This window comes from Candoia aspera, chromosome 5, assembly GCF_035149785.1.
Source record: "Candoia aspera isolate rCanAsp1 chromosome 5, rCanAsp1.hap2, whole genome shotgun sequence".
Taxonomy (NCBI): Eukaryota; Metazoa; Chordata; class Lepidosauria; order Squamata; family Boidae; genus Candoia; species Candoia aspera.
In genome coordinates this window covers 58,931,243-59,003,331 of record NC_086157.1, presented here as the reverse complement: position 1 = coordinate 59,003,331, position 72,089 = coordinate 58,931,243, and the positions used below count along the sequence as shown (strand labels likewise).

Sequence of the window (72,089 nt, the reverse complement as noted above, 5' to 3'; positions counted from 1 at the left end):
ACAGAGGCATTATGGACAACAGTACAATGAATATTACTGGGTTCCTTGGATTTGTTTTACAGTGTGTCCCAAGCTTATGATTGAGGCACACCTTTCCCAGATTTAAGCCCAGTTATTACTCAAGAGGAATCATACTTCATGACCTCGTATGTTAACCAAGCATTGATAGCAGTGTTTACTAATTTTCATCAAGATTAGCAGTGGGAAGGATTGTTGCAGTATGTTTCCATGGAAGTGCTCAAGTGCGCTATAGAAATTACTGAGTTGTTTAGTAGACAATAGGTATTCTTCCACTGAACTACTCATACAATGCTATGTTTTAAATCATTGCCGCTATGAGCAGTACCTGTGACAATCTTTTCACATATTTTTCATCTCCTGAACAGCTTCATTTTTCCTTGGATCCACTTTTTCATGAGCCAAATATTCACAATGCCTGCAATTTCAGGGCCTGGAGAAAGAGGTGCCATGACTGTGGAACTGTTCAAAACTCCAATTATTTGGTTCTCACATTATATTTGTACATAAAAGCAGGTGTAGGAAAAGCAGAATTGCTCCAAGGGGAAAATGTCCTCTTCTGGCCCTCTTCCAGGCCAACAAGATCTTGCAGGATTAGCTGGCCAGTGTGACAGTGTTTCAGAGAGAGCTAAATAATTTGGCCCAACATTGATTTAATTCCCTTAGTGCCCAGAATGATATTGTATGCATTTAAGACAGTGCCTGCTACTGTTTGAATGCCCAGCTGTCAGCAGTGAATCTTCCCCTGCCCCTTTCCTTCCTTAAGTTAAGGCAAACTCTCTGTCAAGTTGAACTTAGCTGCTACTGACTTCATGGACATGTCCATATTGTTTCTTTTTTAAAAGAACTTTATTAATTTTCAAAGTAATGTTAAAATACAAAATATAGAATACAGATAAGACAGAGTACAGAACTAAAGAAGAAAGAAAAACTACAAAAGTGCAGAATTAGAAATCAGAAAAACAAAGTGACTTCCGACCTTCTCCAATACAGATATAAAGGCATTTACAAATATAATCTCTTATCATTAGTTAAGCCTGATTAACATTATTTCTATAAAATCAGACCATTTAATCATCAAAACCCAAAATTAAAACTTCATTTTTTTTTCAGACACAAGCAAATAGTCTAAAGGTAGTTGCCAAGTAGAAATAAATCCAGACACAGTATTTTCTCTTATCAACGCTGTTAACTTGGCCATTTGGACCAATGCTCCATCAGTTTGACCATCCATTCCTCCACTGTAGGTATTTGTGGATCTTTCCATCTTTGTGCATTTAAAAATCTTGCTGCTGTAATCATGTATAAAAGCAAAGTTCCATGCTGTTGTCAAGCTGTTTCTTCATCAATCCCAAGATTCTGGGTTCTCTAAGTCCACTTTAAGGATCTTTTGAATATTAACACATATTTGATCCCAGAATTTTTTAGCCTTCTCACAAGTCCACCAAAAATGATAGAAAGTTCCTTCACCAAGAGAGCATTTCCAATAAACATTTGTTACTCCATTATACATTTTTGACAACTTATCAGGAGTTAAGTACCAACAATACATCATTTTATAAAAATTCTAAGTTTTAATTTAAAGTAAATTTCAGACCTTTGTTCCACATGTTCTCCCATTGCTCCAACATAATGTTATATCCAAAATTCTTAGCCCATTTAATCATACATTCTTTAGCTTGTTCATCTTCTAGGCTCATCTGTTACAACATCTTATAAATCTTTGTAATAACATGTTCATCATTTATGCAGAGTTCCATTTCAAATTGACATGTTTCATTGACAAATCTGAAATTCTTTTTATCCACTTCAACACGTTCTAACAATTGCACATATGTAAACCAACGACATGTAAAACCTTCCAACTCTAACTGTTCCCTTGTTTTAAGCTTCGGTTCACCCTCTTCAAAGTTTAACAAATCTTTGTAATTTAGCCAGCTTGTTCTCCCAACGTTTTCTCTTCTAACAGATGCTTCTTGAGGTGACAACCACAATTGTACATTAGGAGACAATTTTGCTTTATATTTATTCCAAACCCTCAATATGGCACTCCGAACAAAATGGTTTTTAAAATTTTTATTAACTTTGGCATACCATAAATAGGTGTGCCACCCAAATCTCAGTTCATGTCCTTCAAGTTGCAATACCTCCCTGTTCTTCAGAGTTATTCATTCCTTCATCCAAAGCAAACAACAAGCATCAAAATACAATTTTAAATCAGGAACCCAAACCTCCTTGTTCTTTGGCATCTTGTAATAATTTATATTTAATTCTTAGTTTCTTGCCTTACCAAATGAACTTAGAAATATCCTTCTGCCATTGTTTGAATGGTGAATCTGTCATTAAAATCAGTATAGTCTGAAAGAGAAACAATGTCCTTGGCAAAACATTTATCTTAATTACAGATATTCTCCCCATAAGACACAGTTGTAGTTTTTCCCATCTTAACAAATCTTTTTTAACATCATTCCAAATTTTAACATAATTATTCTGAAACAACATACTATTTCTGGTTGATAAAATCACCCCCAAGTATCTAAGCTTTTTTTTCAATCTTAAAACCAGTCTTACCCATTAACAGTTCTTGAACACACATAGTCATATTTTTAGTCAGCATCTTTTCTTGTTTATTTACTTTAAGGCCCGCCAATGACCCAAATTCCTTCAATTTCTTCATCAAGTATTCCGCACTATCCAAAGGATCTTGTAATATCAAAACTAGATCATCAGTAAAACCCCTCAATTTTAAAACCTCTTTTAAAATCTTTAGACCCTTTATTTGTCTTGTCTAATATCTCTATTAAAAACTTCCAACACCAAAATAAAAAGCAAAGGTGACAAAGGACATCCTTATCTTGTTCTTTTTTGTATGTGACATGGGTCAGTTAACTTGTCATTCATAATGATGCTTGCCTTTTGAGGTGTATAAATTGACTTAATTCCCTGAATAAAATTCTCTCCAAAATCCGTATTTTCCAAAACTTTAAACATAAAACTCCAGTTCAAATTATCAAAAGATTTCTCTGCATCTAGGAAAATAAGAGCCACTTGATACTCATTATGATATTGTAAATATTCTATAATATCCAAAACAATTTTTACATTGCCTTTTAGTTGTCTTTTGGTTAAGAACCCACAATGGTTGGACATGTCCATATTGTTTGTTTGGCAAGAATATGGAAGCATCTTTTCATTGCCCTCTTCTGGCATGATTTTTTGACTTCCCATTTAGCCTACAGTCTTGGGATTTCCAGTGGTTGTCCTTCCATGTGCTAAGAATCTGAACAAAAATTCTAATAGTGATAATATGGTAATGATAAATAAGCTGATGAACAAGATACATTTATCAAATCTACCTGTTGATGTGATATTAGAATTAACAAACCATATGAGCTGAATTAACATGAGCATCCTATAAACATAACGTTTAAAACAAACAAATCTGGAAGTTCGTATCATAGACAAAATGATATATGAAAAGTTGATCAGATTGTTTGAAAGCCCTTCTCCATGCACCTTTTGTTGAAAAAAAGACTAATTCAGATATTGACAGACATGACGTGGCAGTAATTCACTGCTGTAAATTGGATATATGTTCATCTTTCTAACAAGATTACAGTGCCAACAATACAACAACACAGAGGAACATAGTTTTATCTGAGTCAGATCTTTCATCCATCCAGCTCTCTGGATTTTTTGTGGGGACAAAATTCAAACCCTCCCAAGAGATGCTGGATTTAACTTGATGTTTCCATACAGTTCACTGTGCCACTATCTCAAGGGGGAAAAAAATTCTATTCCTTTGGGTCTTGTATTATGGCATAAATGTCGGACCAAATAAAGATCAACTGATTCCTTGTAATGCTTTTCTCTCATACATTTATTTAAGGGAGAGGTGGGCAGATCTCAGGCTTTTGGGATCTGGGATCTATTTTGTCTACCATTAGACCTGTGCAATCCACCAGCTGGAGTTTGATGGAAAAGGAAGATTTAGACATTTGTTTTGACTGTCAGAATTCAATGACACTTATAATAATTCTGCACCAAAAAGTCTACTCCAGGTTGTCCCTAAACTTAATTCCAGCAGTATGTTTTACAAGATATTTTGTTGCTGCTATTGTGATACAACTGGTACTCAGAAATCTTTGTGGTTTACTCAAAGAATTAGCAGCAATCTGGATCATATTTCAGCTATCTTCACTAGAGGACTGCTGTTCAAGGTACATTTTCACATTCTTATTTTCTAATCTTTATTAATAACATTCATGGGACACTTGTACAGCCTGAGTATTTCCACACATACTCCTTCATATTCCTCACAAAGCAGCTTGAATCTGGGCCATGATCATCTTCACTTCTGCTGACCAACAGGCTTCAGAGAACCTGCTGTGAGCCAAGCAGTGCTCATTCACCAGCTAACCAAGAGGAAAGTGTCAGGGAAGTCATCCAGTCAGGGTACCACCTCCCAGCTACCAGTGGTCATGGAATAACAAAAATCCCTCCTCTATTCCACACACAAAGGCACACATTCACAGATTAAGTAAATTATTGACATTCACCATCCATGTTTTTCATTATGTGTATCTCCATTTGTTCCACTGTTTTTAAGAAACAGTTGTTATGGGAACTTGTGGGAGGGCAGGTTGGTTAAGTATGTATGTATGTATGTATGTATGTATGTATGTATGTATGTATATAAACCTGCCTTGCTGCTGTTCCTCTGTGTATTTAAAAGCATAAGGGCAATTTTGCAGCTAGGCACTTAGTCCAATAGCTGGGACAATTGACCATATTTATGCGGTCAACTGTGGCCAATTGAACCGTAGCTGAATTGAGGGATGGGGAAAATAAGTTCTTCAAAATGCAGATAGGAAGAAGAAACCTCAGAATCAAGATACTAAATCTCTGTATGGACAGTGCAGGGCAGGGGTGGGATTTAGTAAGCATTGTCGGGAGCCCAGGAGCTGGGAAACATAATTCATAGCAGGGGTAAAATGGATTGCCCACAATGTTTTCAGAACTACAGTGATTCAAAGGAAATATCAGGTTTGCTCCAGTTTCAAATAACATGGAGTAGGATTATGCTTTTTCTTTTCTTTTTTCTTTTTTCTTTTTTGGCTCTTAACCTATTTTCTCACTAAAATAACCACAAAGGGTAGTTATGCCTGCAGGAAATTTTTGAGCATGTTGAGATCTGTGTGCACAGCATGGGAAAATAGCAGAAGAGGGAGGAGAAGGAGAAAAGATTAGATATATTTGCCTCCAGGAACAAGTTTCCCATTCTTTCTTCTGGTTCTGCAAGTAGTTTTAACTTGCTTTAGTACGCATGGATGCAAGCTTATCATTGCTCATTGGGCTTGATTCCATCTACTTCATGCAGACAAGACTTTCTTTTAAGTTTGCTGGGCTAGGGCTAAAATAAGCAGATCTTGACTTCATATGCCATGAATGATTCACATTTTCTTGTACACTGCTCTTTTCCTCATTAGCGGCTGGCTTTTAGAGCACCAAAAGACTGGTATTACCTAGTTTCCAACCTTTGTCTAGATTTAGTCTGCATATGTATGTTGAAATGACAACACTTGTGCTGACACTTTTGTGCTGACAAATTGGCTAGAGTCTGACAAATATATCCTACTTAGTTACAATATGTTCAGAAATGTGTAGGCAATGTCTGGAAAGTCAGCTGGGGTGCTTGCCCTCTCCGTAACTAAGTTTAATCCTCTGCAGTTCTATTTTGAGATTAGACTCCTTAAATTCAGTGAGATTTATTCCCAAGTGAGTCTAATCTCAGTATAGAATCATAATTTAAATTATGCAGATTAAGGCCTCACATTGGAATAGAGGAAAAGTAGTATGTAACATGGGGTCCTCTGGACATGACTTCCACAATCCCTTACAATTGAACAAGCTATGTGGGGCTTATGGGAGTTGAAGGTCCTAGGTATTTGTTAGCCTATTCCCACTTTGGGCTATATTGTTTCAGAATGCAGGAGTTGATTTATGACAGAAGGTTCTTATAAATATATACAGTACCATATTTTCTTGACAGAAGGAATGTTTTTTCCTGAAATAATAGAAAGTGTTATTTTACATTTGCTGGTAAGACTAGAAGAAGTGATTGAAAACAAAGGAATGGACAATAGGCTGCAAAGCCTAAAGGTTGCAAAGGTATTCCAACTTTTGAAGTTTAGCTATTTTTGAGAGACACTGTTTCCTTGGTGTTTTTAACTTTCTTGTGACATTTAGACTGTCTTTCTCTCTCTCTTCCCTTTTCCAGGTACTTTTTTTCCCTGCCTTATCTCTAGTTTTCTTCTCCCTTTCACTCTTTCCCTTCCTAATGCTGCCAACCTTCCCATTATCTTCCTTCTGTTTTCTTTTTTCCTTTTGCTGTTTCTGCTGGAAAAACGTGTGTATGAAATGAATATTTTTTCCAAGGGATCTCTGTTAAAAAAAAAATCACAGAATTACAGAATCATAGAGTTGTAAGGGGCCATTTATGCCATCAAGTTCAATGTCTTGCTCAGTGCAGAAATCCAAGGGAAAGCACCCCAAACAGATGGCTATCTAGCCTCTGCTTGAGCAGACTTAATGAAGAGAAGCTCTCTCAGTATTTGGTTGTATTGCCACTGCTCTTAATGTTAGGAAGTAGTTTCGATAACTACGTTATAACTTTTTATTGAACTTTTCTTTCAGTAAAATAGTCTCCACCTTCATCTTTACAGACGCCCTGGTTTGTATGGCAGTGATTGACCAAAGTTATTTCATTATTGAGTATAGATGTAGATCAGCCACCCCAGTCCTAGCAAGCTATCCATAAAGGTACCCTGATATCTTTTGGATCTTCCTATCCAAAACTTAGAAATAGAGAACAACAAAGCTTGTATTAATTCTGAAACACAAGGGCTAGCCATGTAATTGTATAATCTTTCCTGAATTAAATCAATAAAATCAAATTCTAGATATAAAAAGAAGTTGATTGGGAAAGGGGGAATACAAGGAAGGATAAGGGGAGACAAAAGTTGCACATAAAGAATTCCAAGTTATCCTAGATGAACTAGTTACTTATTTTCTTCTTGAATAAGCTCTTGGGTTTCAGAACATATTCAGAGTTCATTGCACAGAATACACCTGAAGAGAGATCATCTGGACCTCTTGTTTGGATGTTGTTAGGCAGGTCCTCCTTGCTGGGTTGCCCCCCCCCTTTTTTCCCTCCTTTCTGTCCTTTTTCAAACACTATTCTCAGTTTCATAAAATACAGAGGATACTGTAAGTGAAGAGAATCCCTGTGCTTTACCCAATCAAACAACATGCTGCGTTTCTGATGTTCTGGTCTAACCAGCAAACAGATCTTCTTAACAACCTCTGTGGAATGATGAATATGTTGCCTAGTTTTCACCTAGTTATAATCCTGGGTAAAAAGGGATATATGGAAGGCCTTTTCTGAAATATAAAATATGAATTCCATCTATTCAGGCTGTTGTCATTGGATCAATTTACCAGACGCTTTAGGAGATAGTAGTGAGCTTATCAAAACCTAAGGGTTTGTCACACAATTACTCACAAGAGTAACAAATGCATATATTTACTGCAGATGGAACAATCTGCAGAAGTGGTTTCAGCAGGAGCTGGCAACCCTGTACATTTTTTTCTGTCTATCCTTCTTTTGTGAAAGAGAAACATTATAAACAGAGTCAGAAATCTTGTGCAATGTCCAACTTCCCTGCCTTGTCAATCTTGGGTTACTAAGCCAACTTTAGCTGGAACCATTCCTGAAGACTGATCCCTTCTCTAGCTAGATGGTAGACCTAGCTGACGCTGGCTTCGCAGATCTCAAAAGCTAAGTGGAGTCAGACGTAGTTAGCATTTGGATGGGAGGCTTCCAAGTGATCTATAGGAATGAATCAGTGTACCTTTATGATTAGCCTGATAGGGCTGAGGAGGTTGGTTTACATCTATACTCAGTAATAAAGTAACTTGGACAATCACTGTCTTAAAAATAAAGACTATTTAAAATGTGTGCTAAAAATGCCAAATTACAAAAATTATTATACCAATGATCCTTAACTATGCAAAAAAATTAAAACCAAAAACAATGAACTATTTCCTCAAGATTAGTTTTGTGCAAGGTCCCTGTGGAAAAAAATGCAGTCAAGATGGCTTCTGAGTCCTCTGTGTGGAAGTTGGTCACAAGAAAAAAGGAGAAAAAGTGTATCTGTGTTTACCCCATGCTTTAAGAGGAAAGAGCCCTGGGCAAAACACTTTCAGGAATATAGCTTTGTTCCATTGCTGAGGTAATCTGTGACTAGGAGTGCTGCCTCTTAATTTAGTTCTGACATATTTTGGCAGAGGGTTAAGGAAGCTCTGACAAACCATTTTTGGCCTGGGCTTCACAAGAACTACACAACACAGCTTGTATCAAGAAAAAACCCAGTATGTTGGCTTTATGAATGTATTACATTTATAAAGGTATTACTACAGGGCAGCTAAGGTCAGTGAGGCTGTCTGGTTATTGTACTAGACATCCACATGGAAGTAATTACTGGCAGTTTCCACTCCAAATAATGTAGAAGACATAGCTTTGCATCTAAAAAAAGGATGGGTGAGCATAAGTCTATGAAAGCCATTTTCCAAAATGGCCAGTGACCATTTACTGCAGGTCTTCTGTTTCTGAACTATAGAACCTACATCCATTATATGTATCCTACTATAAGATTTTGGGATAAAACCATTTTATGTCTGCCAAATTGTATCAGTGAAACTTTTGAAGTTACTGTGAGAATTATCTTTATAATTCCAAGTTGAAAAACTACAGAGTATGTATGAACAACTAAGAATTCACACACAGAACATATTTTGATAACTGAACAAGATTGCAAATTTGAATATATCAATGTAAAGAGAAGTCAAATACCAGAATATGCATTGCTTTTCACATTTGCTAATTATGGTGTAGGAATGGGGCCCCAGAAGTTCTTGAAATCATACCAGATATATAAAAATTTAATCCAAATTTATTCTTGTTGAACAACTAAAACACATTATCTTGCTGACATTTAGTAGGAAACTAATAAGGAGACATGTAAGCTATCAGACATGCTAAATACACCTACACCACCTTACTAAAAAAAAATTACATAAAAGCCTTGATTGAGCAAAGCTACAGTGAGTAGTGAAGCTAATAGGTCCATATCTTACTCATTTCTTTCATACTGCATAACACTGCTTACCATAAAACGGAATAGCATGGTGGATGGATATATCTGCATGCTCCTTAGGGATTCCCGCTCTGTCCTGTATAGTGAAAAGTCATGCAGCATTCACATGAATATGTTGGTTTCTGCTCCCAGCCATCTCCTGGTGTATTATAATTTTATTATTGCATACATGTGTACATGTGCTATTCTGTTTTATGGTAAGCAATGTTATGCAGTATGAAAGAAATGAGTAAGATGTAGACCTATAGATATTAGCTTTACTACTCATTGTAGCTTTGATCAATCAAGGCTTTTATATAATTATTTTGTAAGATAGAAAAGGTGCAGCCTAGGTTACTATCTTTACCTGTACCATATGCAGTATTTCCTGTTAACACTAAGGACTGTACTTGTCAGTTCTGCCACATTTTGACCACTATGTCAAAAAGGCAACCAAAGCCCAGCTTTACTCCAAGCTTATGCTAATTTATGCAAGCTAAGACCTCTAATGGAGAGACTACTTTGCAAACCAGCATACTGTTCTCCACATCCCCATAGCTAGTACAGGGTACTGACACTCATGCAGGATGCTTCACTGCATCTTTTTTCAGCATTTTTAGAAAGGTGTTACAGGTAGTTAAAACATTGTGATAGCCCAGTTTCTGCTAAGAAATTAATGTAATGCATGGTTAATCATATAATGGAATCATTAACTGAGAAGGAGCCTTTTAGGGATCAAGTCCAACTTCAGCTCAGTACTGGAAACAAAATTAATAAAGCAGACCTGATCGACTGAAGTCCAGGCCTGCTTGAACACATTCAGCAAGTTGGAGCTTCCTATCTCCTTTGGTAATTGAATTGTTTTTATTGATAGGACATTCTTCTTATATGCCTTCCTGTAACATACTTTACAAGTATTATTGCTATGTTCTGCAATATGTGTCCTTCTACCATATGATAGATTTGGGAACTGGATTTCTGTTAGTCTAAAATTACATTTGCTTTTTTAGCACCCATGACAGTTCTGATTCATATTTGCCATTCCTATAATTTCAAGATGCTTTTGACACATGCTAAATCCTGTGGTCCCCATCCTTTGCTTCTGCATTTGGCTTCTTTTTTATTGTAAGTAAAATAAAATGCATTTGTCTCTGTTAAATTTCATTTGTTATTTGACGTATTTCTCTTAACATATTGCAATCATTTTGAATTCCGTCTTTTATATAACCAATCCAGATGGTAATGTCTGCAAATTTGATATGGATTCCCTCTACTTCTTCATTCAAGTCATTAATGGAAATGTTACAGAACACTGATCCCAGAAATCTATTTGTGCTTCACTTGATAATTCACACCAGTCTGATAAGGATCTATTGAACATTACTTGATTATAGTTTCCAAGCCAGCTATAGATCCACATAATACACATACTTAAATAACTTGCTAATAAGGCTGTCATGAGGTGCTCTCAGCTTTGCCTTCAATATTCCCAATTCCCTCCCTCCCTTTATTTATTTATAAATAAATAAATAAATGTATTCACCGCCCATCTCCCCCTCACGGGGAGACTCTTCCTTCCCTTCCATTTTTTCCAACACCACTGATGCTCCAATGCAGGATACCCTATTGGCCCACCTGCCTCAATCTTCCCAGCACTTTCACTCCCTCCTATCACTCACCCCCAATGCCCCCACGAGCCATCACCAAGGAAACCTCTCAGCTGTTTTTCTTGGCTTTACTGCCCAGTTGCTTGGAAAATGATCAGCATTTGTTGCATTGAAATTGTGTGGGGGGTTTTTTTGCATATCTGTTTCACATAGGTATGTAATCCTATTAGGGAATGAGATGGAAGATCTTTAGATCATATTCATTTTGATACTTTTCTGTATACCTTCAATAGGCTCTTTGATGACAGCTTTGGAGAACAGTATTGGCTGCATACATGCATGAAATGGTCTGTAAGGTATATGCTGCCATTTTTGAAAATGGTTTCCAGACATATGCCAACATTATGTTTACTCATCCTCCCTTCCGTATTCCAAAACAGCTTTTATATGTCAACCAAGTGAAAATTGCCAGTCACAGTTACTTTCCTATTATTAAAGGAATAATTATTACAAAGTATAATTATTTGAGACGATTATTGCCAGGTGATTGCTGTTATGTAACTATTTGACAAGCCAGTCATCTGTATAGCACACCATTTGTGTGCTAGGTAATTAAAGTTATAGCTGATTGGATTACCAACTGGTTATAAGCAAAGTTCTTTGTATGCAAGGTATTGCAATGGATTTGATTGATGTCAGTTATGTTCCAAATAAAGTTAACAATTAAGAATACATGGTGTACACTGTTATCTATAAAAATCTTGATTGCATATGCATTTCCCAGATGACTTTAGACACACTGGCATAGTACAGTTCTAAGAATTAGAGTTGGAAGGGTCATTCCAGCTATTGAGTCCAAGACATATGCATTATGAAAATTATAAAAATAATTTAATTTAGAAATTATTTTTTAAACTCTAGAAATATTTTAAAAGAAAACATGGTTTGTGTATTAAATAAATGAATATAATTGTGAGCTTGATTTTAATATTTTTTAATGTGAAATGTGAGCAGTCAGCTATCAAGAATCTGAGACTAGTGAGCTAATTGATTCTGCGATTCCCTGGCCTTAAGTCAGACAGTGGCTTGGGGGCAGGGTAGACAAAGAGAATTTGGAATCCAGAGGTTGAACACTGCTCCTGCTTCTGAGGTAGATCAGTAGAAAGAGTAAGGAAAATGAACTTGACAGAGATAGGCAAGATCCATTACCAAAGCAATGAGGGAAAAAAACATATCTAAGTCCAAAACAAGCAGAAACAGCTCAGACACTTCTATAATTCACATGGGTATAAGGAGGGGAGGAGGTACATCACAGTCAGACTTGCAAGGTTCTGTTATTATAGCCAACCTCAATAAAAGTAGTCTTAGCCTTCCTGTGGAGTTGGTTCCTGGTCTGCTCTACCTGGTGGGGCTGACAACAAGTGCTAAATATCAAGATTGTTGTCTACCCTGCAATGTGCATATTAGGAAGAGTGAGCAAAGAAAATCTGGATGGAAAGTTGGAAAAGGTTGGAGCACCCAACTTGAATTCTTTGACAATAACAAAACATTTTATGTACTAGTACCAAATTTATTTTCCATGTATTGATTCTTTTGTAGCCAAAATGGCAGAAGAGGAAGATATCAGTAGGCTTGGAGAAACTTCACATTTTTAGAATTTAAAAAAAGATGGGGCAGGTAAACTTACTGGGCATAAACTAATAGAAGTAGAGTGGGGCAAGACAGAATGGAATAAAAACAGGCACTGCTGCTTAGTGTTCTGAATAGGACACTCCACATTATAATAATTAGCTGCCAGTTTCACTTGCATTTCCTTAGCATTAATTGATTAATTTTTATAATCCAGACATATAACTAAAGTACTAGGTTAGAAAAGATTTTTTGCCAATAGCAAAATCCATTTGTTATCAGAAATAGCTTTAAGAAAACCATTGGTCAACATATGGAGAATAGTTTGAACATATGTCCCTCACCAGCTGCCTAGGAAGAAGTGCTGTTCACAAATGCAAAGCCAAGATATATTCATTTTTTCCCATCAACCATTGGGCTACTCTCCTTTATTTTATGAGCATACACAGATGATATATACTGAACTGGGATTTAACAACAGTATGTCAGGCAGATACAACATGTAAGGGCTCAGAAATGTTTCCTTTAGTTTGAGTAGATAACACAAGTTTTCTACAAGTTTTCTACCAAGTTTGTTGCTCTAGACAAATGTTTTTCTTTAGCATTAGTTCAATCTGCCTCTTTGTAGTCAACATCCGTTGCAATGGATATAATACTCTTACTTGCACCTGGGTAGTAAGCTCCTATGCATTTTTTTTCCCAGAAGCAGAACCCATTTATCAGTTATTACAAATGATACAAGTGGATATGTGATGTCAATTTAGAAAAGGTCCCTCAATTTGCAAGTATCTGCCAGGAACACCAAATGAAGTACAAAGGGTATTATGGAAAAATGACCTTTCACCCACCCAGACCCAAATATTTATGACATGATAGAACAGACAAATTGGTGAATTAATGACCAACTGGCAAATCAATTTCAATGGGAAGAACTGCTTTCCATCTATTAGATAAGCACTATATTAATCAGCAAGCAGTTTTGTAAATATATTATCTCATTACGGATTTAGATCACAACAAGATGGATTCAGGTTTTAATTCTACTAGGTAAGAGACCATAAATGTTGCTTTAACATCAGACTATCTAATTTCAGGTAACATCCCATGTTGTCGTATGCATAGAATGGTTTCTCCATCACTACAATGGAAATGATTCATGAAACGAGGCACATTTCACATCACAGACTATCCTCACCCTACTTCCACCCACTTTGTTCCATTAGATTCAATGGATTGGTCTATGGAAGCAAAAGCAAAACTTAAAAAAAAATTTTTTGCTCAATTAGGCTCTTGCACCCCACTAGCAGGCATATGCTATCTTTACATTGAAGCATTCTTACTCTGCATTTTTAAAAAAACAGTGTAATTGCATTTACTATTTATTACTCCACCTGTTTGTTAATTGATCTCAACTCTCTTGAAACCTGCCTCACACCTGTTTCCTGATTAACAGCTGATAGTGCCCATACTTTGCTGAAGTAACAATCATTTCTCTAAGAGTATGAAATTCTCAAGGCCTCAGTATTTCCAGTTGCTGGGTTAATATCAGCATACATTTCATAGCGTAAGCCTTTTATTCCCCATATGTTTGGTTTCCAGCAATTGATTTAGGTTTAGCGTCCAATGGGCATCTGCAAACCCATTCAGAGGTTGGTTGTCTTCTTTCAAGTATAAGTTAGTAGCTGTACATTTGCTGCTGCTGTTCAGGTTGAACCTGCTGCTGCCCTGCCTGTGGTTGGGATGGCTGGGCCTGTGTCTGCAGGACATCAGTTTGAGGCACTGCTCTCCATGTTAAGGGATGCTGTTCTGCTATTTGGCTTCCTAATGGAGCAATGGAGTTCACCAGAGTTGTTAGGTTTATAAAATGGGCTACTGACTGGGGGTTGGTTGCTTCGGGCTGTGATTGTATCTGGATATCATTTTGGCGGTTACCATGCACCATGGCAGAACCAGTGACTGTATCAAATGTCACTGTGAGAATAGAATTGTCTAGCTGCAGTTGGCGTTCAGGAGTGGCAAGGTGACCTACAGCCACAGGTTGTAGATTTGTAAATTGGGTTCCAGCAGCAGTAGTGATCGGAGTAACACTAATATTGGTCAGACCAACGGAGCTAGAAGGAGCTGACACATTTGGATCTCCAAGGGTCACCACCACCTGAAAAAAGAGGGATGAAAATTAGCACTGATAGGGTTGCAATTATCAATGTGATCATTAGAACCAGAAATATAGGCCATATATATGTTAGGATGGAATAATTTAATCCAGTGCTGAACAAAAAGATTTGATAAATATGATCACACAAGATCTTCTCTTTGACCTTTATCACTACACTAAGGGCTGAAGGCATTATTGATTACTCAAGCTTCGTGCTAATAAAATGTAGATTTCAAATGAATTTCCTTGGGGAGTATTCATCCTGTTAGCAGTTCACAAATGGACTCAGTCAAGTTTCCATAAAAACTAAAGGCAAAATTCACGCTGAATAAAATAGATGAAATAGGATCCTCTTCCCATTTCCCAAATTCTCCTCTGACTGTAGCTGAAATTTAAACATTTTCCTACACAAAATGATCTGATTATTTCTGGGTCAAGGTAACTTTGTAAGTATTACATAAAATTACAATTACATTCTAAGGTAGTATGGTAGTAGCTTTAATTAACTATAAGTGTTAAAGAATGAATTATCACATCACATAAAACCACAATGTGGCTTGTTTGATTTTGGATTAATGTATTCTATAAGCCCAGCCACTATGCCTCCAGACAATGACAAAGTGCTTAGAAAGTAGTGTGAACTCACCTAATTGTGGTTTACTCAGCAAGTCATGGTTCAACAAACTATGGCTAAGTGCAACGAGTAAACCCAGCTATGAAAAAAAAAAAATTGCCTCCCTAATAACTAGCCTAATACTGGTATCCAAACTGAAGTGAATCCAATCAACTTTGTTTGCAAAGAACGATGAAAATTGCTCACCAAAAGACTGACTATTCTGGCTCTCCTCCCCCAACATCATGATGGAAGTGATGCCTCACACTATGGATAAGCATCACTAGCCTGTTCTGTGCAGACACAATGGGAACAAAGAAATAAGCCTCTTCTCTGCACCCTCTGCCACGGAGTAGGATTTCAAACAGACCTTAAAAAGAGCCTCTCTCTGTTTTTGATTCAATTTGTTACATGAGTTCTTCCATTTGCACTCCAACCCTCTCCTTATCCACTTCACCACTCAATAAACAAAAGTGCTGACTGAGTTCTGCAAGAGGGAAGAGGCCATTTTGGAGCAATAGTGCCAACCACCTGGTCTATTTCTGTATTCCAAATATTACCCAGGGCTTCAACACCATCACTGATAGATGAGGTGGAAAACTCCCCAAGTGCATTCAGGTAAATAATTAGCACCATTTTCAACAGTCCTCCATCCCGTAGAGATTTATAGCAGCTGCCAGTCTAAAACTGACTAGTGAGAGTACGGTCCGTGGCAACAGAATTACAGAAATCTTCCGTTTCAATACGCAAACACTAGCCGGACAGACTACCAAATCTAGCATGTGCCCTACTGCATGTGGGGTGACTATTTCAGCAGAGGACAAGCTTTCTTTTCTCCCCAAAATAAGTATTATTTGCTCTGATTGGAGTGAATTCCTCCACTGAGGGAGCATATACACAGTGACATAATACAATCATAACATTTAATGATTTCCCCTTTCTCTCTTTCACTTACAATATGCACATTTTGCAAATCCATTCATAAATTCTTAAACATCATTGTGCAAATGCCATGCATTAAAATATTTGCTACTAGCCTCTATATTTTTTTAGCTAGTTCCTATCCCATTTTTTGGTTTGTAAATGGCACTCACCTGTTGAATGCTTTGCACAGCTGAATTAGTTTCATCACCTACATTTCCTGTAAATTCCACTTCTTTTTCTGTATATTCAGTGAAGGCAGAATCCTCAGGCACTTGTGTTTCCTCCTCTTCACCAGGCTTGTGCTTCTGTTTATGACCTCGTTTATGAGCTTTTGCATGCTTCCCTTCTGGTAATTCACTCTGTTCCAGAGCTAGATCTGGCTATAGGAAAACATTTTAATGAAATTCAATTATCATCTTTCTCATTTACTTCAGTACAATTATTTCAATAAATGAATTTCATGATAAACTCTCATTTGAAATGGGATTAGAAAATTATAAATAACCTTGATTCTACTTGTTTAAGACTCAACCAAGACATTTCTCATACTAAAATAGCCCAAAAGCTACTAAGATTGTATTCTTGCTAACTACCCCTGCTATAAATGATAATTGTGTCTCTCTTGCATATCTATTCAACATAATTATAGAAATCTAACAGAAAGAGAGCCAATGTGATGTAGTAGCTGAGGTGGTGAATTAGGACCCAAGTTCAAGTCCCTCCTCAGCCACAGAACCTCAGTGGGTGACTTTGGGCTGGTCAGCTTCTTCAGCCCAACCTACCTGCCAGAGTGATGGTGGTTGTGGGGAAAATTTGGAGGGAGTGCTATGACTGCCGCCTTGAACTCCTGAAGGGAAGGCGGGATATAAATCTAAGAAATAAATAAAAATATCACAAATGACACCTCTTGCATCTCCTACCCTTCTGCCCCCATTGTTTAAATTAGCATTTGTCTGTACCTGCTAACCAAGGGAAATATTTAATGCATATGATAAACTATGGTCTAATCCGTAAAATATTACTATACAAGAAAACTGTTGATTTTTTAAAATACAACAGATTTGTGGTTTTTCTGTTATTGAATTCCCTATGAACCTCCTCAAAGAAGTGACGAAGATGTCTCTTATCTAAAACTGTAGTGGTGGAAGAGCTGACATCCCTAGGAATCCTAGATCCATGGTCCTTAATTTAAACACATATGATTGTTCATATTTCATTGTTGTTGTTTATTCATTTAGTCGCTTCTGACTCTTCGTGACTTCATGGACCAGCCCATGCCAGAGCTTCCTGTCGGTCGTCAACACCCCCAGCTCCCCCAGTGACGAGTCCATCACCTCTAGAATATCATCCATCTTGCCCTTGGTTGGCCCCTCTTCCTTTTGCCTTCCACTCTCCCTAGCATCAGCATCTTCTCCAGGGTGTCCTGTCTTCTCATTATGTGGCCAAAGTATTTCAGTTTTGCCTTTAATATCATTCCCTCAAGTGAGCAGTCTGCCTTGATTTCCTGGAGGATGGACTGGTTTGATCTTCTTGCAGTCCAAGGCACTCTCAGAATTTTCCTCCAACACCACAGTTCAAAAGCATCGATCTTCCTTCTCTCAGCCTTCCTTATGGTCCAGCTCTCGCAGCCATATGTTACTACAGGGAACACCATTGCTTTAACTATGCGGACCTTTGTTGTCAGTGTGATGTCTCTGCTCTTAATTATTTGATCGAGATTTGTCATTGCTCTTCTCCCAAGGATTAAACGTCTTCTGATTTCCTGACTGCAGTCAGCATCCGCAGTAATCTTCGCACCTTGAAATACAAAGTCTTTCACTGCTTCTACATTTTCTCCCTCTATTTGCCAGTTATCAATCAAGCTGGTTGCCATAATCTTGGTTTTTTTGAGGTTTAGCTGCAAGCCAGCTTTTGCACTTTCTTCTTTCACCTTCATCATAAGGCTCCTCAGTTCCTCTTCGCTTTCAGCCATCAAAGTGGTATCATCTGCATATCTGAGATTGTTAATGTTTCTTCCAGCGATGTTAACTCCAGCCTTGGATTCCTCAAGCCCAGCACGTCACATGATGTGTTCTGCATACAAGTTGAATAGGTAGGGTGAGAGTATACAGCCCTGCCGTACTCCTTTCCCAATCTTAAACCAGTCCGTTGTTCCGTGGTCTGTTCTTACCGTTGCTACTTGGTCGTTATACAGATTCCTCAGGAGGCAGACAAGATGACTTGGTATCCCCATACCACTAAGAACTTGCCACAATTTGTTATGGTCCACACAAAGGCTTTAGAATAGTCAATAAAACAGGAATAGATGTTTTTCTGAAACTCCCTGGCTTTTTCCATTATCCAGCGGATATTGGCAATTTGGTCCCTAGTTCCTCTGCCTTTTCTAAACCCAGCTTGTACATCTGGCAATTCTCGCTCCATGAATTGCTGAAGTCTACCTTGCAGGATCTTGAGCATTACCTTACTGGCATGTGAAATGAGTGCCACTGTTTGATAGTTTGAACATTCTTTAGTGTTCCCCTTTTTTGGTATGGGGATATAAGTTGATTTTTTCCAATCTGATGGCCATTCTTGTGTTTTCCAAATTTGCTGGCATATAGCATGCATTACCTTGACAGCATCATCTTGCAAGATTTTGAACAGTTCAGCTGGGATGCCGTCGTCTCCTGCTGCCTTGTTATTAGCAATGCTTCTTAAGGCCCACTCAAGAGTGCTTCAGGATGTCCATATTTCATTACCGGTATTCATATTCAACAAACAGTAAAACTGTATGCCATCAATACATATCTTGTCTAGTATAAAAAATAACTCGTTTTTGATACTGGATTTTCAAATTTTTATCCATAGGCTAAAAATCTGTATTCTGAAATAAATTCCTGAGAATCCCTGAGCATGCACGCTTGGCCAATTCTTTTTGCAAGCTCTGGGCTTTCCCTTTATTATACAGTATGAAAACATGAGATTGAATACAACATTGTATCTGCCTACACGTGACCTTTACCTGCACAATTCCTATAGATGAAGCATCAACGGTTGTGGTCTCTGACAGCTGCTCCAAATCATCAATCCTAACTGAAAGGACCTGGAAATACAACATAACCAAAGCAGGATTATTCTGCAGTTATGCACAAAGGTTAGTTACTCACAGGGTTGCTGTGGTGGGATAAAATAGGAGGAGGAAGGAGTATTAGGTATGTTCGCTGCCTTGAGCTATTTATAAAAATAATAAAGGTGGGATAAAAATAAATAAGTAAGTAAGAGACATTATTTTCATCACAGGAGACTGGAATGCGAAGGTGGGCAGTCAGATAACACCTGGAATTACAGCTAAGCATGGCCTGGGAGAACAAAACGAAGCAGGACACAGGCTGATAGAATTTTGCCAAGACAAGTCACTCCACATAACAAACACTCTCTTCCAACAACCGAAGAGACGGCTTTATACATGGACTTCACCAGATGGACAACACCGAAATCAGATTGACTACATCCTTTGCAGCCAAAGGTGGTGGACATCTATACAGTCGGTAAAAACAAGACCTGGAGCTGACTGTAGTTCAGATCACAAACTTCTTATTGCACAATTTAGGATCAGACTAAAGAGATTAGGGAAGACCCACAGATCAGCTAGGTATGAGCTCACGAATAGTCCTAAGGAATATGCAGTGGAGGTGAAGAATAGATTTAAGGGACTGGACTTAGTAGATAGGGTCCCGGAAGAACTATGGACAGTAGTTCGCAACATTGGTCAGGAGGCGGCAACAAAATACATCCCAAAGAAAGAGAAATTCAAGAAGGCAAAATGGCTGTCTGCTGAGACACTAGAAGTAGCCCAAGAAAGAAGGAAAGCAAAAGGCAACAGTGATAGGGGGAGATATGCCCAATTAAATGCAAAATTCCAGAGGTTAGCCAGAAGAGATAAGGAATTATTTTTAAACAAGCAATGCGTGGAAGTGGAAGAAGACAACAGAATAGGAAGGACAAGAGACCTCTTCCAGAAAATTAGAAACATTGGAGGTAAATTCCAGGCAAAAATGGGTATGATCAAAAACAAAGTTGGCAAGGACCTAACAGAAGAAGAAGAGATCAAGAAAAGGTGGCAAGAATATACGGAAGACCTGTATAGGAAGGATAACAATATAGGGGATAGCTTTGATGGTGTGGTCAGTGAGCTAGAGCCAGACATCCTGAAGAGTGAGGTTGAATGGGCCTTAAGAAGCATTGCTAACAACAAGGCAGCAGGAGACGACGGTATCCCAGCTGAATTGTTCAAAATCTTGTGAAATGATGCTGTAAAGGTAATACATGCTATACACCAGCAAATTTGGAAAACACAAGAATGGCCATCAGATTGGAAAAAATCAACTTATATCCCCATACCAAAAAAGGGAAACACTAAAGAATGTTCAAACTATCGAACAGTGGCACTTATTTCACATGCCAGCAAGGTAATGCTCAAGATCCTGCAAGGTAGACTTCAGCAATTCATGGAGCGAGAATTGCCAGATGTACAAGCTGGGTTTAGAAAAGGCAGAGGAACTAGGGACCAAATTGCCAATATCCGCTGGATAATGGAAAAAGCCAGGGAGTTTCAGAAAAACATCTATTCCTGTTTTATTGACTATTCTAAAGCCTTTGACTGTGTGGACCATAACAAATTGTGGCAAGTTCTTAGTGGTATGGGGATACCAAGTCATCTTGTCTGCCTCCTGAGGAATCTGTATAACGACCAAGTAGCAACGGTAAGAACAGACCACGGAACAACGGACTGGTTTAAGATTGGGAAAGGAGTACGGCAGGGTTCTATACTCTCACCCTACCTATTCAACTTGTATGCAGAACACATCATGTGACGTGCTGGGCTTGAGGAATCCAAGGCTGGAGTTAACATCGCTGGAAGAAACATTAACAATCTCAGATATGCAGATGATACCACTTTGATGGCTGAAAGTGAAGAGGAACTGAGGAGCCTTATGATGAAGGTGAAAGAAGAAAGTGCAAAAGCTGGCTTGCAGCTAAACCTCAAAAAAACCAAGATTATGGCAACCAGCTTGATTGATAACTGGCAAATAGAGGGAGAAAATGTAGAGGCAGTGAAACACTTTGTATTTCTAGGTGTGAAGATTACTGCAGATGCTGACTGCAGTCAGGAAATCAGAAGACACTTAATCCTTGGGAGAAGAGCAATGACAAATCTTGATAAAATAGTTAAGAGCAGAGACATCACACTGACAACAAAGGTCCGCATAGTTAAAGCAATGGTATTCCCAGTAGTAACGTATGGCTGCGAGAGCTGGACCATAAGGAAGGCTGAGAGAAGGAAGATCGATGCTTTTGAACTGTGGTGTTGGAGGAAAATTCTGAGAGTGCCTTGGACTGCAAGAAGATCAAACCAGTCCTTCCTCCAGGAAATCAAGGCAGACTGCTCACTTGAGGGAATGATATTAAAGGCAAAACTGAAATACTTTGGCCACATAATGAGAAGACAGGACACCCTGGAGAAGATGCTGATGCTAGGGAGAGTGGAAGGCAAAAGGAAGAGGGGCCGACCAAGGGCAAGATGGATAGATGATATTCTAGAGGTGACAGACTTGTCCCTGGGGGAGCTGGGGGTGTTGACGACCGACAGGAAGCTCTGGCATGGGCTGGTCCATGAAGTCACGAAGAGTCGGAAGCGACTGAATGAATAAACAACAACAAAAGCAAGCAAGCAAGCAAGGAAGCATACTGTGGAGAGCCAGGAAAGATAGAAAAGTAGGACCAAGTCTATTTTTCAACTGAAACCAATAGCCATGATTTCTTCTTTCTTCTAGCAGCTAGTAACAGCCATTCCATTGTTCTGTACCAAAGAAAGAAAAGGAAGGGTCTTTCCACAGCTACTTTTGAGGTCCTTTCCTCCCAGAACTGTTTCCATCCAAGCTGGCTGTAGAAGTACAAGCATCTGCTTGTAGCAAAGTGTTATATCTTTTGGTGCATATGTTGCTGGAGCTTATGGATGAGGGCAGTGAAAATGCAAAGGGGAAAAAAAATACTGCTCTAAATTGGTTCTTTTCATGTGTATGTCTTAAATATTTTGAATATCCACTGGAGTATGTGGTTCTTTCTCTTCTTGTTAAAAAGCGACCTAAGACAAAACTTAAAATACCAGAATATTTAGACAAAAGACCCCCAAATTAGAGTCTTCAGATACTGTATCAGGAGAAGTTGACTTTCTATTTTAAGTTAACTTGAAAATACTAGGAATTATTCCTTTCTATTTCTGCCAAAATAAAAACCATGATCCATGTGGTCTTTAACCATGGGCAGCATACACTGCATTAGGAATTAGCGTTATTAAGATGATAATAACAGATGTAAGCATCACAGGAAAACAAGCAAGACTGTTATTAGTGCCCCAGAACAAGAATCTATATTTGTTATGTGTCTCATAGGAAGTCAGCAAAAATTCTTATCTGTTAACCTGTCACTATACTCACCTCTGGGTGTTTTCTTCTCATGTGACGGCTCATTGAAGCTCTGGTAGAAACCTTTGTCCCACAGAGTTGACAATTCTGGGCTTCTACTTTATCGTGAGTCAGCTGGATGTGCTTCTGAAGCATGTAATCTGTGACATACTTTTTATCACACACTGAGCACGTCCACTGCTTCCCCACTAGTAAAACAAAACATTTATCATTAATATTTAAGCACAGTTTGTAATACTCAATTTTTGGGGACTTCAATTCCAGCATTTTTTAAAGAAGAATTTCATGGTGAAAAAATGGAACAGGGAACCTATGGCCCTGTAAACTATTCTGAACTACCAATCCTAGCAGCTTCAACTAGGATGGCAGTTGACTAGTGATGCTGGGGATATTAATTTAACAACATCTGGAAGACTATGGGCTCCCCATTCTTGGTGCAGAACAGCTTCCTCAACCTGGTATTTGCCTGATGTTTGGGGACTAAATTTGCAGGATTCCTAGACAGAATAATCAACAGCACAGCTGAACATTGCAGTACAACACTTTCCAAAAGCACCAGTTCAGGGAAGAAGGATGCAGAATGTAAACAAAATATGTTATATTTATTCAAGAAGCAGGCATTTATTAACTGATTAATGTGGAATCAAAAAAGGCAGAAGAATGTAAAAGATGAGGAAGACCTACTTTGATTTTAGGATTAATATTGTAGCATTTACCTGTGTGAATTAGTTTATGGGTTTCCATTGTGTTCCTCTCACTAAAGGTCTTTCCGCAGAGCTCACACATGAAATCTTTGATCCCTGCTAATTAGAAACCATGGTAAATACCAAAATAATGATCTTCTTATAGGGCCATAAAACAAATATAAAATCACACCTAATGAAAGATATGCCTTTCTTTAGTATTGAAAGAGTTATGTAACTGTTTGCACAGTAGCATTGTAAATGGTGAGGAAGGAGGGAGGGAAGGGACAAAAGTTCTGGGATGCAGTGCTGGAGAAAAACATTGGGACTTGAGGTAACTGCTCTTAGTACCATACTAATTTCATCCTACTTTTGCTCTTTCATTGGTTTCAGAAGGCTCAAGTGTCAGTACTGAATTGGAAATGTTCAATTTAGTATGATTAAGGACAATAAACCCAAACTCCAACTTGATAGGGTATGAGTTTCTGCAGATAAGCAGTTTCAATAGAAAAGAATGTAAGTATTCTTAGGGTTGAACTGTGAAGTCCTTGGTGTTCTCTGAGCTTGTTTACTTTCCTCCAGATGTTTTGTTACAGAAGTACAGATGTTTTATCTGAGTTGGTAGTTCCTTGATCAGGGCATTGTTTACCACTTGATTGTTTGCCCGCCGATGGTGCCCCGCCGCCAAACAATCAAGCGGCAAACACGCGCGTGCGCTAATCGAGGGGCTGCCAGCTCAGACAAACAATCAAGCGGTGATCGGCAGCCTAATCAAGGAACTACCAAGAAGAAAACAACACCCCCAGCAACACTGCCAGGGCAAACTACTGCATATAAACAGAGAGCACAGCCCACTCCCTTCTAGCATTGAAGCTATTACCTAGTCGGGTAACGAAACATCTGCAGGAAAACAACCAAGCTCAGAGATAAGCAGTTTGTCTTTTGGACTCGATCTCTTTCTCCAAAGGAAGGATGGAAAACCCTTTGTTGGCAGGGAAGCACTTTTAACATTTTTTGGGAGGTTTCATTTCACTAGAAGGGACAGAGAGATAGTCCTATTTGGTTTAGTTATAACAGCATTGTGTTTTTTTTTCAAGACTTAACTTCTGGTTTTCTGTTTCCTTGCACAAAATTACAGAAACCATCCTGGCAGGTTTTTGAAATCATGGAAAGAATTGGGGTGGGGAGGGACCCAAAATGGGATTTCAGGAAGGCCATGAGAGTTTATTGCTGAAAGTCCAGAAAGCCTCTCAGGATTTTGGTAGCTCCTGCAAATGAAAATAATTTTCCCCAAGCACAAATTCACAGAATTCTCTTTAGCAGGATGTATTAAGGTGAAAGAATAATGGGACAAAATTCTGGCAATGCTATGGTAGAGACTGTCTGAGGCCTTCTCATTGCCTTATGATATACAGGAGAGGGCTTTCTTCACTGACAAGGGGAAGTCTGCAGTTGGTTGGTTATATGGTGGCCGCCTGAATATTGACCAGTGAGAACCAACTGTTGCACGGAGCTCTAATATCTAGGATTGGTTTTCTAATGCATTCCCCTTGGGTCTGCCTGCCTCTAAAGGCTATTTTAAAAAATCCATTAAGTTGAAAATACATCTGCTGAGCTGATAGCTGAGAATATCTTCAGGAATATATCTTGCTGGTACTGAAAGAACTTGCCCTGCTTTTGATCTATTTCTGAGCACATTTCACAACTGGCAGCCTTTTCTTTAAATTCCTATACTTTCTACAGTAACTCTTATAACCAACCTGTTTGTAAACTGAAAACATCTTTCGAGAGTCCTTTCTAGGTGCACCATTTGAGGTAACATGGGGCAACCAGGCAGTGAGAGCAAGAGACCTTTCTTAGCAATGTCATTCCATTTACAGAACTCCTTCCTCAAGGCTGTATAACAGATATGTTATTATTGGTGTCAGGTGGATACATGGCTATCCCATAAAAGTATTTTGATATGTTTTCACTGTTAATATTGTTATATTCTATGTATGATCTTGTTTTTGCAAACTATAATGGAACATCACCTGAAAGGAGAGCCAAATATTTTTAAATACATAGATGATATTGGAGTGAAAGCAAAGAATGAGAAACTCCAGAAAGAGATATTCACATTCATGGGTATTCAAGTCTTCTTCAAGCTGAGCCCAGTTCCTAGAAACTATATGAGCACATCCATAATGATTTCTTAGAAATAGCATGGAAGTTGTTTCTTACTGACTTTTTCCAAGACGTGTTTTCAAATTCCCAGTGTAGCTTATACCCTGCAATTTCTGGGTTTTCCACCGAAGGACAACCTGTTTTTAGGATGCCTTAAAGATTAAAGTGTGAAGCCCTTAAATCAGAGATAAGACAAATGAAATTTACTGACCAAGGGGGTATTTTTCAACTGCTTCGTAGGGTGAAGACTTCAGGTCTTCATCCTATTAGGCTGTAGAATTCTCTCACATGTTTCAAAAATCCAAATATCACCATTCAGCCTCTTATCAACTCTTATCAGTTGTTCCATTTATGTTAGCAATCAATCCTTTTCACTCCTCCTTTCAATCTATTCTCTGGAGTTTAGAAAATATGCTAAAATGTATTGCTTTAAACTGGCTTTTATTGTTATTTTCTGTTATCATTTATTGTATTTTAGTGTATTATACACGCACACACAAACACACTGTGTGTGTGTGTATATATAGATAAATATAAATATTTTGGTTCATCACTTTGCTGGCTTCATAGCAGGAAGATGGTACAGGAAAAATAACATTTATCCCAGAACAGTGAAATATGTTAAGTAAAATCACTTTATATTGGTTAAAGAATGCTAACTATAACCTTTATACTCTCTATAGATGTGTATATAGCAATGTCAAAAATATAGAAATGTAAAATCCAAAAGCTCAAACTCTTTGGACATTTCCTAGGAACAACTTTCTGTGTATACAATTGTACCTATTTACTCCTAAAGATACATGGAGTATAATTGCCGTAAGAAAGAATTGACATCACTTTAATTTAAAACCCAACAACATCCAGGCAATTTGACTCACTCTGTGCAAGGTCCATGAAGCTCCTATCAATGGGGCTCACCTGTGTGCCTTTTATAATGTTTAAGCATGTTGACTTTCTGTGCAAATTTCCGATGGCATTCCATACATTCGTACTCCTTTATCCCTTTATGAAGCTTCATGTGGTGCCGCAATGCATGCTTTGTTTTCATGCCTGCAAGGAATAAACTTTATGCTAAAACATGGTGGGCAAGCCATTTTAAGATCCTTATTTAGTTATATTTAATTTATTGTTAGATTTATATCTTGCCTTCCTCCAGGAGCTCAAGGTAGCATACACAGTACCCTCTCCTCCGATTTTTCCCACAGCGAACCTGGGAAGTAGGTTGGGCTGAGATTTGAGTGACTGCCCTAAAATTACCTAGTGAACCTCTACTGCTGAGGATGAGTTTGACCCTGGGCCTCCCTGTTCTAGTCTAACACTTTAACCACTATGCCATACTGGCTCTCTTCATTCAAGAACGTGCAAGAAAACAGCAGTTGGACTTACCATGAACTGCCTTTCTGGTCACCAAAAGATGAACCTGATAGGAAAGGTTGAACTCCACCTCTTCTAGCTAGAAGGCATGGCTTAATGCTTCTTCCTGTATGTGGAAGAAACCCCTTTCCTTCATTCATGTACTGACTTCAGCTTTTTTATTGTGTACTCCACTCTAACAACAAACTTGCAGCTGGTAAGACACATGGGAATGGAAGAACAATGGATAATAGCATTTGCATCTCTATCCTTGGGTCACCTGGATATTCTCTTAATCAATTTCCCCTTCTGAATAGGGTGGGACTGCTAGGCCCATCTTCTGAAGACCAGAAAGGTACTCCACAGTAGATTTAATTACTGTTCTTACTCACTGGAGATGGAGCTGATAAGAAAGAGATCTACTAGAACAGTATTCATGGGATGTATTTATCTAAAAAATATGGCACTCTGTGACCCAATGCAGCCAAAGTCTGTCTCTGACAGAAGCAAACTAACCTATTCTATAATGTTTTATAAAAGTGGTTTTAACACAGAGTCACTCTATAAGTATCTAGTAACAGTAGTCTGCCAATAAGGTTCCTGACCTTATTGGAAGACTACTGTTGCCCTTCTACAGAGAATGCTGTGAAGCAGGAATGGGATGTGGCATCTTGCTGGCTGTGAATGCCAGGATAATATATTTTCCAACCCATCTGTAAATTGTTGAATGGGAAATTCATCTCTCCTGATTTCCTGTTTCTAGTAATATGCATATATCCCTCTGATAGCTCCCACTGTCAAAGATGAAATTAGGACTACCTGAGCTGCACTGGTTGCCAGTTTCCTTCTGGGTGTGATTCAAGGTGCTGGTCACTACCTATGAAGCCCTAGAAAGCATAGGGCCTGGTTACTTGAGGGAATGCCTGTTTCCTATGGTATTTGCTTGGCCAGTCTGATCTCGCAGGGTTGGCATGCTCTGGGTTCCCTCAATTAAACAATGCCATCTATTGGGACCCCAGAAGAGTGCCTTCTATGTTGCAGTGCCTGCCCTCTGGAATGAGGTTCCTCCTGAGATCTGAACAGCCCCTACCCTACTGGTATTTGAAGGGCCCTGAAGAAGTAGCTCTTTGCCCAGGCCTTTGGTGAAGATGGTTGACATTCCTTTTCTTCCTTTTCCTTGTTCCTATCTAGGTTTGTTTTCTCTGCCATCTCTTTTTTGTTCTGAGTTGTTTTTGTGTTTTTTTGTATTTCTACTTTTTAAATGTTTTAAGAATTTGTAAACCATACAGAGTCACTGGGTATTGGGCGGCATATAAATTTAATAAATTAAATAATATTGCAAAGTTGGAAAGTACATATTTTAACTAATACAATTAAGGCTAAAATAGAGTTAGAGATAGAGACAGAAATGGAGATAGTAAATATAGATAGATAAATAGAGTAAATAGGCCTGTAGAGCAAATAGAAAACTCAAGGAAACAAGCTCATACAATGGATGCAAATTACCAAAATGTGTAAGTGGATAGAGAGAAATAACACTCTTTAGCCTACTTCTTATCAGAACACTTAGCTATCTTCAGTCAATTCTTATGTGCAATTTCTAAAAATCAATAGTATCTTATATATATCTTGGCTGCGTAATTAAAATATCTGGAAATCAAAATCAATGGGACTTCCTCTGAAATAAATATGAAGTGTTAAAGATATTTAGGCCTGATATCAAAAACTAAACTTATCAGTATAGTATTGATTGGATAACTTATGTTTCATCCAATGAGCTCTAGGCGATGAACAGTGTTCTTCACCCTGCGTTTATTTTTACAACTATTTTGAAGAGTGGGTTAGCTTACTGTAAATCATGAGGGCAACCATATTACACAAGTAATATATTTCTATAGCCCCAAATGCTCAGAGATCCTTGCTGATACCAGTGATTTTATGTCAGACTTGTTCAGGGCCAACAAAAGACATTTTAATATTTAAGGTTCAGCAGCAATTGGTTTACTTCCAGGTCCAAAGCTGGCCATGTTATTTTACCCTCCACAGCAGAAAAATTTACAAATACCCATCTCTCTCCCAACTGCTAAAACACTAAATATAATACATATATTAACAATCAATAATATATTTATTATTAATAACCATACTATTAATATTTCTTAATAATACTATTAATAATTAATTGTTTATTGATCATGATAATTAATAGTTGGTGCTTTTTCACAATCAGCTTTCTGAAGTGGCTACCTCACTCTGCCTAATGGTAAGGCCAACTGTGTGGCTGAGATTCCATTAAGGCCTGAACCATGAATGCATCAACATCAGCAGCCATAATACCTGACTCCATTTCAGAAGCAGTGAGAATGTGCTTAGGACAACACATACAAACCCAACAGAAATGAAGCAGAATGTTACAGTACACGATCACATTTTCACGTAAAATTAAATGCTCACATCTAGTATTTTATGAGAGATGTAATTTAAGTTAAATATCCAAGGAAATTCATATTTTCATGCCTTACAGATAAGATACCATACCTTTACCACATTCTGCACACAGATATTCTCGGATGTTATCATGGACTCTCATGTGTTCTTTTAACATGTCCTTCCTTGCAAATGACTTACCACATTGTTCACAGGCATGACTTTTCACACCTTCACACAAAAAAATAATTGTTATTTAAACAGAAGACTACTGGAAAAATGTATTTCAGAGGCAAGTTAAAAAAAAAGCAAACAAAAATATCCCCTTAAATTAAAAAAAAAGTAAAACTCCTTCCTATTCTCAAAAAAAAAAAAAATTGAAAGAAACGTGTGAAATAAGACAAAAGCAGATACAAGGAAACCTAAGTGTCCTTAATTTTGTACAGAACTGAACTGAAAAAAAGAATTGTAAAATGTAGCAAGATACAAATGAAAATAAAAGAATACCTGGTATGAAGGAGAGATTAAAAATACAGTATCAGAATGACTGAAGCAAACAATAAGGTATTTTAAAACATTGAAGTATACTAAGCTGGAGGGCAAAAATGTAACCACAACAAGTTTCTACTCTATATGGAATCCAGATGGAATAACCAATTAAGCAGGAGTTACAGAAGGGAAACCCAGTTCTTCTAGTTGTCCAGCTACAGTGTTTTTTCCTCTGGACTGTTGTGAAACCATCTCACCGTCTGCCTTGCAAGGATGAATTGAACAGAACAGAACAGAAGCAAGAACTGTGGGCAAAAGTTACCATTTTAAAAAATAATATTCAGCAAAGCATGAACTGCCCTTCCACTGTAATTAATGAATAAGTATCCTTCTAATCCACACCTCCAAAATGCAGGCATTTGGAAGATTTTCAGAAAAAAAGATACAAAAAATACAAAAAAAATCACTATTCATCAGCTTTTCCCAACCACAGAATTCATTTACAGAATTAAGATGAACAAAATCTTTCTTATTCAGAAAGCAGAAATAGGATGAATTTACCTGTATGAATAAGTTTATGCCGTTCTAAATTCCCTATGCTGTTAAAAATCCTTCCACAGATTTCACATGGATGGATATATCTAAAATGGGAAATAAGGATCAACTTGTAAGATTCTTTGTATGACAATCTGCATCCCTATAATCTCAGATATGAATTTTTATTTGAAAAAAAATGCAGCTTATAACTGTACCGTAGCATTTGGAACTGTGCAAAAACCTACTTGTACATTTTAGTACATAACTGCCTATATAGCTCAGCTTTCCTCAACACAGTATTTGCTGGGACCTCAGTTCCCAGATTTTCCACCAACATGACCTTCAGGAGTGGCAGTCCCACCGTACCTAGCAAGATGTCAAAGTGAAAAGGGCTGGCTTGATACTCTCAAGAATGTAGTTCCTGCATGAATTCCTACCCTGGAAGTGTCAGCTGTTGTTTCTCATTCTCTTTTTCCTTTCCTTACATGTAGAGATGTTACCTGAGGCATATTTCTGAGGCATACTCTAGTCACAATATCTTGATAAAATCAGTGAAGAAGCATTTTCAAGCTTCTTTTCCCACTACTATTATGATTATTTTTTTGTGTAACTGTGTCTTTGAGTCAGTATTGACTCTGGACTAGTCCCTGCAGTTTTCTTGGCAAGGTTTCAGAAATGGTTTGCCATTGCCTGCTTCCTAAGGCTGAGTGTGTGTGACTGGCCCAAGGTCACCCAGCTGGCTTCGTGCCTAAGGAAGGAGTAGGACCCAGTCTCCTGGTTTCTAGCCTAGTGTCTTAACCAGTACACCAAACTGGCTCTCATGATGCACTACCTTTCAAAAATCTATTCTCTTCTATGAAAAGGAAACTGGTTATTACCAGTGCAGCACATGTGCAAAATTCTTTTCAAGAGATAAATTCACTTCGAGTAAAAATAAAAGGCCAATTTTACAGCCCATCATTCCCCTCAAATTGTTGTACCTTGGCAAGGGCTCACCATTACAATTATGAAAATCCTTGCATAGTTTCTCATGCAACATTTGCCCATGCATAACTGTTAAGAGTGCACTTAATTTAGCTCTATTACTTTTTTGCTTACTTCTGCACATTGGGATCTGGTAGGTTCTCCCGATGTATGACCATATGAGCATGATAGGTTGCCTTCAAAGCAAAGCGTCTATTGCAGATGCTACAACCATAACCCTTCTCTTTGTGAACTTCCATGATGTGTTTCAAATACTCTTTACCTCGGCCAAATGTCAGCTGAAAAATGAAACAGCCATGAATGCACAACTGAAGGAAAGGGGATGATCCTTTAGAAATATATGTATTGTTATCAGCTATGGATACTAATTACTATGATAAAGATCACTCTCATGTCTAACTCTTGTTTAGTTTGTTTTTTGGGTTATTGTTGCAAAAACTCTTCCACAAAAATAAACGTATTTTAAAAATATAGCAGAATATATTCAGAGTGGAATATATACAGGTAGTCCTCGCTTAATGACCATTTGTTCAGTGACCATTCGAAGTTATGATGGTGCTGGACAAATGGTAGTTATGGCCAGTCCTCGAAGTTATGGCCATTGCATTGCCTCCATGGTCACGTGGCCAAAATTTGGGTGCTTGGCAGCCTGCCCACATTTATAACCCCAGAGATGTTGTGGAAGTGTTGCAAGGTGTCATGAAGGCCTCATGGAGATGTTGCCGAGGCACTGCAGAAGCATTGTGGATGGGTTGCGAGGCCTCATGGAGGCGTTGCAAAGGCATTGCAGAGGCCCAGCAGCCACCTCAGCCAGGTGCACCTTGTCAGCAGTGGGAGGAAGAAGATGGCAAAGGTCAGCTGGGGGTGGCAGGGTAGACATTGGTGGTGGAGTTCAGGACAGCCAAAAGGGCAGAGATGGGGAGCAGAGATAGGCAGGTGGGGGGAGTTGAAGTGGAGGACAGTGTGGCAGGGTGGCAGAGCCTTGTCTACTGAAGAGAATCATTGGGCCCAGCCAGGGAGAAGCCAGCAGGATGGAGCCAGCAGTTCATGCAGGGCAGGAGAAGCATGAAGTCCTCGCCTAAGGGACTCCTGGAACTGCCATAACTAACGACCACTTCGCTTAGTGATGGAAATTCTGGTCCCAATTAGGGTCGTTAAGCCAGGGCTACCTGTATTTAAGAGTGAACTGCTGTTGATTTGGAACAGGACAAATCATTTAGTATCATAGTAGACATTTAGCTAAAACTACTCACACTCTACTTCTGTTTGAAAAACAATCTGGAGTACTATCGGAGAACTTATGATCTACACTAAGGGTTATTGGCTATCTACTGGTCATATCTGTTGACCTGGCACCAGATACAAAGATTCCAGTGATTTTTTAATTCAATGACTGCAATATATGCATAAAGATCTCCAGTTTACAGTATCTTCTCTTTTTATTTTAATAGAGGCAAAATGTATCCTTCTTGCATGCCAAGATCCATCATTATTGAAAAGAAAAAGCTTGCATGTGCAAGAAATCTGTATATGTCTAAAAAAAACACAGAGACCTCTGGATCAAGGAATATGATGAAATATTTTTTCACTACCTTCAACATTTTTCATGGCATTTCCAGCCAATCCCACCCCAAAATGTTGAAATGAGTAAAACTACCTGGCACCTTTTGCAGCTATATTTGTGAGGCTCAGAATCCACACTTCCATCTGAGTTGTCATCATTTTCTTCTGAAGAGATTCCAATTTTGCCAATAAATTCTTCTCTCTGATGGTCATCCATTATTGCTATGTCCTGTACAGAGGATGGCTCAAATGAAGTATCTTATTCAACCAAAAAGGAATCTAATGTTACTGTAATTACACTCTGTAATGTTTTTATAAAACTTCTGAAAAAACAGCCTACCTTTCTCAGTTATCTCTACTGATAACACAGCTTGCTTTATTATCTCATCTATTTTTCTCCTGTTGCTATGCTTCTCTCTGATTCTAAAATTATAGTTATCCTAGAGGAAGCAGATTATCTGGACTCTTTTCAGTCAGGGTTTAGGCCCGGTTTTGGGATGAAGACTGGTCACTCTCCTGGATGACCTGTATCAGGACCTGGATGGGGTCATCCTTCGATCTCTTAATGGCTTTCAATACCATTAACTATGGTATCCTTTTGGACCACCTGCAAGGGTTGAGAGTTGGAGCCATTGTTTTGCAATGGTTCTATTCCTTCTGTAGTGGGAGATTCCACTCTGCGTTGGTGAGGGAGGAAAGGTTGGCCCAGTATTCCCTGACTTGTGGGATGCTGCAAGAGTCAGCCTTGTCTCCCTGCTTTTCAACATAAATGGGATAAATAAATAAGTGAACAAACATCTGTATCAAGCTACTGGGAGGTGCCATTTGATCCTTTGGAGCGCAGTATGTGTCAGATTCCGCCAATCAAAAGGTTCACAGAACCCCTTATCAGAGCATCTTCCATTACTTCCTTATCAATGGGGCAGACTCTCTGTCACCGATGGGAGGGGGTGTTGGGTTGGAGTGTGAATTGCATTATTATGGCTACAGATTTATGGTGGTTCACATCAAGGCCAGTCAGTAGAGATACACCAGCAACACCACCTGGATGGGAAGGGGGGGTGACATACTTTCGTGGGAAAGGAAGGCAATCAAGGGAATGTAGATTTAAATGTATGTTTTAGTGGGAATTCTCCATCTGCAGCTTTACTTCTGAACTAGTCATTTCGCTTCATTAAACAGTTAAAGGAACCTGGTCTCCTGACTGTCATTGTGTGAATGGTCTAGTGCTGACAGTATCATCAATATGCTGATGATACCCAATTGTGCATCTTCACTCTGAGCCATGGAGGAGATGCTGTTGACTCCCTTTCCTGCTGCTTGGAGGCTGTCAGGATCTGGATGGGAGAAAACAGACTGAAATTGAACCCTGGCAAGCTGGAATTGCTGCTGATACATCAGGGTCTTAGTCTCCAGCTAGACTACAGTAATGCACTCTATTTGGGTGGCCCTTAAAAGAATATTTGAAAACTGCAGTTGGTTCAAAATGCAATGGCCCAATAATTTTTAAAGAAAAAAATTATGCTTGTGGGAAAGAAAAATTGTTTTTTAGATTGGAGACATAACAAGATAAAATTTAAAATGGTGTTCAGAGACATCCTTGAAGAACTGCACCGGGATCTGTGCCAGAAATTTGATTCAATTGTGTCAGCTATGTTTTGTCTTTTTGGGAACATTTTGTTCCCAGAAGATGATGTCACAGAACAAGATATATAGCAAAATTTACCTGAGAAAAATATGAACAAGTATCTGAGTAAGAACTTGCCATCAGATATAAAGATAAAACTGGATGAGGCTTTAAAAATTAAGGAGATAAAACTGACAATCCCAGAGAGCAATTGGAATGATTTATTTTTGTTGGATTCACAAAAGATACTCCTGAAAGTACCGAAGAATTTTGTAACAAGGATCAACAACCATCTGAACAGATTACAGGAAAGACTGTTATGTATAAAAGTAAAAAAGAATATAAAGTCAGATTATTTGACCAGGGATAAACTGGGACATGTTGTTATTTTGGGTGGCTTTTTTTTGGGATTTACTGATATCTTAATTGGAAAATGTGGTATACTGGATTTGCTTACATTTAATAGTGTGTTTTTTCCTCTATGTATTTTAATTTTATAGTACTTAAACTGGCTTTGTATTTAACTGTCTTTTTATTCAAAGGAAGGAAGTTTGGCGAACTTTTCTCTATAAAGGAAAAATTATTTATCTTTGTTATGCTAAATTTTAGTCTTTTGTTTGTATTAGGATACTGGGATTATTTTATATTTGTGAAATATGGGTTTGTTTATAGTTTGGAGTTAAGATATGGAATGCTTATTTGAATGGGATAAGTTGCTATTCGGGCGGTGATTTTTTGGAAGTGTTGGTATGTGGAAGGGGTAAAGTGTTGTATATTGGAGTTTGTCTTTTATAAAGGAGAAATGGTCTCCTTTTGTTATGTTAAACTTTGGTGTTTTTTAAAATTTTGTTTACATTAAGATATCGGGACCATTTTATGCTTTTTAAATGGGATTTAGTTACAGCTCAATGTTGAGATGTGGAATGTTGTTTTATATATGTTAACTAACGTTAATATTTTAGAGCTCTGTTTGGATGTCTTGCTGATAATTGGACTGGCGATGACATTACTTATTTGATTTGCCTATTGTTAAGAGATGGATTATAGGAGGAAGAGTTTTATATTTGTTAACTAAAAGGAGGTGAAGAATTCATGGAACTGTTTATACTTATCATGTGGAGGTGGGAAGTGCCTTTCTTAGTGGGGGAAGCGTTTTGTGATTTTTTTGCTTTCTTGAACTATTTTCCTTTTCCTTTTTTTCTTTTAGTTGGTACTATTTTTTATCACTCTTTTAAAAACTTTTAATAAAATTGTGTGACAAAATGCAGTGGCCAACGTACTTTCTGGCTCCTGATGGTAGGCGAACAGAATAGAGGCTTTGCAGACCTGCACTGGTTGCCAGTGGGTTGCCAACTGAAGGTGCTGATTTTGACTTATAAAGCCCTTCATGGCTTGGCATCTGGATACCTTCAGCACTGCCTTATCCAGCCTGCTTCAGCCCAACCAATTAGATCTAGCAGGGAGAAACTACTGCAAGTACCTCAGTTTCGGTCAGTTTGGGGTCTGAGGCAAATAGATGCTGTTTTTCTGTTACAGCGCCATTATTGTGGAATAGCCTTCCTGTGGAGATCGGGTTGCCCTCCTGTTTGTTGGTTTTCTGCAAGCCTCTAAAGCCAGCTTTTGGGGGGAGCCTTCTCCCCATTTATTCTCTCTATTTTTGCAGTGTTGTTGTAATTTTAATTTTTATATGAGGTTTGTTCTGTATTGGATTTTTTTGTGATCCACTGAGAGTTACTTTTGATTGCAGCAGCATGCAACTATGTTTAATAAATAAATATATAAACAAAAATAGCAACACATTTAAATATAAATATTTATTATTTAATATGATGTTTGGCTGCAAGGTGGAACATCAAGGCTACACAATTTCAAAACTGGCCTTCAGATTTCATCTGTTGCTAAACAATCCAGGCAATGGTTATTCTAGCATTCTCACTTTCAGTGTTTTCTCAGCTTTTCTGAATAACTTCTTCCTACTCCTGCTGAACTTCAGGCTGGCGTAAAACTCTATTAAACACAGCTAAAAATTGTACCTTAAAATGAACATGAATGTGATCTCTCAGAACATCGACTCTGAAAAATTTACGGCCACAAATCTCACATGTATATTTCTTATCTCCGTGGGTCAGAAGGTGCTTATTCATATTGCTCCTGCATGAAAAAATCTGGAGAAGAAAAATGTTGATAGAGAAATTTGTTTTTTCCTATCACAGAAATATTATAGAACAAACTATATTTGCTCCTTGTTTAAAATGATGTCATTTGAGTAAGTCTATTTTCCCCAATTAACTCATGTAATGAGATCTTTTAAAATAGTAATTAATATGAAGTTACTCACATCTTCCCAATTCATTTCAATGATTTCATTTGTAAATTGTTACACAAAATTCAGTAGAATTGATTTTATAAAACCTATCTCCTTATTTACCTTTCAAAAACACACTGTAATGGGTTTTATCATGACAACCATGATGTAAATATGGCTATTAATCCCCTTTTAAGAATGAAAAAGGCTGGAAGAAACAGCTTTCTCCTCAGATTATTTCTTTTTGCCTATTATCTCAGTAAGGACCAAATATAGCACTATGATCTTACAAATACTTGAAAGTAAATGGGACTTTCACTAAAACCAACAAGGACAGAACTGTACTTCAGGCTCCAGCATCCATCACAAGCCACAGTACCATTAAAATGACATGCACATCCTAACATCATCATGTAAGTGATGGGATGATATAGCTGTGTCATGTTATTTGATACATGTACGTAAGTTGTGCCATGAAATCATGACACATGTGTTGTCATTGCCTCTTCTTACTCATTCCTCCCCCCACACAAATTTCGATGATTGCAGGAGCTTAATTATGGGTGTAATACTTTCTCCTCTGATATAGTTTTACTCAAGATGACAGGGTAGTAACAGAGGTCACTTTTGTCTATAGGCAATGACTCCTTATTTAAAATTTCCTTCCAATTCAAGCTTTGCAAATGCTTAGCAGATTTAATAAAGGAAACGTTCATTTCACTACATCTTTACTGGCTATCAGTTGATAAGGTTGGGCCATAATTTTAACAAACAAATGGCTGCAAGTTAGGCAGAAAATCCAAGCACTTTTCAATTAGTTCTGTATGCCCAAAGGGACTCTAAACAGGTGATTCTTAAATCACAGTTATCTGAACAAAATTGTTTCAAAACTTTGCAAAAACCTGTTAGTCTGGAGGTCTCCCAAACCTCAATGGATTGCCTAAGGTGTCAGGGCCGCTACTTTCTCTTGGCCGCAATCCTATGGATCTCACATAGAAGGGAATCCTATCCATTCCCACTAACAGAACAGGTAGATTTGAGTCAGAGGAGACGGTCTTGAAGATAGCCAGGACCAAGTACTGCAGGCCTGTCATCACAAGGCCTTTATAGGTTAAAATTGGTATTGTGAATTATACTCAGAAACCTACTGGTGACCCATGCAGTGATTGTAGTAACAGTGTTACATTACTAAAGTGACACTGATACTATGAACATTGCACCCACTAGCAATCAGGCCACTACATTTCAGGATAACCTGTAGTTTCTGGGTAGTAGGTGGTCCCAAGCAGATAGTGGGAGGTTGATTCCTTGGGTGCTCTGCTGTGGGGTGCCACAAGGCTTGGTCTTTTCCCTGCTACTATTTAACATCTACATGAAACCACTGACAGAGGTCAATCAGGAGCAAAGAATGAACTGATGATACCCAGCTGTTCATCATCACCCTGGGCTAAGAGGAGATGAAGTCGATCCTTGATGCTTTGGAAGCTGTTAGGATCTGATGGAGAAAACAGGCTTAAGATTAATCCCAGGAAGATGGAGTGGCTTTGGAAGCAGACCAATGCCAGATATTGTCTAAACCTAAATCGTAGACCTGGAAGGGGTAGTTGTCATGAGTAAGGATGGCGAGCAGCATTTCTTGGTTTTCTGAAGACATTTCTAAACGTATCTCCTTAATTGCTTGTTCCTCCCTCTTTCGATGGGAGTAGGAGTTTGTTAGGATTGATGTCCTAACAACCAGGAAACACACTGAGACAAGGAACTGGTCTCTAATATTTATTGCTAGTACTTAACAGGAATCCTAACAAACTGAAGAAGCGTGGGAAAACCCAGACAAATAACCCCCAAGGGTTAAGGCGGTCCCGATCTGTGTCTCTTTGAATGGCTGAACAATTCATCAGTGCTACGCATGCGCTTGACAGTCTGGATGGGAGCCCCCTGCTCGCCATCCTTACTCATGACAGTAGTACTCCCCCAGATGGAGTTAGTTTGCAGTCTAACTTCTCTTGGACTCATGGCTCAGACTAAAATAGCTGTTGTACTACCTTGCATGAACATATCTCTAAACTCTGAAACAAGCCCCACCACCCAGCAATAATGGCCAATGGGAAGTCCTACCTTTCCACACACTGGACATCTGGAAGGTTCTTTCTTGTAGCGAACCAGGTTCTCTGCATTATGCTCAAATTCCTCTCTTTTTACACGTCTCACTCCTTAAGGTAACAATACCCACCAAAAGAAGAACACAGAACCATGGTTTTTACTTCTCTCTTTAACATTCAGTGCATTAATAATATAACCCCAACAATAAAAAGCACAAAAGTAACAAAATAACACACTTTAAATAATTGATTTAACTTTAGCTGTATGTCTGTGCACCAATACATTGGACTGAGAGCTAATGCCTTGCCTAAGACTATATGCTCAAATGTTATGGTTTAATTTGTGTCTGTCACACACAATTCTGGTTCTTTATCCATTGAAGTACCTTGGTTCAACTCTTGTACAACTTCCTAGATCAACAGAACCTATTAACTTCCTGATTTGAACACAACTTCCAGCAGCCTTATCCAAAGAAGCCAGTGGTAAGAAATGCTACAAATTGCAGTTCTTCAGTTGCTGGAGAACTTGTTTGTTTGTTTGTTTATTTGTCATATTTCTCCACTGCCCATCTCATATACAACAACTCTGGGTGGTTTACAAATGATTCCCCACCCTGATCTGGATCATCATAACCCTGTATGAATTACTTACAATTACTTACAATGAATTACTTACATAATTACATATATACTGAAAAAGCTCTTGGTTAAAGCAAGTATTGTACAGTTATTGTAGAAGCTATAATAGTAATACACACTTAAACCATTCTGAAAATCTATTAACAGATATTTTGTTTTTCCACTTTAGTTATAACTTTCAGAATTAAGTACAAGATAGTAATCTAAGCTTTTACACAGGAGAACAAATTATAGAGAAGATATTGTAAACACCGGTTATATTCATATCAAATCCTTTTAAAGTGCAACAGTTTATTCCCAACACTGATTTCAGCAGAAAAGCAGCTTCCTTCTGAATTGGTTTCACAGTCACTTTTTACATTAATACTGTACAAAAAATGATGTGGGAACTCTTCCAGGCTCTTGCACTGAATCAAGCATGGCAGGACAAGATGTGGTCCTCAAGACCCACCCAGAATGGTAAGCAAGTCATTTTTGTGTAGCAGAAGCAAAATGGTGCCTTGCAATACACATTTTGCTCCTAAGAGGCTTCTGTTAGCATTCAACAAATTACTTTTGCTTTAATGACAATGTAAGGAGAAAGTTGTTTCCAGACATCAAAAATGTCTTTTAGTTGCTTAAAGACTAATAATTTTACATTATGAAATTATCATAGCACAAGCTTTTGTGAAGCTAATATCCTTGTTTTGCTATCATGGCTACCTCTCTCGAAACAGTTTCCAGATGAATCCTTGTGCTAAATCAAAAGGCACTTTGAAGCTATTGTGTCTTTCCCTCCTTATGGATTTTTGTAATAAGAAAAAAAAAGAAGTTATACATGTCTGCAGGGATGACGACGTCTGTGATTTCATCATGCAAATGCTGCAACATTCATGCTAACATAAGATGTCATGATACAAGTATGTAATCATGGCATAAGTGTGAGAATATGCATACGTTATTTCAGCATCACTAGGGTTTATTATAAATGCTGCTAGAAGAAGTAATAGGAGCACAGTACAGGATACAAACAAAAGTAAATTTGGGTGCTTCCAGCACAATAAAAACAGGAAATGCTTTCCCCATAATTTTGTAAGTTCAAACACAGGTAAAAATTATAATGTCAAGAGAGTTTTCATGAACAATCTTTAAGCTCAAACAACAAATTAGTAATTTTGATAATAACTTTAGCTATGCTTGAATAGTTCAAAGCTTTTTTGTAATCTATTACAGTAAATCATTACCATGTCAAGAACTACCAGCCTTTTGAATAATTGCCGACCCAACTGACAACCACCAGCTCTTTAAGTATTGAAAGTCCCAATCATAGATTCAAGCACAAGGTCCCTGAAGACATTACTGTAATCACAAATGTACTTACCTTCCAGATGTCGCCTCTGATGATCCAACATCACATCCTTCCGGTAGAATAGTTTGTTGCAGATCTCACAGGCAAATTTTTTGTCCCCATGTTTCTTTTTGTGTTTTGAAAGGTTGCTGTTTGTAGAAAAGAATCTGAAACACATCTCACATTGAAATGTCTTATCATCTGCAAGAAAAGGAGAAGATTAACTATTCTAAATGTAATTTATGTCATTTTCTTGCTTTAAAAAAATATGCTAACCATCCGCATATACAAGTTAACAGGGGCAATTTCTTAAAATGAGAAAGCAGCTTTGTCTGCTTTATGCTGTATATCAATCTGATTCAAAGTCATTAATCACTGGGATTGCACCAAATATATCCTATGCTTGTGCAATCTACATTAGCTTTCCCAAAGACCAACAGTAGAAGGTTCTAGCTGACATTTACTTTCAGTTACTTTACACCATCCAGATGAACCAAGAGAACAACTCCCAGAATTCCCAGCCAGCATGGTCAACAGAAATTATGAAAACTGTAGATTCAACATATTCAGAGATCAACAGGCATGCCAGAATTAATACAATTTTAACTTAAGTATTTATAGTTCATCTTTCTCAAGTGTATCCACTCCTAGTGACAACCAATGCACAAACACAAGTTCCAGCAGTTCCAGCACACTCATGGTCACATGATCATGATCTGGGAACTTGGCAACCAGCTCACACTTATGACGGTTGCAGCATCCTGCAGTCATGTGATCATGATTTGCGACCATCCCTGCCAGCTCCCCACAAACAAAGTCAATAGAGAAGCCAGCAGGGAAGGTCACAAGTCGCTTGGGTAAGTCTCACCCACCTGCTCACATTCCCCAAGCCTTGCACTCGTGCCATGCCTCCCCAGCCACTCGCACACCCTCCCTGGCCACTTGCACAACCTCGTGCACCCTCTCCCACTCAGCAGCAGCCACCCCAAGCCCTGTCGTGCTCACACCACACCTCCCCAACCACTTGTGCACCCTCTCCCGCCCAGCAGCAGCCACTTACCTGCCTGCTGGCCTCCCTGCAAGCCACCTGGGACTCATTGGAAGCCAGCAAGAAGTTGCAAGGAGGTGCTCGCTTAATGACCCACAATTCTCACTTAACAACAGCAATGGGGACTGCAGGGATTACCATCGCTAAGCAATGCAGTCACATGACATTGCGCTTTATGACTACATCGCTTAGCAATGGAAATTCTGGTCCCAACTGCCATCGTAACCCGAGGACTACCTGTACCTACTTCTCAATTTTATTTGTCTTTCTTTACCAGATAATTAAAATTCAATAACATTTCATATAAATCAGAGTTACCTGATTGTTAGCATACCTGTCCTACAGTTGTGGAATTCTAATGCGCTTTCTATCCGAAAAGCTTTTTCACATGTAGCACACCTGTACCTATATTCGCTATTAACCTAGTGGAGACACAAGAAATATGTCAAAATTTATCCTTTTAAAATACTGGTTTCTAATTTGTTTCCATAATAGAACTTTTCCCAGAAATAATCTCAAAGAAAACCAGACACCTTTAAATCACAGGGAAGCCTTGCACAAGGATTTCTGAGGCTGTTAAGCTCTTGGGAAAGTAGAGGCACCAGATTTATGTGGAGGCAAAATAACTGTGGATATAGTCTATGACCCCTGGGAGGACATCACAACTGGACAATAAAATGGAACTCCCTGCAATAGAGAGGGAGGGCAAAAAGCAGAGGAGGAGGTCCATCCTCACAAGCTTCCTGAATGGAATAATGAGAATGACTATGTCTGTTGCTTCTCTATTGTTAGAACTTAAGAGTATAGAGGAAAAAAGAGGCATATAATTTATTTCCCTCCCATTAAGAGCAACAAGAAGGAAACATTCTTGTAAAATGTTTGAAAAAAGGAAAAACACAAAAACTAATTTTAAAGGAACTGTTATTTTTCTGCTTTGTCAGCAAAGTAGGGGAAGTGATTATTTGTTGCAACTTATATTCCTCCTTGACTGTATGATGTTGAGCAATGTCTAGGTATAATCCATTTCTGTCCCCTAAACAATGATGAACCATACCAACCTCATTCCTACTGTGTTTATATGAAACATGTTGCTTCAAACTCTCTTTTCGACTAAAAAGCTTAGCACATTCCTCACATTTGAATAGTTTGTCACCTAAAGGATCAATAAAAAAACTCATTATTTTTAGAAAGCTGGAAAATTTAGGAAAAATTAAGGACACTTAAACCAAAGATTATTAAGTGGTTAGGTTAGGTAAAGTAAGATCAAATTGGCCTCAGATAGCCTCTAAAATTTAGGACAGTCTATACTTAGCCTAACATGTCTTAGATGCCCCTAATTATGAACAGATCGTGCTTTTGTAAACTGTTATAAAAATCAGATTATCACTGGTATATTTCCTGATTACTTAAGTGAGTAGAAATTGGGGGACTGCTGAAATCCACACAAGCACTGCAAATTCCGTTGCCCAATTTCTCTGAAACAGACAAGTGCTCTTCCTGGGCTGTTGACATTATTTTACCAGTCCTTTATCCTAAGCCATGAATACATGCAGTTGATCTATTTAATTATTGCCTCAGCTTCCACATGTTCTTTGCTTTTTGTCTGCTGGATTAAAGAGTTCTCTTCCACCAATAATTAGCTTTGTAAGAGAAGAATCCAGCTAAATTGGAATTTACCATGAGAGCGGATGTGTCGGCTGAGATTGCTACTATTTTGGAACATTTTACTGCAGATGCTACATTGATACACCCGCTTGTGTTCCCCAAGCTGCTTGATCAGTTTGCGTCGAATTCCATGTCTGCTGGAAAGGATTAAACTTCTCTTGAGGGATACAGAGCTTTGATGATGAGGAAACCTACCAGATTAAAAAGAAAGCAATAATGAGCAAAAGTTTCAGCACGCTGTGCAAAAAAGATCTCGGCACTCATTACTGACTGGAACCTCTGAGACTTTCATTCCCAATACATCTGCAGAGTGCCACACTGAGGAAAGCTATTAGGTTTCCTTGTGAATATGCCATTATCTATCACAAACCAACTTGGTATTTATATATGCAAATAAGCAGATTGCCAATCTATTCATTGTCATTACAGGTAACAAGATATTTATTTATTTTCATGTTCCACTATATTCAGTACAGTAAAATATCCTTTTTCCCATAAGCTTTTTCCCTATGTGTTCCATCTCTTGATCAGCATAAGTGATCAATATCTAGCAGACTTAATGTAAGAAAGCAGGACATAGAGCCATTTCTCTTTCATTTTCAGGTAAAACTTACTTTGTTAAGGAATTCATATTGTTTGCAGTACTGGGTAGCTTTGCTAACATCAGCTCCATAATTCGTTCTTCTGCAGCCGAAGGAAGAGCTGTGTCATCAGGCGGGACTTCAGTGATAATTTCAGCCACATGGTCCGCTGGGTTCACTGGTACCAAGAAACGATCAGTGAATTATGAACTTTAAATATAAGCATACTGTTTTTTAAAAATGATTGAATTTGTTCATCTGTACCTCAGCTAAGCTAAAGCTGATTCCCATACATGTTTACTCAGAAAATAAGTGTATGCATGATTATAACCTTAATGCTATTTTGTCTATTGTACTCAGTAGTATTTAACTAGTTTAAATTCACTTTGTAACTAATACACAGATATGACCATTATTCAAATACTCAGAAATGTAGGATCTGTTTTTAATGATACTTTACTGAGCTGGCTATAAATTATATTAGCCCTTTAATTATTGACACTTCCATTATTGTAATGTGAATAGTAAATATGTAACAAGATACAGCAGAAAGCCATTTTTGGAATATTCATTTTTGTTGGTTAAGTTATCCATACTGTAGTTTTGTATTACACAGTAAAAAAAGTGAGCAAAATGGCAAATTTTCTGTGAGAGAAGAAGGAATTAAAATAATCCAATTAAAGAATTGCTGAACTGAAAAAAAATGCTGAATTGAAAAAAAACCCAACAAGTTTAAATTATGGAACTTGCATATACAGTATAACACCTGCTTCATATGTTGAAGTGGAAAAAAAAAAAACGGTAACAGGACACCTAATCATAGCTTGACAGTGTCATGCCTGTTTTGGTAAAGAGGTTTGCTTTGACCAGAAAATGGAAATCAACTGGGAAAGATAATCCTGGGGTAGGTGGAGAAATTATCAGACCTACATTGAGGCAGCTGCATTTATCCACAAGTTATGCTACACAGGTAGTCCTTGACCTACAACCATTCGTTCAGTGACCATTCCAAGATACAGCAGTGCTGAACGAATGGTGGTTATGACGGTCCTCGAAGTTCCAGCCTTCCCAGCACCACTGCAGTTACATGATCATGAACTGGGTGCTTGGCAACCTGTTTGCACTTACAACCAGTTGCCAAGCACCCACGATCACGTGATCACTATTTGCAACCCTCCCTGCTGGCTTCCCCAGAAAATCAATGGGGAAACCAGCAGGAAAGCTCACAAAACGCTGGGGTAAGTCTCCCCCACCTCTGCACCCTCCCCCAGTCCCTCTGCCCTCATGCTGTGCTGGCTGCTCGTGCACTCTTGTGCACCCTCCCTGACGCGTGCCACACCCTCCCTGATCTGCATGACACCTCTTACGCACCCTTCTCGACCCACATGGCACCTCTAGCACACCCTCCTGACTCACACGGCACCTCTTGTGCACCCCCACACACCCTCCCTGACCCATGCCTCTTGCGCACCCTCCCCAACCCATGCCTCTTGTGTACCCTCCCTGAACCTCCTTGACCTACATGGCACCTCTTGCACCCCCTCGCACCCCTCCCTGACCTCTCGCGCATCCCCTCATACTCATGTGCACCTCCCTGCCCTATGCCTCTTGTGCACCCTCCCTGACCCTCACCTGCACCCACATGCACCCTCCCCCACCCAGTAGCAGCCATTTACCTGCCTGTGGGCCTGGGACTTGCACATTCCTGCTGGCTTCCCCACTGACTTTGGTTGTGGGAAGCCAGCAGGAAGTTGCCTCACCTAATGACTGTGGGATTCAATTAACAACAGCAACCGGGACTGCAGGGATTGCCATCACTAAGCAATACAGTCACATTTTACACTGCATCATTTAGCAATGGAAACTCTGGTCCCAATTGCCATCTCAAGTTGAGGACTACCTGTAGTACCTCTTTCTCATCAGTTCCCCCATTATAAAGTGGAAGATGAAGCTCTCCCTGCCCTACTCCTTGATCAATACACTCAGCATTCTAGAGTAATACTTTAATTATTACTGTATTAAACATAAAGTATGGAGATTACTTTTAACAATTTTCTAGTCTTACCAGTAGAATCTTTATCATCCACAATCACAAGAGGTGTTTCTACTTTTGCTCCTTTGGGTTTCCTGCCCCGCTGAGGTTTTCTCTTCATATCCACTTGGGAATTGGCACTTTCACAGATAGTAATGGACTGATCAGTATGGGGACCTTCCACAGCCTTCTCTAGATGGACATCATTTTGATTGCTCTGTGGAACTATTTTAGCTTGCTCCAAACGACTCTGTCCATGTGCTGCAAAGAAAAAGTGATAGGGTCTGCATCGCAGGGATAAGTGGCTAGTTAAACCTTAGAAGCTAAAACTCTTTATTTTAATTTAATATCACCCTCTGAAGTCAGCAGTATTATACATTCACCCTCTGCACAAAGCTGAGACAAAATCAATACCACCCAAGATACAAAAGTTCTATTGTAAACCGCCCAGAGTCCCTCCTCAGGGGGAAGATGGACGGTGATAAAAACTTGACAAATAAATAAGTAAATGCTACACCTCCAGCCATAACATACAAAACACTATAAATTTCAAGTCTTATTCACTATCATATAGAGAGGAGGATTTTTTTTTTTTTTAAAAGCATGACAGCCATTGTATGATCATCTTTTAAACCATACACACCAGCTCTTTCAGATTTAATGAAGTTATCAATAATTGGCCTCAAAATAATATCAAATTGACTGATTTATCTTCATATTTTTAAAAATACAGAACTGAAAAAAATTCACCAGAACACAATTCATATTTGATGCCTCTTGCAATTTTACTTTGTGGCATGAAACAGAACTACAAGATATTCCAGATATACTGTACATGTACAATAGAGACCAAAATGTACTGATACCTGAAGGATCTATTCTGGCAGATTGGTCATTCTTGGCTAATTTCTTGAGTTTCTCAAGAGAAAAGGCGCCGGGATAAGTAGTTTTGTTTCGTTCTTGGCCACATTCCATCACAGCTAAACACATTTTAAAGAGACCATGTTTTCATTAGCTTGTTTTCCCACTTACCAAATTGCCATAACATGCTAAGAATCATGCACATCGATAAATAGCTCTTAACTGATGTTCAAATCCATCTTCATTCTGGTAATTTTTTCATTTATTACTCTAACAAATGCTTGCTACAGTTCAAGAAATTTAAGGGCAAGGTATACATTATTTCTATCTAATTTAGCAATATTTTTCCAGGTGTGCACAGAAAGTGAAAGGAAAAAAGAATCAGTTATAATCATTTATTTCAAAGGGTTGTGGGTATTTGAAATTTCTGGTGTAAGTCAGTAATTCCATCATAAACTGATTACACTGCAATACACATGGAACAATTAGACAGGCTAGGAATTTAGGTAACTAAAAAGTATTACAGCAAAAGAAATGATACTTAACATAGTCCATAGTTCATTTATACACAGAGGCTAACTTGTTTTTCAGATGTTGGGTGGGAGGGATCACCCCTCATCTAACACACCCATTTTGACTTAAGTGTGGACCAATTAGGTAGGGTTTGTTCAATAAACCAAGTTTTAAAGAATTTGGCTTAGCATTATGTACAAACATGGCATACAACCCCAGGGCTAGAGTGTATAACATGTGCAGCATATGTATTTTTCTGATTGTTTTTCCTTTCTTAACAGAACATAGAGTGATAAACAGCAGTATCCCTTCCTCTATTTTCCATGTGTTTCTGTTAAAACACAAATCCTTTGAAGCTTTCTGTTTAAAAAAAAATCAGATGAAGGGTACATAAGGCTGTATCAAGTCCACCTTGGGTTCCTCCTCTATGAAGAAGGGGATATGTCAGAGAACAAGGCATGGATCCTGGGATTTTTTTTGTTTTTTGTTTTCTTTAGAGCTCAGATAAGGGTGTGGAAGCCAAAGAAGCTCCAACTCTGTGATATCTACAAACTCTGAAGATGTGATCCTGATCCACAACCTATGAGTCCAAAACAATTCCAACATCAAAGTTAATTTCAGAGTCAAACTGTCTGGAAGTCAGAATCTTAATGATTGACTGATTATGTGCTGTCAAATAATTTTCAATCCCTAGCGACCACATAGAAAAATTTAACATAGACCACATAGATAGAATCCTGGTAATGAGTACCAATTAAATTGAGGTGAGTCTGGGATGGGAAAATGTGTAAAGCAGTACCAGAGTCTGAGATGGTTACTGGAGTTAAGTTTGTTTAGCCCAGCTAATGTTCAGAATCTGGAGCATGAATTGCTCAGTGGACCATGCTTTTAGCTCCATGCTTCTTGGAAGGGGTTGCTGACTTACACACTCGCTGTGGATAACTCTTAGCAACTAGCATCTCTGTGGCACTGATTAACTCTTGATCTCAGTTGTCTGATTATTCTCTTTTTTGTTTCCTATGTCTCTGTGAAACAGAACAGGCTGCATGTAACAGCTGGGATCCAAACTTATTTTGAATTAATAGAAAGCTGCACAAGGTAATTCTGCAACCAAATTGTTTTCATTCTCCCATCTGTTGAAATCCTTGTGCCTATCATAATCCATCCCAGAGGGTCTCTTGAACCTCATCAGAGGCTTGGAGGTGGGAAGCAGAGTTCTATTTGTGTATCTCTGGATCCAGCTTAGCAGCCTGACCTTCAAATAATGTGTGAATCAGAGAAAAGAATGTATCAATAATTCTGATGTGGAGAAGATGACTGCATGCATAGCCCCACCTAACTGTGTCCAAGAAAATGCTATATGGTAGTAAAGAACCTCCCCACAAACAACCAAACATACCATTGAGAATGCATTGCTTTAGAACTGGCTTTTCCATTTTTTTGGCGTAGAAAGCTGCATACCATACTCTTAACTCAGTTCCCGGTGGGATGTCCCGAGAAGTAGTGAAGTAAATGTCGTCATCATGTTGAAAAGCAGTCAGATTTTGATGCTCATATAGACTGGCTGGTCTCACCATCATCATCCAGTTACAGTCATCTTCATTAGACGTATCAAAATACACTGGAGACCCCTCCTTCTGAAAAACCTATACAATACCCAGGTAGATCTTTAATACAAACTTGCTCCTAATGATTTGATAAAATAACTAACTATACAATGTATTTATTTTATTAGAGCTATTTTCTCCAGCAGAAAGATGAAGGTGCCCCCAGCATTTTTCATCTGGCCATGTCCATATATCATACCAGTTTATGGTTGCATACCATGGCACTTTTTAAAAATGCAAAATGTGCCCAAGGTCCCCTCAAATTGGGGACCCCCTAGAGTAGAGCATGACCAGATTCCAAAGGGCTCCCTACATCCAGATATTGCTGTAATGACATGGAAAAAACCCACAAAAATACTAAGTTCCATGCTCCTGTGATAAGAAAAATAACCTGAATTGTTCTGACTCTTCCCATCTTAAAAGCATCTTGGCTTTCATTCCTATTCTTGGTCTGAGTAATATGAACTGTGCTTGGTAACTACTTATACATTACTGCCATTCATTTACTAATGTATTTAACATGACTTTACTTTGTCTTGCTTGTACAATTTTTCATTATCCTTCGAAGATCTGCTTGAATCTTTCCTTTATCTTTCACATATCTGACAATTAGTGCTAATTGTCCACAATACAAATTCAAGACCTGCTTTGTTATATCAGACTGAAAAATCTATCCAGCCCAATATTCCTTAGTAAACTCAAAGGCAAGTTATGGGGACACCTGTTTTAATAATCAAAGCTTTGTGTCACTGTAGGAAGGCTTTTGAACTCAGTAGTTTTATGTAGATTATGAGAATCAAATGTGTCCAATGGCCATAAATAACTTTGTCTTGATTCTCCACATGTTATCTGAAAGTTACGTTTGAACAAATGATCAGCCAGTTGTGTTGGACTGTAATTCACAGCAAGCATAGCAATGCTCATTTAGAAATTATATACCCACAGTTCGGAAAGGCACCAGATCAGGGAAAGCTAGCCATATTTCCAACATCTTTATATTTGATTAACCTTAATGTAGAGTCACTATACCTTCAGTGGAAATGTTAATTCCCTTTCCAGTTTGGCAACCCTCTTGGATTCAAAGGGACCAAACTGGGTACGCTTCACGAGCTGAGTTATTGCAAAAACACCTTCGGTCCCATCTTCAAGTTGTCTGATCTCCAAATTGGAGGGAAGGGATGATCTAAAAAGTGAATATTTTGATGCTAAAACATATCTGCCAGTAGTTATGGAAGGAAGAATTCAACCCTTATAGAATGAATCAAACATCTTAACATGGATAAGGATAGACTCTCTACAAAAATATCCTATAGTAAAATAATAACTAATATAAAAGAAAAACCATATTATATTCTTTGACCTTACTGCACCATAATGAAGAGAAGTCTCCTGTATCTCCTGCTATCTTATCATTTGAAATGAAAATGCCAGGGACTGAAGCTGAGAAAACATGTTTTCTATCCCATTGCCAAAGCTGGTCTATAAAAAGCATGTTATGGGAAACAATTTAATGCAGGGTATGGCTTGGAAAACATGCATGGAAACTATATATTTTCACACCTTTTTTCTGTATTATTCTTTCTATATAGATAATCTGTAATCAGCTGTGAGTTGCAGATTTATAACACATTGCTGTGACAAAGACAAAAATTTAAAAGAACCTGACACACTGCAAATTATATCTGGTAATAATAGTTTAAAAAACTCACAGACAACTAGATGATTTATTAAACAAATCTCCAAGTTACATTTATTGACAATTTAGTATCAATATCTCTGAAAAGAGAAAACTAATCTTAGTTACAAGTACTTTAGCTTTTCTTTCCCTAAACAGAAGCATTTGTTTCCCTTCTTAGAACATACTGGCACTTCAAAATAGTATTTACAAATGTATACAGGTAGTCCTTGTTTAGCGACCACAACTGAAACTGGCAACTCAGTTAAGTGAAGCAGTCATTAAGTGGAACCGCAACTGTGCTTACGATCTTACTTCAGCTTTCTTTGCTTTACAGACCTGTGAAGGTTGTAAATGTGAGGATTGGTCACAAAGTTACTTTTTCATCACCGTCATAACTGCAAACGGTCTCTGTCTGAGGCAATCACTAAACAAGAACTACCTGTACTCTTTACATAAGCATGGCTTCTTTTGCTCCCATTTTATGCTACCAATAAAGTGTAATTTCCTTGAACCTCTCACACTTTTTGTAGTAAATCTTAGAAAGTTACCATCTCTCTGAAGCTTCCCTATTCTGATAACCTACTGAAATGAGAGACTACAACTTCTAGAATAACACTGCTAGCCTGTGTCCTATAGCCCTCAACACATTTGGAGGCTGTCAAATTGGGAAGCTTCTATTACTCTATGAAAAGATAATTAACAGTGATGCATTGGCCATGAATTTCCACTCAGCTGAAACTGAGTAGCTCATACACCATTACTTGGCTTCTTGGTATTCAAAGACTCCAGAAGCCAACTTGAAGTAGCAGATGATCAGGATGAATGTATGTTAGATTTCTATGTTACCTTTCCTTCAGAAGCTCAAGATGGCTTTAATACTTTGTGAGGTACTCTAGGCTGAGAGAAAGTGACTCGCCCAAAGTCACCCAGTGAATTTTGATGACTGAGGGTGGACTTGAACATGTGTCTCTCCAGTCCTTATCTAACTCTTTAACCACCACACACACTAGCTTATTTCAGTTGACATTTAGAATTATATACAATCAACCCAAGACCTAGAGTATTCTCCATTTAAAATGCAACACCCAAGGCAAAATTCAAGTTCGCTGAGAAGCTTCTCTTTTGAAATGCTGCCAAGTAGGCTCAGTTTATTTCAAAAGCATGCAACACTGCAAAGGTTACCTTGCCCTACTTAACACAAAGGAGTCTTTGACTGTCACCACAGGACCCAGCTCTGGACATTCTGAATCATGATACTGATTGCAATCTTCACACCCTGGAAACAGACAAGAAGAAAAGTACCCTTTTCTTATACCTTGCCAAGTAGCTATAGTGAACATTCAAATCTTTTCATACTATTTCAAACAACTGTGGTATTTAATAGCCCAGTGGGTACATAACCAACAACAATATATTTCAACTGATGCCAGGTGAAATTACACTGAATTTATAAACTATAGCCGTATTATTTATAAAAATACATTTCAAATAAATGTGTAACAAATGAACCTTACTAAGAATACCCTAAAGCAGACTTTCTCAGCCAGGGCTCCACAGAACCCTAGGGTTCCACAAGAGGTCACTAGGGGTTCCCTGGGAGATTACAATTTATTTTAAAAATTATTTCAAATTCGGGAAACTTCACATTAAAGAGGTAAGTTTCATTCTTTATTTTTAGTTTAAGAACACTGTTAATGCATGTATACAGGCCACATCTAAAACAAATATAATAATTTTGTAATTACTGGCGTATATTTGAGGCTGAATGTGCAGGGATTCCCCGAGGCCTGAAAAATATTTCAAGGGCTCTTCCAGAGATTGAGAAAGACTGCCCTCAAGCATGGAAAAGAAACATGTTACATTCAAGCTAGAAAATAATTTTAGAATACTCTGATCAATGGGGTTCAATCAGAATTCATGTGTGTGAATCTGGGTGGGCAAAAATGCTAGTCAGGAATCCGTGGGAATCTTGCTAAAAGGGATGTATTCTGCTATGTATAAAACGACAAATCAGACAAGGATGGGTTCTACTCACAGGTCTTTTATTTTGACTTTTGGAGTTTCCTCATTTTGCTAGAAACACACTCTAGCTGTTTGTGTGTTGCTTTTACGGGTTGTTGTGATAAGGAAGGGCAGGGATGTCTACCAGCCCAGTTGCCTACACCAAAATCTGGAAACAATACCATGCATTCTTCCCAATGTTACAAACTTGCAGTACAAATACATTATTTTATATTTATAACCTATGAATATTTTCATTATTGCTATTAAAAACAATTGAAGGACAACTAACAACAGTGTGCAGGCAAAACTACCACTGCAGACTAGTAGTGAAGACTTTAATCTTGAATCAACAACTGAGTCAAAGATATATATTTTAAAATTTTATTTTCTTTTTCCAGACCTGCTCTACTGTGTCTGACAGTTCTGTCCCCTAATATCATAGAGTCTTGTCATTTATGAATTATGTCTCAAGCACATCTACTTACCTTGCTAGTGAAATGCAAAATTCTGAAATAAGCTTTGCAAGCTGTTGAAATCCATGTTTTAAAAAAGCATTCTAGCTATCAGTGATACAGAATCAGTAACTGAATAGTATACAGGTCATCTTTGTTTAGTGACTGTTTTGTATAGTGATCATTTGCAGTTACAACAGCGATGAAAAAGTAACTTTCTGGCGGGGGTCCAGGAAGTGGGCCTTCTCTGCAGTGGCTCCCACTCTCTGGAACATCCTTCCTCCAGAGATAAGACAGATTCCATCTCTTGCGGCCTTCCGAAAACAACTGAAGACCTGGTTCTGCCACCTCGCTTGGGGAGGGAAGGGAAGTAATCACACCTGGAGATAGTTAGTGCCCTAAAATGGCCCCTTTAATACATGTGAATGATATTCCAACTATTATCGTCATCTGGATTTTATATTGTATTTATGTTTAATATTTATTTGTATTTATATTTATTTATGGTATTTTAATGCTTTTATCTTTGTTGTAAACTGCCCAGAGTCCCCCCTTAAGGGGAAGATGGGTGGTGGCTAAATTTAATTAATTTTAAAAAAATAAAATAAAATAAAAAACTTTGCGACCAATCCTTACATTTATGATCTTCACAGGTCTGTAAAGCAAAGGAAAGCTGAAGTCAGATCGTAAGCACAATTGTGGTTTCACAGTGACTGCTTTGCTTAACGACCAACTTGCTGGTCCCAGTTGTGGTTGCTAAATGAGGACTACCTGTAGTGTGATCCTTTATGCCTGGGGCAGCTATGCTCTCAATATTTGTTGTGAAGTTGTATAAAAAAGCAGCAAACCACATGCTTATAATAAAGTATAAGAGTAGTTCAAAAGGTGGTATATAAGGCTTTTTGGAGCCACAGATGATTGTGATGTCATTTGCTACAAATTAGCTCCCCTAACACACATGGCAAATACATCTATTAGGGATAAAACTATCGAAAATTATTCAAATTCTTGTAAGAACTGAACAGATCTGCATATATCAAATGCATGCAGTGGAAAAGCTCTTAATGTTCACAGCAAATACCTGTCTCTGGCACATCCTCAATCTCGCTTTACCCTTAATATTCCTTTATATATGGTTGGAAGCAAAAGTACACATTATTTCCGGCCTAACCAGTACATCACTCCTGCTCTTACATCCCAGAGTCAACACATGGGAAAAATGTCTGGAAGTATGTAATGATACGCTATCATAGTGCTTAACAGTGATATGCAAATCAAATCTATGAACTGACTGTACAAATTGAACCTAGGCACATTTTATATCATATAAGTATATGCATAAGACATATATAAGAGACCCACTAAATTCTTCTGTAAATTCTATGCACTTAAATGCAAATCTAAATACCTACACCTGTGTGCCTGTAGACATGTATCTCTTCTTCTTCCTTCCCCTCCCTTGACATTCCTCTTTTGTAAGCTCTTTGGAGCACAGATCTGTTGGCTTTGTTTATAATATAGAACTATTTAAATAACTATGGGAATAAGAGAAACCTGAGACTGAATATCACATTCAAAACAGCTGTTAATCCACAATAGCATTTCTGCTAGCATGTTGCATTCTTCTTTCTAGAACATAAATACTAAATAAAAATGATGCCGAAAGAAACGAGACCATCCAATTAGACCGAGCAGGGTCTTTCATTTATCTACATGAAAGAAAAACTAGCTACCAAAAAAATTGAACTAGCACCTATGTAAAATAACATCAGCACAATACAAGAATTACAAGCTAAAAACTTCATTTTTTAGCAGAAGTATCCTCCCTATATTTACTCTCTTCAGCAAAGGATCGTTACCTTGTCGTGGTGCTGGAGCTTGAGCACCTCAATGATGCCATGAGCTAAACCGTGAAGGGCCACCCAAGACGGGAAGGTCATGACAGAGAGGTCAGACTAAATGCGATCCCTGGGGAAGGTAATGGCAACCCACCTCAGTATTCTTGCCGTGAAAACTAAATGGATCAGTACAACCAGAGATATGTCGGTATACCATCGGAAGATGAGACCCCCAGGTCGGAAGATGGTCAAAATGCTACTGGGGAGGAACAGAGGATGAGCTCAACTAGCCCCAGACGTGATGACGCAGCTAGCTCAAAGCCGAAAGGACGGCTAGCGGCCGACGGTGCTGGTGGTGAACGGCGAATCCGATGTTCTAAGGATCAACACACCATCGGAACCTGGAATGTAAGATCTATGAGCCAGGGCAAATTGGATGTGGTTATTGGTGAGATGTCAAGATTAAAGATAGACATTCTGGGCGTCAGTGAACTGAAATGGACTGGAATGGGCCACTTCACATCAAATGACCACCAGATCTACTACTGTGGACAAGAGGACCACAGAAGAAATGGAGTAGCCTTCATAATTAATAGTAAAGTGGCTAAAGCAGTGCTTGGATACAACCCAAAAAATGATAGAATGATCTCAATTCGAATTCAGGGCAAGCCATCTAACATCACAGTGATCCAAATATACGCCCCAACCACAAATGCTGAAGAAGCTGAAGTAGAGCAGTTCTATGAGGATCTGCAGCACCTACTGGACAACACGCCTAAAAGAGATGTTATTTTCATCACAGGAGACTGGAATGCTAAGGTGGGCAGTCAAATGACACCTCAAATTACAGGTAAGTATGGCCTGGGAGAACAAAACGAAGCAGGACACAGGCTGATAGAATTTTGCCAAGACAATTCACTCTGCATAACAAACACTCTCTTCCAACAACCTAAGAGACGGCTTTATACATGGACTTCACCAGATGGACAACACCGAAATCAGATTGATTACATCCTTTGCAGCCAAAGGTGGCGGACATCTGTACAGTCGGTAAAAACAAGGCCTGGAGCTGACTGTAGTTCAGATCACGAACTTCTTCTTGCACAATTTAGGATCAGACTAAAGAGATTAGGGAAGACCCACAGATCAGCTAGATATGAGCTCACTAATATTCCTAAGGAATATGCAGTGGAGGTGAAGAATCGATTTAAGGGACTGGACTTAGTAGATAGGGTCCCGGAAGAACTCTGGACAGAAGTTGGCAGCATTGTTCAGGAGGCGGCAACAAAATACATCCCAAAGAAAGAGAAAACCAAGAAGGCAAAATGGCTGTCTGCTGAGACACTAGAAGTAGCCCAAGAAAGAAGGAAAGCAAAAGGCAACAGTGATAGGGGGAGATATGCCCAATTAAATGCAAAATTCCAGAGGTTAGCCAGAAGAGATAAGGAATTATTTTTAAACAAGCAATGCGCGGAAGTGGAAGAAGACAATAGAATAGGAAGGACAAGAGAGCTCTTCCAGAAAATTAGAAACATTGGAGGTAAATTCCAGGCAAAAATGGGTATGATCAAAAACAAAGATGGCAAGGACCTAACAGAAGAAGAAGAGATCAAGAAAAGGTGGCAAGAATATACAGAAAACCTGTATAGGAAGGATAACAATATCGGGGATAGCTTTGACAGTGTGGTCGGTGAGCTAGAGCCAGACATCCTGAAGAGTGAGGTTGAGTGGGCCTTAAGAAGCATTGCTAATAACAAGGCAACAGGAGACGACGGCATCCCAGCTGAACTGTTCAAAATCTTGCAAGATGATGCTGTCAAGGTAATGCATGCTATATGCCAGCAAATTTGGAAAACACAAGAATGGCCATCAGACTGGAAAAAATCAACTTATATCCCCATACCAAAAAAGGGAAACACTAAAGAATGTTCAAACTATCGAACAGTGGCACTCATTTCACATGCCAGTAAGGTAATGCTCAAGATCCTGCAAGGTAGACTTCAGCAGTTCATGGAGCGAGAATTGCCAGATGTACAAGCTGGGTTTAGAAAAGGCAGAGGAACTAGAGACCAAATTGCCAATATCCGCTGGCTAATGGAAAAAGCCAGGGAGTTTCAGAAAAACATCTATTTCTGTTTTATTGACTATTCTAAAGCCTTTGACTGTGTGGACCATAACAAATTGTGGCAAGTTCTTAGTGGTATGGGGATACCAAGTCATCTTGTATGCCTCCTGAAGAATCTGTATAACGACCAAGTAGCAACAGTAAGAACAGACCACGGAACAACAGACTGGTTTAAGATTGGGAAAGGAGTACGGCAGGGCTGTATACTCTCACCCTACCTATTCAACTTGTATGCAGAACACATCATGCGACAAGCTGGCCTTGAGGAATCCAAGGCTGGAGTTAAAATCTCTGGAAGAAACATTAACAATCTCAGATATGCAGATGATACCACTTTGATGGCTGAAAGTGAAGAGGAACTGAGGAGCCTTATGATGAAGGTGAAAGAAGAAAGTGCAAAAGCTGGTTTGCAGCTAAACCTCAAACATGTAGTAACATATGGCTGCGAGAGCTGGACCATAAGGAAGGCTGAGCGAAGGAAGATCGATGCTTTTGAACTGTGGTGTTGGAGGAAAATTCTGAGAGTGCCTTGGACTGCAAGAAGATCCAACCAGTCCATCCTCCAGGAAATCAAGCCAGACTGCTCACTTGAGGGAATGATATTAAAGGCAAAACTGAAATACTTTGGCCACATAATGAGAAGACAGGACACCCTGGAGAAGATGCTGATGCTAGGGAGAGTGGAAGGCAAAAGGAAGAGGGGCCGACCAAGGGCAAGATGGATGGATGATATTCTAGAGGTGACGGACTCGTCCCTGGGGGAGCTGGGGGTGTTGACGACCGACAGGAAGCTCTGGCGTGGGCTGGTCCATGAAGTCACGAAGAGTCGGAAGCGACTAAACGAATAAACAACAATATTTACTCTATTAAATGACTAATACAGAGGAACAGAACGACACATTCAGTTTTAACAGGACAAAAAGTCATAGTGATAATTTATTCTTCCTTCTTGAGCACTCACATATAAAGTCGCTGCCTTCTTCAGCCATTTCTGATATCTGCAAAAACAAAAAGGACAGAGATATCAATCAGATCACTGGACTGTCTCCCATAATTAAACCACCTTAAAACTCACTAATTTTCTTGCCTTAAAAACGAGGTGCACCATGAGGAAAATGAAGTGTCTGCAATGATATATAATGGGTTATAATATACAACCTCTGATCTTATTTTGTATTATCTGTTGGCTTATACTAAGGACTGTCTTTGAATTACATAAGAATTCCAAAAGAATACTGTTTCCAGAGAGGAAACTATATGTATATCACTACGTGTAACAAATGTACCAATCAATGCCTATTTTATTTCTTGTTCATATGATGGAAAGCTCAATTTCATACATGTGACTCTACCAGACATACTAACCAATGTTAGTTAAAATCACATATAGTTGTGAAAAAAACTACAAACCTGGATTTGCCAGCATGCCTGGAGCGGGAAGGGGAATAGCCACTCCTGGGGATGGCTAGCGCCTTAGAATGGCCCTAGAATGGCCCTTTATACTCACGGACTGATAGAGAATCTTCAGCCATCTGGATTTTATCACATTTTATATTCTTATTGTTTATTTACATTTGTATTTATTGTATTTATGCTTGTATTGAATTTTAACTTTGTTTTAACCGCCCAGAGTCCCTCATTTGGGGGTAGATGGGCGGTGATAAAATTTGATAAATAAATAAATACCTTATGGGTATAAAGAAATAAGGAGGAATGTAAATATGTGTCCCAATGTCTTTTCTTGTCTCATCAGATTTCTCAGCACTTATGGTGCAATCTACCAGTCCTTTCGCTGGCAGAAAAGTATGCTGGTATAACATTTGCTCTCCTAATGACTGAGCAGTAATGAAGCCTAGTAATGAAGCCAATCCCAACCCTGGTGCTTTCCTTACAGTTGTAATGCATGGCAAGTTAAAGAAAGCAATTGGTAGTTTTCTCTGCCTTCATCTCAGCAAGTGCCATCTGCCAGCATAAAAACAATAATCACTTGCAGTTGCTCTGAACTTATTGCAAACAGAGGAAGGGTAAGGGGTGAGGAATGTCACCAGGTTATTTTTGGATTCAGATTTAGCACCCTTTGAGTGTTTGATCCATGTTCAGAAACAGCATTTCTGAAGAGGAGTACAGAGGAAAGGTTGTGAGGAACATCAGGAGAACTTCCTCCTGCTTCAATCCATGCTCCTCCTCTGTATCTGTGATCTGTCAGTCAAGCTAGCAGGCATGGAGGAAAGCATGGAACCAGGTGTCCAATCTTTTCTGCAGCTCAAAATCAAAATGGTAATGGAGAGCAGTGCCCAGTAACTGGAATGTGTACCCATAGCAGTCTAAAGTGGAGAAGAGCAGCTGAACAGATGCTTGCCCTGAACCATACTGTTGATAAAGTATGCTGGATTGTGTCCATGGTAAAAACTGTGTTTGGAGAAGAGGGAAAACACTACAGTACTTTAAAACTGGAACAGTTCAAGGTGGCTGCCTTAGTCATGGACTGGGATCGTTACTGTATGTCTACTTTCCTGCCTATCCCCTCCCATTAAAACAAGGTGCACAGGAAAAATGTCAAATTTGGCAACCATACAGAGGTTTAAAGAAGCATCTTTTCACATTGGCAAAAGTAGCAACATTTGGCAATCCTCCTGAGAAACATATCCTCGCATAGGGAAAAGGTCAACAACAGGGAACCTAGCTGAAAAGCACATCCTCTCTGCCCCATAAAACTCCAAGAACATTTCCTAAAACACATTTCATAGTATTTAAAGTCATATTATTTAAAAGGAAAACGAAAACAATTATGTTTCACAATATTGCGTAAAACAATGGCTTGGGTGTAACTTCTACCTCTGCTGCAACGAACGGACACTCCTTGAACCACACCTATTCCAAAAAGTGACCAAAAAAGCAGAATCACGAATTTAACAGAAAAATGCCCTAAAGTGGCACAATCACCAAATTGGCAGGTCAGTTCCAACTATGCAATTGAGTACTTTAACAAAATATAAAATGTACATTTATTTTAAAAACTCATACGAAGAAAAATGATTTAATGCAGAAAATAAGGGAAGGATAGTGCTTTTTAAGAAATTGTTTTTTATTTGTAAGACTTATACCCCACCTTTTGTACAGGAGCTCAAGGCAGTATATACAACCTGGTCCTATTTGTCCCCACAACAGCACCTCTGAGATAGGTTGGGCTGACAGAGAGTGACTAGCCCAATATTGCCCAGTGAGCTTCTGTAGCTCAGGGTAAACTGCAACATGGGTCTCCCGTGACTCCTAGTCCAATACCTTAAACACCACACTTTTTAAACAAATGCAGCTGTGCAAAGGGACAATTTAGAGCTTGAAAAGTTCCACGTTTCACTTATTTTTAGAAATAAATTTAAACTTCTTTAAATACTCTAATTTTACCTCTACTATTTTTACTTATCTTGATAAAGAAGACATTCAGTTCATCTTAATAACCTAAAATAAACAACTGGTTAATAGAGCTGTTCACCAGCCATATTCCAATGGAGCTAAACTATTTCTTCAAATTGTTATATGGATTCAAAGGCTAATGATGGCTTCAAAATGTTATGTGACAATAGAAGTGTTTCCCACTGCATGTATGCCCAAATTGACACATTATTAAATGGTGATAAATTCTATTAAATTATTTCATATTAAGTATTACTAAAAGCCAAGCTGGAAAGATGGGTCTTTTCAGATTTTTGAAGATTTAGATACTCTCAGGGGCGCTTTCCCAATCTAGAAGCACCCAAAGATTAACCTGTTCTTCATTTTAACAGTAGAAAGGTAACACAGGCCTAAGATATTTATGGCACTGAACATGATAATCAGTACTTTTTATACAGCCTAGAAACCTACAAGCAGCCTGTACAACTATTTAGTAACAAGATTAAGGAACAAAGTTTTTAAAAAATCAATGTACTGTGGACATACTGCAAGAGGAGCAAAAGGGAAACCAAGATTGTCTGGAGTTGGGAGGAGAAACACTGAAAAAGAACTAGCCAAAGCAAGAAATAATCCTGCTCCTCTCAGATCAATGTGGGAATGTGGATCAGTAAATAAGGTATTAATTGAACGATGGTCCAGAGCTTAAGAGATAAAGATTTCCTGCATTGAAATCATTTCATTTTTCATACTCTCTTATGACCTCCAGTAAATGGACTCAATTTCCTTGCCTTTGTATCAGATGGGAAGAGCATGATTATAACTTTATTTTTTAATATCCAGTATTTTAAAAGTCTACCTCAAGTCCTGCTGTGCTGCTTCATTTTCGCAGGGGGGATGTTCCTAGGACGGATGGGCAAAGAACATCAGGAGTGTATGCCAAGAGTATGCCAGTAAGGTCACCCAAGGCATGGTCACCCCAGCCGCCCCGCTAAAGCAAACAGGTGCCTATAATGGGCAGCTGTGATATAGGAAGATGCTGAAGGCAGATGGTCACTCTAGTGACAATAGCAAAGGCATCAATGCATACCATGTGGGAGAAGGCAATGGTATTTGCCTCCTCCCCGTATTTTTATCAAGAAAACCATGTTGATAGAAGATATAAAATGATTGATGATATAGTGCAGGATAATGGGTCCCTCAGGTTGGATGACACTCAACATGCTACTGAGGAAGAGCTGAGAGCCTTCTGGAGTACTAATGAGGTTTATGATGTGGCTAGAATAAAGCCTTAAGGATGTCTAGTTGCTGATGTTGTCACACAGGAAAAGGAAATCAGAAGCTGAAAAAGACAGAATTACAATGGGAACATGGAATGTATGAAGCCTGAACAAAGGAAAGCTCACACAGTGAAAGATGAAACAAAATGATTATAAATTGACACCTTAGGCATCAGCTGATTGGGATAGACCGGGATTGGACACTTTCAGTCAGAAGATCACAAAATTTACTACTCAGGACATGAAAAACAAGTAAAGAATGGTGTTCCTTTTATAGTTAGGAAGAGTATACCAAGTACGGTACTTGGCTACAATGCAATCAACAACCAAATAATATCAATTACATTTTGTGAACAACCCTTTAATATGATCATCATCCAAGTTTATGCTCCAACACTGATGCCGAAGAAAAGGGGGTCAGCTTTATGATCATGTTCAATTTGAAATTGACAGAATAATACACAAGATGTGCTGCTGTGACAGGAGACCAGAATGCCAACACTGGAAATATTAAGATGGAGTACACAGAAATAAACTTGACTATATTATTGCTACAAGAAGGTGGAGGAGCTGTTATAGTATCAATGACACAGCCAGGTGCTGACTGTGGAACTGATTGTGAACTGCTAGTTCCAAGTTAAACCAAAGAAGAAGAAAAAACCCAAACAGTTTCCACAATATGATCAAAGCATATACCCACCATTTTCAAGGAGAACACTGCTTTGAAGTCCTCAATCGCATTGATAGAGAACTGGAGGAACTGTGGAATGAAATCAAAGAATTGTTAAGGATAAATGTGAAGAGATGGCCAAGGATGAAGAAACAGAATAAAGCAAACTGGGTGTCAGAACAAACAGTGCAAATTGTCAAGAAGAGAAGCCACAGCCAAGGAAGACAAAAATCTCAGGAAGGAATTTAACAAAGAGTTTCAGAAAGCTGTTAGAAGCGACAAGAACCAGTATTACAACAACTTCTATACAAGATGGGAAAGACAGAAATAGACATGGAAAAACAAAGAATGTCTTCCAAAAGGCCTTTGAACTCAAAAGAAAGTTCCAAGTTCAGTAAGCTAAAGACACCAACAGACAGCTAGTAACTGATTCAAAGAAGATCAAATAAAGATATAAGGTGTATATTGAAATTCTGTACAGTAGAGATGTCAAAATCCAAGATAGCTTAGAAGAGATTCCCTAGTGTTAGGGAACCTCTAGTACTAGAAGATGAAATTAGGTCAGCTTTCCAGACATCACCAAGTTGAAAGGCTTCAGAAATTGATGGGGTATCTACAGGAATATGGCAAGCACAGAAGAAGAATATGTAAAGGATCTAATCAAACTATGCCAAATGACACAGTGGTCTACAGATTGGACAAGGTCAGTCTACATATCAATACCAAAAAAGGAGAGTTAGCAAGATCCTTAATTTTTTACACTAACAAAATAGTTTAGAATCATCCAATGGAGACCTACATGGAAAGGGCGATACCACATCTTCAAGCTGGTTTTAGAAAAGGCTGAAGAACAAGAGTTGTTATTGCTGATTCAGGATAGATAATTAAGTAAGCCAAAGAATACAAAAAAGAAGTCACTGTGTGCTTCATTGATTATAGAAGAGCCTTTGATTGTGTCAAGCATGTCAAGCTGTGGAATGTGCTTAGAAAATTGGGAATCCTAGAACATCTTATTGTTCTCATGAAAAACTTATAAACAGATCAGGAAGCCACAGTATGGACAGAACATGGTGAAGTAGACTGGCTCCAGGTTGGCAAAGAAATGAGGCAAGGTTCCCTATGTGCTCCTTTATTCAACCTATACGCTGAATATATGTTAAGGGAAGTTGGACTGGAAGAAGATAAGCACGGTTTTAAAACTGGAGGAAGAAACATAACCTGCACTATGCTGATGCCACAACTTTGATGGTCAAAAATGCAAAGGATCTGCAAGCTCCAGTAATCTAGAAGCACAGTGAAAAAATGGGACTAAAATGAAATACAAAGATCAAACCAGCCTTGGAACTGACAATTAAGATATCAAAATGGTAGGTAGCTTCTGCCTTGTAGGATCAATAACCAACAATAAAGGAACAAACAGTCAAAAAATATGCCACAGACTAGCACTTGGTAGTTGCCGTGAAGACCTGGGAAAAGATAGTCAAATACTGATTGGTTTATTCCTATCAGAAGAGTACAGGCAATTTATTCCCTGTGACACAAGAAAGTGAAAGTTGGACTTCGAAAAAGCTGGATAGGAAGATTATTGACGTTAATACGATGGACTCCTGAGAATACAATGCACAGCCAAGAAAACAAACAAATGGATCATCAAACAAATCAACCCAGACTTTTTATTCAGGGCATAAAAGGCCAGGCTCAAATTATCCCACTTTGAACACATTATGTGAAGACCTAGTTCTCTAGAGAAGGCTCTAATCCTGGGAAAGGTAGAAGGAAAGAGGACAACCAGCAGCAAGGTGGATGGACTCAGTTATAGTAGCAATAGGTGCACCATTGGAAGACCTGAAGCACCAGCTTAGGGACAGATTGTCAGAGAAAATCTATGTATGTAGTCACTGAGAGTTGATACTTACTTAATGGCATGTAATTGATCAAATTTTTAAAGTAAAATTGGCAAATGATATCATAGAGCTGACCTCTGAAGTTTATCTTGCCCCCGTCTAATCTTTATACCAATAAAAACACATTTTGCTTTGTCAAAGTAATATTGCTATTGCTAACATCACTGCTGTATACTGCATAAGAGCTTTTTGAAGCAGAATTCTATTTTTGTTATAGCACTTAATTTTTTTCTTCATCTTTACTTCAAGAATTTGATTATTGTAGAATTTTTCTTCTTTTTTTCAAATAGTAGTAAATTCTATATACATCATCTCATTGGAAGACAAGTTACACAACATACTCACACAATGGGACACCAGACAATCTTTTTCCTGAATCTATGTATATGCTACAAAAATACACTAGTCTACCAATCCTGCAGAAAGATTTAGTTTGGATGGGGACATTTAAGAATCTGTTTAGCTGGGAGAAAAAACTGTATCCACAATTCTGCAAGATGGAGCCCACTTTTAATCCCTGCCTAAAGGACACTGGTGCTATGAGATTTAAGCACCTAGAATCTAATTCTGAAATAGAAGGTATACCTTTCTTCCAGTGCATAGTATACATGATTTTTTTTCTTTGTGAAGGATTTAAAAATCTTTTACACAGTAAATCTCTACAGAATTTTGCTATTTCAGCAGGGCTGATTCCCAGGCAGGTTCTATAGTATTATGAATATAATTCTAAGCACATTTTTCTGAATAAACATATGTATGGTTGTGTTATTTTTAGAATTTTCTTAGTGTAATCCTATACATAGCTACTTAACTGAAAAATTCACTGAATTCAATGGAGCTCATCGATAATAGGGTAACAGCTGCATTCTCTTACCTTTTATATGGTGTTACTACTTTGCTAGCTTCTGGCAATCATGATGTGCTTTCACTAGGGAAAGGATATGGGATGAGAGAGCTATGAGGATTTATCTAGTTCTTGCAGTTTTAAAAGTCAGTTTTATAGTCAAAAGAGCACTCTCTGAATGGCATAAAACCATGATACCTGAATGTAAGCTTTATACACAAGGATAAATCTTGGACTGCAACAGTAAATTTAACTATATGGGAGGCTTCAACCAGTAGGATTGCAAAAAGAATGAACTGCAGTTTCAAAACAAACCTCCTTATTTCTTAGTCTGCCGTTAGCTTTGGAAGAGAGGCAAGCAAGGGATCACTTACTCTGATACTTGCTGGTTCTCTACTCAAGACCTTCTGGTGTTATATGACTTGCACAGCTTTATAGTGATGTGTTTCCTTTTTCTCTCTTTGACAACAAACAAGATTCTCATTTGAGCCAAAAGAAGCACAAATCCTGCTTATTACATAGCAGAAATTGTGAGAATGAAGGGGAAAGAAACTACTATTCAATCTTATTAGGTGACACACCAACAAAATGACAAAAGCAAGATTAATATATTTTAACACTGAGTTGCAGTATTTCTATAAAAATCCTAACTCCTTATGTTCCTATTAATAAAATGGTTCTCTGCCACCTTTTAAAAAACTATTTCAGAGACCAAAGGCCAAATTCCAAGTTGCTATAAAAAGTAATGATGGTCACTACACTATTGTCATTTAGCAACTATATATATGAAAAGTGGCATCAAGACACCACAACTGAAGAAATAGTACAGTTGGGTGAAAATAGTTAATAACTGCACTAATCTGTTCAGTGGTATATTGTTCTTCAGACTAAGTGAGACAGAAATCTAGTAACTATAAAAAACACAATCAGAAGAGTCATATCATTAAGTTATAAGTGAGTGTTGAAGAAAAGGATGGTCATCTGAGCAAACAGTTTAACACCAACTGTAAACTATGCAAGATTCAGTAGATATAAACATATAAAACTATATGCACAATCAACACATTTATTGATTCATTTCCATTAAAAATAAGATGGAATGTGGATGGCAGATGACAAATAGATTATCAAATGAACTCATACTTGAACAGACTCCCTGTTCAAATCCACTTCATGTGTTACAGTACTCTCTTCCAGTATTTAAGGATGCCCTAAGTTTAAGCCTGAACAATGTGCTTTAAAATGTTCTCAAAAGTCCTTGGTTGTTTATATGAATGTGACACAACTGACCCCTATTGGCTTCAGAGAGAGTTACTTGACTAAAATTGTGTTACCCATTCATATTGCAGTAAAATGCAATTACTTTTGACAACAGTGCTTCACTGCTAGAAATGTCATCCCATTTATAACTAATACCAAGAGTACAGGAGATGGAATGTATCAGTGTAACTGAGTGGAAGAAACAAAATTAAGACTTTCTATACTCACTTACCTGGAAGTAAATCTCAGTTTACAAATTTAGTGCTAAGGAGACATGTACACCATAGTAATCATGTGACTTTTAGCAGGGGATTAATACTTTAGAGATTTGATATAAATAATGTGCTGCCATAAAATGAACTGTAATGAAAAATTCTGATTTCTATAGAGAAGTTAGGATATTATCTTATACATTTTAGGATGAGAGTTTGTCACTGTAAATCCAGACAGAAAACATTTAACAGTTTGAAACAAAAGCACATATTTTGCTAAAATATCACACAGCTATATTTAAAAGCGTCCCTGTCTAAATTTCATTTTTCTGGTTCCTCCAAAGTACATGTAATGCAGCATATTTATTAACAGTTTTGTCAAAAACAGTGAAGTATGGTCCTAAATACAGACAAGTAGCATAGTATGTCCAAATAGCACAGGCCCTTGGAAATACTTCTGCTCATCTTTCATTACTTTCATTTTCAAACACAATCAATGAGATTAACAGTGGAATCCTATACATATATACTCAGGCATTCACTGAATAGGCAAGACTTGTCTCAACATGCCATTCAGACACTGTTTATCCATATACCAGCCTTGCTAATAAATCTGTAACTCCATTATAGAGGAAGAAATGTTTCCTGGTACTGTGGAAGAATAGAAGATGCAAAAGATGATTTCAGCATATGTTTAATATTAACCACACCTTAAGAGCTACCAAGTCACTAGTGATCAATACAGTATTCTACTTCTTACTCTGCAATCATATGAATGAAAGAATGGTAAAAAATATGTGCTTTGCTTAAGGTTTAAAATATTCTTTTCATGGTTTTGGTTATCCACGCAATAGGCGCTCAGAGTTACTTTGCGCTTATAGGAAGGAGGCAGGTTTGCTTGACCAAATTCCTTCATATGAAGTTTGAGAATAAGCTTTTGCATAAAAGGGCCAAAGAGGTGGTCCCTTGTGGTCCCTTCTATCCCCGAGCTGGGAAAAAGCCCTTCATGGAATTTTGGCACAGGCTGTCGCAGAATTGAACAGGTGAGCTTTGCAGCAGTTATCTCAGAGCACTGCAGTCCAGATGTGGTGTTACTGTTCTTATCTGCACAAGCCAGAGTCCAGATGCCTGCGAGAGGACAAACGTTGTCGTCCGACCCAGCCAGACTAGAGACCGCCTGGCTTTTTTCTTTGCCGACGACTCGGGGCTCAAGTCCGGGCAAAAGAAAGGAAGGGAGGGAGGATCCGAGAGGGCTCCCTCCTCCTCCTCTTGCTGCAGAGGCCAAACCGTTTGCGCTTCCTAGGCTGGCGAGCGGTATTCACAAAGGCCGAGCCCACCGCCGCTCGCCGGACGGTTCGTTTTGCGCCCCATTCTCGCCCTCACAGTATCCCACCCTGCTCTGGCGCGGGTTTTGGGAAAAAAGAATGGGTGAGCGGAAAAGCCTCGGCAGCGCAGGGCGGCGGCAGGCAAGCCCGCCCGCTCCACTCAGGGACGCAGCGGACTGCCTGGGCCGGGCCGGGCCGGGGATCCGGGAGCGGCTCCACCGGGTTTTTCATCGGACCCGCCTCACCCTTTCACAGTGCGCGGTTCCTGCCTGTAACAAAGAACAGGCGGCGTGGAGGAGGCAAGAGGGACGGAGGGGAGGGAGGAGCGGGCGGCAGCACGGGCGGACAAGGGACCCCGCCGCGACGCCCTGGGCAACTCTACGGGTGGAAGAGGGCTCACCGGCACTGGGTCCCGCGCACGGGGCAAAGAGCAGTTCCTGGTAATAAGAGAGAGACGCGGAGCAAGGCGAGGGCTTGGCATTACCTGTTTTTGGAATGTTGATACCCGGATTGAGTCCGGACTCCAGGTTCCGATCCGAGCCGGAAGCCACGCGCCACCGGATGCTAACTTGTGACGTGCGCAAAGCATCATGGGAATTGTAGTTTTGGGTGGGATAAAGTCATGGGGAGCGGCGGCGCGGGGAGAGAGAACTGAGAATGCATTGTTTGGGTGCTCGAACTAAATAGATGGAAAAGCTGACAGTTGTCAGCCGAGTTGATTAACAGCACAGAAGGGAAGGGGACGAATTTCTGCCTTAGTGGGCGCTGTATGGACATAAAATAATGGTTCGCTTATAGCCATTCCATATCGGAGCCCGGGAGAAATTCTAGCGTTAACGGAATGTGAAGGCACAGATTGGTAATAGAAGTGGATTACCTAAAAGCAGTAGAATGAATAAAACCTGATTACGCCCAACTTTTGATCAAGCACATGAATGCGGTGTAGCTAGCCGGTGTTAGTACAGCTCCTTCAGATTACCAGGGAACGTCAACTGTCACTAGAGACTTGATTTTTAAAATACTAGAGTGTGACTTGAGTGGTATTCAGAATGGAGCTGCAGTAGAACTTGATTAGGTATGTCTTTCAGTTACATTTCTGTAATTGAGATATAAATTAAATGAATAAAGAAGCTCCAATAAAACTGTTACTGGACGAATGTGTTGCATGTCTCAATGTGACCATAGAGCAATATCTCGCTTCCAGATTGAGGGCTCCTTGTCAGAATCCACGATCAAAGAACTGATAGATCGTTTGATCGTGTTCACCTGCAGGTTTGAGCCAACGCGTATCAAGCACCAGAAAAGGGGGGGGGATTCAATGAGTGTGAAAGAATGGTGTTTGGGCTAATGATGAGAGTCAAGTCATATCAACTGAAGATACCTGGAAGCAGAATGCGAGACTGCTGGTGCAAGGGGGGAGGGAATGTGGACGGGGGTTCTGGCTTGCCTGTTTGCTTTTAATTAGGTAGTTTAAGCGGGAATCTTTAGTCGTGGCTATTTCCTCTATTCTGTACACATCTTCAATAAATCTGAATTCTGCATTTCAATTGATGCATGAGTCAGACCATTATTGGGACAAGTGTGTCAAATTCTTACACTCATCTTCATCACTGCTCACCATAGTACAAAGGCATCCCACTATTTTTAGAGGACATGTCCTCAATGAGGCAGCTTTTTATCCCCAGTCCACTGTGGAGGCGGCCTTAATTTGTCAAAAGCTGTTCCCGTTTTAAAGCAGACTTTCCTGTTTTCTCCTGATACAAGCCTTGATGCATGAGGAAGCAACTGCAGTACACCTCATTCACAATCTTGGTGATAGTCAGGGGCTAGTATTTGATGAGCTCCTGCTGGCCAGTTGGGGCTACCGCAGGGGAACCTTCCCCTCTGGTCACTGAGGTCCATCTTCCATGTCCATTTCAACTTGGAGGCTGCAAGAGAAACTTCTGGTTTCCACAGAAGCATCTGCCCCTGTAATAATTGACCTGCACTTCACAAACCCCCATTCTGTATTATGCAGGTTCCTTATATACACCAGCACACCAATCTTCTGGAAGGCTACTAAACCAGTTTTTAAACTTGTGTTCAGTGGTCTTTCAAAAGACTGTAGCCCTTCTATCAAAAAATAAATGTTTAAAAAAGGACTTATGGTTGAATTTAAACTGGAGAGAGTTTAACTATTGCTGCTTCTGTGTGAAATAAGCATGTTCTTCCAACAAAGAGTTTTGCACGGCTGTGTTTTGTACTGTTTTTATTACTTGGAGAGGAGAACACCTTTTTACATATTCTGTGGGCCATTTCCAGGTGCTGCTGACTGGCCATTCATTGTGAGCACCATCACTCTCTTGCAGGGTCTACCAGTCTGGTATATTTGGGGTTTCGGATGGAATTGTCAAGAGTTCTGCCAGTTCCCCTGCTAGCCCAAGAATGGTAAACCCCTATTCAAAAATAGCCCAACTGACAGGGTGATAGGGTGGAGGACAGGCTAGGATGAAGTGAGAGGTAGCTCTCACAATGTGTCATGCCAGCTTCCTCCTGTTTCACCCCAGCTCATCCTATGCTCTGCCAATCTGTCAAAGACCAGTAGACCCATGTTCAGAAACAAACTGGGTTAATGGCATGGAACATTTCTGTACTTGTGCCCTATCACTTGGGTGATTTTAAAGTTACATGTTTTAAGAAAGCGACTTTTTCCACTCTGCTTGCTGGTGGCACTAGGTGGATGGAAAAATAAAGCCAGAAGAATCTACCAATCATTGCCCTTAAATTGTCCCTCAGCAAAATGGTAAAGAGAGGACCATCCACAAGCCTCATTACTGAGGCAGATTGCAGCATGTCCATCAGAGCAGCTCAAATTATGCTGGCAATTTTTTCTGCCAACTCAGGTCCTGAAGGAATGAATGCAGTCATGAGGAAGAACCCTGGACTATCTTTGAATAGGCTGATCTGGCTGACTTTGTTTTGATGTAGGAAACATCCCAAGAGGATACTGTTATATTACACAAGCTACTGCATAGTTACAGCCTAATAATTCTCTCTTTACAAAAACCTGTAAAGGTTTCTGTTGCTGTAACAGAGGAAAATGACCGGGAGAGGCTTCACTGCAATCTTTTCCAGACTGGCATCTGCTAAATGCACTAGAACTCTTCTCATTCCCAACCAAGCCCTGCCAATTGGGGCCCCCGCCCATTCCTTAAGCCAAACTGCTTGTTCTATTTTTATTGACACAAAGATGGCAATTGATGAAATTTGATATTTCTGACACTCCACATCAGACTCTCCAATATTGGTCTCAGATCCCATCATCAGGAAAGATATATTAAGATAATACTCTGCAGGGATTAAAACATTTTTATTAACATTGTTTGGTCAGGCCTAAATTTCCAGTGCCTTTCTTCAACCTTGTGAGGACTCTGCATCCATTCAAAAGCAGCTTTGGCCCAGCCTGATGCCACAATAGCTGACCTGTTTTATTTTTGGCTTAGATGAGATTTATTTGAAAACAGTAAAACTCACATTTCTGTTGAAATGCTGCCATTCTGTACAGCTTACAGAAAGCTCTTTCCCTATTTGTGGGAACTGTTACCTTGGCAAGGTCCTTTACAACTTGAAACCTTTTCTGATTTCCCAGCTACTGCTTTCTGCATAAGACCAGACAAATACATACTGTACAGCATAAAATAGGGATGTGGATAGTCTGGGAAGTGGGGGGCAATTCATTTCCTTTTGAATGGAGTGAGGGAATCTTTCTTCTCCCACAGAAGAGGGAATTATTATTTCATCTTCAGCATTTCTATATTAGAAGAGAAAGCAATTGTAGACTATTTTTCGACTAGGAAATGTACATGTGCCAAAAATAATTTGAAATAAGTACTTTGGACTTCATGCTAGTGCAGCATTTCTCTGCTATTGTAATGGTCTGTGCGAATGTCCTTGAGAGACAGGAGGAGGAAGAGCCACAGACCAGGCAACAGTTATATAGGAGGCAGCTGAG

The 72,089-nt window shown here is 38.8% G+C and overlaps 1 protein-coding gene across 2 annotated transcripts; it reads right to left on the bottom strand.

The window, feature by feature from the left end:
• Positions 1-12,843: 12,843 nt before the first annotated feature.
• PRDM15 (PR/SET domain 15) lies at positions 12,844-68,641 on the bottom strand. Of its 2 annotated transcripts, none has more exons than XM_063305329.1 (24): positions 68,583-68,641; positions 58,175-58,211; positions 51,977-52,070; positions 50,146-50,299; positions 48,909-49,155; positions 47,002-47,115; positions 46,169-46,396; positions 44,137-44,281; positions 43,535-43,713; positions 42,916-43,010; positions 42,192-42,279; positions 40,843-41,010; positions 38,860-38,954; positions 36,473-36,604; positions 32,907-33,041; positions 31,364-31,527; positions 30,290-30,369; positions 29,351-29,470; positions 26,378-26,509; positions 23,324-23,410; positions 22,620-22,795; positions 19,145-19,225; positions 16,314-16,523; positions 12,844-14,606 (listed from the first exon to the last, which is right to left on the bottom strand). In XM_063305329.1, exons 2-24 carry the CDS (start codon positions 58,200-58,202, stop codon positions 14,127-14,129), a joined length of 3,432 nt encoding a protein of 1,143 aa, XP_063161399.1. In that variant the 5' UTR covers positions 58,203-58,211; positions 68,583-68,641; the 3' UTR covers positions 12,844-14,126. The 2 variants fall into 2 exon arrangements, with proteins under 2 accessions (XP_063161399.1, XP_063161400.1); XM_063305330.1 differs by having other exon boundaries at positions 23,324-23,407.
• Positions 68,642-72,089: the final 3,448 nt, after the last annotated feature.

What these genes read in the sequence shown, in the direction of transcription:
- PRDM15 (XM_063305329.1), bottom strand. Translation starts at nt 58,202, where the DNA reads ATGGCTGAAGAAGGCAGCGACTTTATAT. An exon ending in TTTGTGTTAAGTAGGGCAAG is followed by an intron (nt 50,300 to 51,976) that starts GTAACCTTTGCA and finishes TTCACTTTTTAG; the next exon opens with ATCATCCCTTCCCTCCAATT. An exon ending in CCGACACATCCGCTCTCATG is followed by an intron (nt 43,011 to 43,534) that starts GTAAATTCCAAT and finishes TTGATCCTTTAG; the next exon opens with GTGACAAACTATTCAAATGT.